This window comes from Pelecanus crispus, chromosome 1, assembly GCF_030463565.1.
Source record: "Pelecanus crispus isolate bPelCri1 chromosome 1, bPelCri1.pri, whole genome shotgun sequence".
Classification (NCBI taxonomy): Eukaryota; Metazoa; Chordata; class Aves; order Pelecaniformes; family Pelecanidae; genus Pelecanus; species Pelecanus crispus.
This window is the reverse complement of record NC_134643.1, coordinates 8,041,121-8,097,666: the sequence shown is the minus strand read 5'-3', so window position 1 is coordinate 8,097,666 and position 56,546 is coordinate 8,041,121. Positions and strand designations below refer to the sequence as shown.

At 43.0% G+C, this 56,546-nt stretch overlaps 1 protein-coding gene across 1 annotated transcript; it reads left to right on the top strand.

Moving 5' to 3' along the window:
- The first annotated feature begins 7,958 nt into the window (after positions 1–7,958).
- BEND7 (BEN domain containing 7) lies at positions 7,959–53,237 on the top strand. Its single transcript, XM_075726283.1, has 9 exons — positions 7,959–8,019; positions 11,861–11,944; positions 21,548–21,847; positions 27,731–27,853; positions 30,252–30,517; positions 34,711–34,936; positions 40,364–40,483; positions 48,364–48,414; positions 53,176–53,237. The coding sequence occupies exons 1-9, from the start codon at positions 7,959–7,961 to the stop codon at positions 53,235–53,237; spliced, it is 1,293 nt and encodes a 430-aa protein (XP_075582398.1).
- The last annotated feature ends 3,309 nt before the right edge of the window (positions 53,238–56,546 follow it).

Below are 56,546 nucleotides of genomic sequence, written 5' to 3'. Positions count from 1 at the left end.
ACATGCTTGAAGTAACTGTTTGAATAACAATTATTCTCTAGTTTTGATAAAGGAATATTTAGGTTAATTGTTTATGTTGTCTAAAGGATGCATAGGTCAATTCCTATCCCAGCAGCTTTATTATCTGTAAAATTGAGGTGGTATAAAACATCATTATTGCTTCTAAAAAGCTTTACATTTAAGAACAGCTAATCATTGCCAACCTGGCTGGTACGGGAGATACCTGAGGAAAATTTTGTTGTTTCAGGAAACAGTATTGGTAACTGTCGTGGTTTAGCCCCAGCCAGCAACTAAGCACCACGCAGCCGCTCGCTCACTCCCCCTACCCCGATGGTAATAATATACAAAGCAAGTGATGCACAGTGCAATTGCTCACCACCCGCCAACCGATACCCAGACAGTTCCCAAGCAGCAATCGCTGCTCCCCGGCCAACCCCCCCCAGTTTCTATACTGAGCATGACGCCATATGGTATGGAATAGCCCTTTGGTCAGTTTGGATCAACTATTCTGGCTGTGCCCACTCCCAGTTTCTTGTGTACCTGGCAGAGCATGGGAAGCTGAAAAGTCCTTGACTAGCATAAGCAGTACTCAGCAACAACTAAAAACATCAGCGTGTTATCAACATTCTTCTCCTACTAAATCCAAAACACAGCACTGTGCCTGCTACTAGGAAGAAAATTAACTCTATCCCAGCCGAAAGCAGGACAGTAACTCAGCCTATGGCACTATGTCATCAGAGCCCCTAATGAATCAGTCCCAAGATGTCACTAGGGAGACCGTGCTCTTTTGACAGCAGTGGCCATTTGTGACTGTTAAAGAATTCAAAACACCTTGCAGGAAAATGATCGTGCTTTTTGTTGTTGTTATTGTTGATATTTCTGTAGATGTTCTTTCTAGCACTTCAGCAGTATGGGGCAAAGCACATTAAGCAGGGAACATACTTACTCTCAGCGTCAGTCTGCACTACAGATATCCAAGCAGCAAAATCTTTCTGGGAAAGATGCAGTAACAGGACTAATCCCTGCAAATGCAGACTGGTTTGTCCAATTCCATGCACTGAGTTTTAGATCCATACAATTGTTTCTCTCCTCAGCCTTCTCCAAAGCAAGGTCTACACTTCACAACCCTCGTTTTTGAGACATTTTCGCTGTATTCAAATTCTAGGTGAATAAACATAACAGAGACACCACCCCCCCCCAATGCCAAACAGATCTCGCTGGATGGTAGAAAAGCTCATAAAAACATCTATTTTTCTTCTATTTTTATATGTACAGAAGATAAATGGTTGAGCATAAAGTATTGTACTTCTAAGTTTGAGTTCATTAGCTTCTATTCAACCCAGGCAAGAAATCTCTCGAAGTTGTTACTAAATGATCATACTTCTGTTGTCAGTTTGATCCCTGCAGGATGTGTCCATCTCAGAGAAAACGCCTGTTCAGGTGCGTTGGCTGCTTCAGCAGAGAAGCCAAGGATTGAACGGGTGATGGAGTCTTCAATATCTACACATCTGTGACGATAAATCCGGGGGGGGGCACATTAATGAAAATGCTGCTGCATGTTCTTACTGCTAAATAAAAGCATTATTTTCAGATATTGTCAGTCTCTGGCCTGACGCAGATATTAAATTCACATAATCTGTCTTTAAAAAGTGCATGTGTGAGTAGATTTTGAACCACATTGTACTTTGCAATGAAATTTCATTTTTCTAGAACTGAAAAGCAGGCAGGTGGTTATGAACGTGTCTTAAGCTATTTCTCCAGCCTGAAATATAAGTACTGTTTGAAAACATTTAGGGAAATAGAACATCTTAGTAGCAGCCGCAGCACCTTTTCATGAATTTATTTTAGCTTGCATCAGTATTCTGAGCTACAGGGACTGTAATTTAGGAGAGAGACTCTCATTGGGAGAGGGGATTGAAGGCGTCGAGGCAGCAGCCCTGTGAGCTGACAGGGATTCTAATACAGCCACAGCAGAAGTTTAGAGAGCAGATCAGAGCAGCTGGGTGGGCTGATAGAGAGGATCAGGGCAGCCCAGAGGAGCTGTAAGAGGATCCAAGTAAGTGGATTAGTAGCATACCAAAGCACACATTACTTTTAGTTTTCAAACTCCCATTGAGTTTAGTGCAAGCATATTTACTAATGTGTGGCAGGAGAAGTAGAAGACGATCAAGGCAGAATCAAGACACAGAGAGCAGCTCCCTGTGGAAAGCTGGAAATGGCAAGAAGGCTGGGCTGGGGAGGCACAGCATAATGTCCCCACATCAGTCTCAGTCAGGACTTAAAGGAGGATGGCTGTTCTCTGGGCTTCTTCACCCTGCAGCCTCAAGGAGCTGTCTAACGTTGCTAAATGCTATTGTTCCTGCAGCCGATTCTGCATTCATTTTCCGTCCATAGCTCCAGTGATTGACTCTTTCCATGGCTGCACTCTTACATCTGCCTTCAGCTGCTGTGACTGAAGCAAACTGACACAAAAATGTAGGTATGATTAGTAGCAAAACCCTCTTTGAACTCTTCCTAGCAGGGGACTCACTGGGCTGCTGGACCCTGAGCTGAGCTTGCCGCAGTTTGTGCCTGTAGTGTTCATCAGAAATGGGACCGCTTACCCTAACTGTGCTCGGGCTACCACGATTAACATCGACTCCTGAACTACCCAAACCTCAAATGTGCCCTTTCCTAGAATGCCTGCCTGGCTTTACACTTCACCTCTTTAGACAGAAGTGGTAGTGATGCAAAGACACACCCAGACTAAGATTTCTAAGCACTGTTACTCTTTATATAGCACAAAACCCAAAGTTCTAGGCAAAATAACAAGCCCTACTCACATTGCCCTCAGTTCCCTTGAAGCATCTTGGGTTCTCAGTGGGAGGCAGGGCAAAATTTGTGCAGCTCATGATTCCTCCATGTTGCTGAGAAGCACAGGACATGCATGTATGTGGGCAGACTTTTTTTACTCTTCCACATGAGCTTTCATAAAAGCATTGTTGAGACCTTTTCTTCTTTATCCTCCAGCCACATCTGTTGCTTAGACCCCTCAGTCTCCCCACCCACTCCTCCCAGAATTCAAATCTGAAAACTGGTTTGTCCTAGGGAAGAGCTAATACCTTAATATCCAATTATCCTACGAGTGTTTGATCAGTGGATGACCATGGAACTTTGACTCTTAGACTACACTGCCCTTCCTTGCAGTCTAGTGCAAGCTACACATAAAATGACAGAGGGGAGGAAAAGCCCAGCCTTACAGTCAAAATGGGGTTTGCGTTCTGATAGAGAAATATACAGAGGGCTTGTAACTGCACACACAAAGAACACTTTGTACATAGATTCAGTTATATTCTTTATTGTTGAAATAGTTCTGGAATGTTTTGGTCTCCCTGAGCTGGCAAACAGCTGAAAACATTGGTCCCTCCTGTAGTTCTTTCTTTTACATTTATATGAGGAAGATAAACAAGCAGCAGAACGGACAAGAAGCCATTTCAAAATAGTGCCCCAAAGTAAAAAAGAGAGTATGTCAAGTACCGTGAGTAAAATGATGCAGGAAGAACTTAAGGTGGAATCAGAAAACAAGTTAAACTGCACTCCTATGCTTTGGACTTCTTCAGGACATCCAGAAACCTACCTTTGTAATGACCCGGTACTCAGATAATGCCAACACAAAAGCCCCCCGAAAGGAAAGGTTTATAGTAAGCACGACATCAACATGACCTATTGTCAAGTTGCGAGCTGAGAAAAAGTACTGCCTACATATTTTATATGACCACAAAAACATCACTGGAAACCTGCAAGGGAAAAACGCTACCAGAGTTTATAAAATCCTCAACGACATTAATTACACATAACTAACCAAAATAGCTAACGTATTAACCTGTCACCTATGCGGCTCCTGATCTCCAGTTTACCTCTTTGCCCTTCTCCTGCTTCCAAATACTGCACTGAACTTCTTCAGGCTCCGAGTAGCAGTCATGGCGCTGTTAATATGACAGTCAACAGCCTCTCCCTACTTCACCCGGCCTCACGTGGATTCCTTGACATTAGACTTAAAGCCTCAGATCAAACCATCGACTTCGTTTTTTCCAGTATAATTTTTCCAACTGAAAAGCTGAAGGACCTCTTAGTACGCCCATACAATTCTCCTCAGCTCTAAGATTCTTCAGTCTTCTTTGTCCTACACCATCCTACTTTCTGAATAATAATAAAAATATTGTAATTAACGGGACACACCTGTGAGCCTGGAAGCAAAGAAAAAAGTCTGGGACATCCTGATCTGAAGAGCACTGCTGCTGCTAATACTTAAGTATTACTAGATTAATTATATTTAATTGGTTAGCTCATGATCCAGCATCTGAAATGAAAAAAAAAAAAAAAGCATTTTACACACCAGAAAATTGTTGGGAAAATTAGTATCAGTTAGAATGGGGAGGGGATAATTTGAAAGTAACTTGCAGCATAATAAAATGGTAACTAGGAAATAGTCAGGGACAATCATACTGACTTTGAGTATGTTGCAAGATAAAGCCCTTATTTAGTTGGCTAATTTCATGGCATTTTGAAAAACACATTACTCAATTAATGGTTTGACTGAGGAAATACTTTGTGACTATTCATGAATATATACAAAATGCTCTGAATTTTCCATGTTTTCACCAGAAAAAAGGAACTATGGGTTCTTAATGTGTAATAATAACAATCCCATACTGAGACATTAACTGAAATAAAAGATGAAATTAAAAGCTGCCTGCCCCTCGGAGCCAGCACACTTTACCCTAAGTGACTTGGCTGCCACAGCGATGCAGCCGGCGACTACCCAGGGTGACACAAGGCAGCCATTCTAATGGAATAAAGACAACTTTCATCTCCGGGTTTCTCCAGCTAGAATAATGCGATGGTGGCCCGTGACAAATGAGCAGACAGTCCGAGGCCAGTTGTAGGATACCCACCCCAATGCCCCACAACAGCCTCACAACTTACTGTACACGGGAGCCCCTGCCTTCTGGAAGTAGTTTTTTCTAAGTCACATCTGAGAAACATTAGCAGTACAGGACGGAAAGCTTGGTTTTCAGCTACGGGATCCTCCTATGTGTTGTGTGGATAACTAGAAGACTTTTACCTGAAGTCACCTTGTCCTAGTTTCTAATTCACTTTTATGCAGATGAGATGACAGGATATCCAAACTGGCTAATACTTTCATAAATGGAAATCGCAAGATTTACTCATCTAACCATAATTAGGTTTGCTTGCAGGATCAAGCTTATTCTGCGTGTAGAAAAGAGTGAATCTCTTTAATTCACAAGAAGGAAAATGAGAAATACTAATAAAAAGGGGATGTGCTAACTCTCATTAAACATTACTTGAAACTGCGGTGTGCAGCGTTCAGACTGAAATGTCATTTCGAATCATGAGTGTCCCTTTAGGCAAAAAAAAATCCAGCACAGAGAAGGAAGAACTAAAAGGAGAAAAAGAGCAGTTCATAAAATGCTGCCATCACTTTCTCATAGATTATACCCCAAAATGTTTCACAAAATTGAGTAACAGAAGAAAACAGAAAAGACCTTTTTATTTTTGTAGCACATTCCTTTGGCAAATGCAAGATAAAGCCTATCATGTGAGTCGAACAGTAAATGAAGGCCTTATGCTTTATAAAAATTCTCCTATTGTCCCAGGAAGGATGAGAGTCAAACACAACAGTTTCAGCAGTGCTCTAAGTCTTGTAAATAAAGTTAGCAGACAGGAATCAGCAGACTGCCTGGGGAGAGGGGGAGAAAAAAGAAACCAACCTCTTTTTGTACACAAAGTTTAGGCACACTGCTGCCGCATTTCAGACCTGACTTCACTGCGCTGTACCAGAGATTAATTGGACCCTCAGAATTTAGGAAACAGCATATGACATCCATCTACCTTTGCTGCTTCAGCATCCTCCCAAAAATATATAATGCAGGATTTTAAATAGTACGTTAGCCCAGTTTCCTTTCACAAAGTCTTACAGCGAAGTTTAGGAAAATTCCAAAAGTAGCATATTGATTGCCTCTGGGATTTTCCACTTAGCAATTTAATAGAAAATTACACCCTTACCCAATCTGTGAGGTTTCCATAACCTCCCTCATGAATTTAATTTTCCAGAGTCTAATAAATTTTACCATTAGGCATATTTTCTGATACCACTTCACCATTAAGCCCGTTTCCCGATTTTGTTTTTCAGAACCAGGGATACTCCCTGTGTGGCGTTTGGACAGCACCTTACACAAGAGAATTCAGGTCTGGCTGCATCTGTGCGCACAGTTAGGACACAGATCACTACTGTTAATACTCAATTTGCTTTCCTCTTACTAATTTTATGTCATTATTCCAAGTGATCGGGTCAGTCAGTATTAGTGGAGCCAACGGGATTCTCCTGGGTACTCTGACGAGACCAAGGGAAGATCGGCATTTGCATCTGTTCGAGTAGGCGTATGCAAGTATCACATACTCTTCTCCTTGTCATAACACAGCCTGACTACTCTTAAAACACAAGATGATGATCGGGAGCCGTGTTTTCAGTTATCGGTAGTCATAACTGCAAAAGCCTGGGTCCTTCCTCTACCGGCAACAGGCAAAGGCACTCCTGACTGTAGAAAAAGGTACACCGCAAACCGATTTAGGCAAAAGCATTCTTGACCGTAAGAAAAACGCTACAGCAGAAACGAATCGAGCGCAGTCAAGTGAACTGGAAGCACGGCTGAAGGCGTCAAGTGGTGAATAAATCACGGCGCTAACTTCAGCTGTGTTCGGGCCAGCCGGGCGGCCACGGTGACCTCCTGGGGACCACCGCAGGGTCGCCAGGTCGCGCTCCCCCGGGGACACAGGCTCCGCTCCCCTTGCTACGCGCCCCATCTTTAACTAGCGCGGGCGAAGCTTGGCCTCCTCCGGCCCGGCCGGCGGCTCGGCGCGCTGCTCCAGGCCTCGGTCCACGACGCAAGCGGGCACATCCTTGCGCTAATTACCGTACAACACGGTAATTAGCAGCTGTTGGCGTCCGCCAAGCCCCGTTCCCGGGGTTCGCCTTCTTCCCGCACGCTGCGGCCCCGCCAGCGCCAAGTCCAACCCCGGCCCCGCCGGACCTCGGCCCGGGCCCGTCTGCGGGGCCGCTGAACGCTCGCAGCTCCCCCCAGCCCCCCGGGGCGCCCACCGCCGCCGACGGCGGGGCCCGCGGGCAGCGGAGCGGCCCCGGGCGCCCGGCGGCAGCGCAAGGCCGCGCCGAGAGGCCGCCGCTCCCTCAGGGCCGGCCACCCCCTGCCCGCCGGGGAGCCGCGGGGCCGCAGCGCCGTCCCGGGGCGGGAAGGGGAGGCCGCGGCGGAGGCTGCGGCGGCGGCGGGGCACGGCAGGGGGAGCGCGGCAGTGCCGGGGGGGGGGGGGGGGGTGCGGGGAGGCGGCGGGAGGGGGCACACAAAATGGCGCTGCCCTCTCGGCCCCTCTCCCGCCAGCCCCCCTCTCCGCCGCCCCCGCGGCGGGGCCCGGCGGCGCCGGCCGCCTTGCCCGGCCTGCCGTGTGGCGACGGGCCGGCCTCGGGGTGGCGGCTCAGGGCCGGGGCCGGCGGAACCGCCGCGGGGCGCGCCGGGCTGCGCGCCGCCTTCCCCCAGCAGGTGGCACCGGGGTCCCGGAGCCGGCGGCGAGCCATTGCGGGCCGCCCTTCGCCGCCGGGCCGCGGCCGCGCAGCCGGCGGGGGGGAAGGCGGCGGCGGCGCTGCCCGGCATCGCCCCGCGGGCTCCCCCCGCCGCACCCCGCTTTCCCTCAAAGTTTGGGGCGGGAGGCACGGGGGAGGGGGGGGGGGGAGACCGGAGCCAACTTGTCCCGGATCCCTTTATTCGCCGCCGGAGCCGCCGTCTCCCAGCCCCCGCGTGTTTTGCTGATTAAAGAGACGGACCTTGGTCCTGCCACCGCCGCCGCCGGCTGGCCGCCCGGCCGCCCCGCTCCTTCCTGCCCGCAGCATGGAGTTCACCCAGAGGAAGAGAAGCAGGAAATCCCAAAGCTTTAAACTGATCAACGAAGGTAAGGGGCGGCGGCGGCGGCGGGGGCGGCCCGGGCTTTGTTCCCTCGCCGGGGGCAGCCCGGACTCCGGCGCCGGGGGGAGCGGGGGTTATGAAACGCCGGTGCCCCGCTCCCCGCAACGCCTCTCCCTGCCCGCGCCTCCTCTTTAACTCCGCAATCTGCCTCAACTCCCCGAAACCACTGCACGCCTTCTATTATTTGTTTTTTAAACCCCCCCACTCTTTTTTTAAATTATTTTTTTGCGAGTGTGTTACGTGTTGTTTCAAAAACACCCTCCCCCCCCCCCAGCCACCCCAGAAAGGTGGACGTGTTTGTTTTTTGTTTTTTTTTTTTTTCTCCAGGTAGATCTTGCACAAAATAAAGTTGGATCTTGTTTCGTGGTAAATCCTGCTTTGGGGGGTGGGGGGAGGTGGAGAAAAGGTAAAATCGGGAAGCGAGCAAAAAATAATGACACTTGAGCAGCAGCCGACCTTCTTAGTATTCAACTCCTGTGGATTTATTGTGTTTTGGGTGTTTTTTTCCTCCCCTTGACTGCGTACATCCGCGTATTTCAAAGGAAAGCCGAATAGAGGTTGCTTTATTAAAAATCCACGCAGCTAATTAATTGTACGTGGGCAGGGGAGAGCCGCTGGCGTGTAACTTGTTCACTCGGGGTGTGTTTGCTTTTGGAAAAGAGGATTTTTTTTAAAAGGGATTGCGAGGGGAAATATTTGGATTCATGTCAGGGAAGAAGCACAGCTCTGTGTTTGTCTTGTTGTTGGGGTTTTTTAAATAATAAATAATGAAAAGATAGAGGCGCTGGTAGGCATTTTAACAGGTGGACTTCCCAGCCGCAGGGATTTATTTTGGTTGGGGCTTTATGCCTTCTCCGGCCGATGAGATCTTTTTGCCCTAATGGATTTGGCTTGCGATCTTTTTTCCTTTTGTGTTTCCAAGTATTGGACGGGAATATCTCCATGAAACGCCGTGTGTGTCCTGCATGCCAAGTTCAAGGCAGGTGACTGCTTGGATGTAATGTCACACTTGGGAAAGGGGGGACACGCACGCAGGTGTCAAGACTTGCTGTCTGAAGAGCGATGTCTTTGCAGGTGCTCGGCAAAATCGTGTTTGGCGTGAAGAAATTTAAAGATGGAAATAAACTCACTTGGTAGGAATAGTAAATAATGACTGCTGTATCGTTGTAGGGGGGTCTGGAGTATCACACATACTCCCTTAGTTAAAAACTAGAGGGGCAGTGACCCAGCAGACCTGTCTGAAACGTATTGGAGGTCTGTATGCATTAGCAAACCTGCCGAGGGTTCAGTTTCTACGGAGAGCAGGTTTGGTTTGTGGGGTTTTGATATCGAACATGCTCCCAACTCAGAGGCAGAGTTAGTGCAGGACTGGGCTGGAGCCTGGGGGGGTGAAAGTGAAACGTGGAAAAGCAAAACTGAAATTGAAGACGTGGTTTTATTTCTGTCCTAAGGGAGCTGTAAAAAGAATATGTGTACTATCAGAAATAGATGACTATTTTGTCAGTTCTTAGTTGCCACTCGTCACAGGTTTAGATATGCCTCAGAGCATAAGACAATCTATTTAACCTTGTTTTAATAGGTAAATTCAGTTATGGTGGTACATTATTAGTAATTCTTATTTTATCTGGGCTCTCTTTGTGGATGGGGAAAGTCAAATAGAAGGCTACTCTAAAAACACATCCTAGAGAGAAAATTATGTCTTTGTACTTGGAGAATGGAGGAGATAAAAATCACGTTTTGCATGTGAGTCTGCACTTGCATACTCTTTTTCTATCACAGTTGATTAGAAAGATAATTATGTATAAATAGTTGTCTCTTGTAATTGGCCTTTGCCTCTTGCTGGAGTCATTCTGTAATGTCACAGTTTGGTGTTTGCTGTTGTGAAATTGATGCGGATTTCGCAGCGCCTGGACTGTGACATCTGAGGCAGAAGAAGGAAACCAAACAGAAAAGGGTATGCTGTGTCGATTCGTTGGTAACACACCATCTGTTAATGATGTGTGCCCGTACAGTGCTTATTCTGTCCCCCCAAAAAACTTCAGAGCCCCTTAACGAGATGATCAATAATGACCAGATCGAGAGGAAATCCATTCCTGCACTAAAACGCAGCTGCCTCTGGGGTGAAATGTGGTGACTTTAAGGCAACAGCTGTAGATCAGAAGGATATTGTGACCAGCTGGATGTACAGAGGGAAGTGCCAGCGAAGAAACCACGTGTAATCTATATATCTAAGGACCGTGAGTCTGTAAGTCATTTAATTCCTAGTTTCCACATACTCACTCCTAGCAGCTCTTGGACACCCTTGAGAGGATGAAAATGCAGAGTGAGGTGGGCTGACCTTGGCTGGCCACCGGCTGCCCACCCAGCCGCTCCATCACTCCCCCTCCTCAGCAGGACAGCTAATGACCGTGGAGGGCAGTCGGCATAAATCCCATAGTTTTAGCCTTGTGAAAGGAGCCTTTACTTCCTTGATGTCGTATCTCAAACTTCACCTTTACTCGTTTTACTCGCTGGGCGTGCTCGGTAGGCAGAGGAACCCTTTGCATGGCACCTCGTCGCTGACCTCTCCAACTCCCTGTTGTGTTTTTTTTCCCCTCATTTTCTTTCCAGGCTCTTTTCTTTCTTTTGCGTCGCTGTGTTAGGTTTGATTCTAGTTTACTTACTGGGTTGTTCCTCCTCTTGTGCCCTCGAGACAGTCGTGCTGTACAAATAAACAGCACATAACAAAAAGAAGTTTGGCTTCCAGGAGACCTTTCTGCTCCTGTTACTGTTTTGTCAGAGGTGCAGGTGTGCTGCTCCTGGCAGAAAGAGCTGCTTATGCCACCCTCCGCTTCTGTTGTGCCTTTTAAGTGAATCCCCCAAAGTGCTCTTCCATAAGTTAATCTCTACCTCGCTTTTTGTGAGGTGGGTAAACATAAAAACCAGTTTATGGAGGGAGTAGCTGAGAGCGTTGGGAACTGGGAGGGTGTTAAAGGAATTAGGTGGAGAGGTGGCTGTTTCAAGACACTGAATATATTGTTCAGTCTTGAGCGATTTGCCGAAGGACAAAGCGTGTGCCAGTAGCAGAGTCAGAAATAGCATCCAGGAGAGCTGCCTTTAGACTTCTCTTTTTTTCCTTGGACTTACTATTCCCTCTGTACACACATGTAAACAAAGCTCTGGTTTTACTGAACACCTGCCTGGGATTACAGCGGAGATCTTCACAGAAAAATATTCTTTTATTTGAAATAGAAATTCAGTGGTGATTTTTTTTTTAAATCCTGTAACATCTCTGAATACAAGATGCTAATGTTTATTCTTGGGGTTATCAGAGATGTTAGTTTCTATAGGTGAATATCCTAAGGTGTCCCTGATCCTCCTTTCTTCAGAATTCAGAGGCCAGTGACACCAAGATGAGTCAGTATAGCTGAATGATGCAGCCCTAATGTACAGTGCTGATTTTCTGATTGAGGTGAAGTTTGAAAGTTTCCCTTGGTCTCTGGTAAGGTAAAGTTTTCATTATAAATCTGCTTTCCATCTGTAGAGCAAGAAGCCAGATAATTGGCATCTGGTGGGATAATTTGCTGTGAAAATGAACACAGTAATTTAGGGCAGGCGTAGCTATTCCCTAAAATCTGTGAAATATTTGAGCTGAGTCTCTCCAGTGTGGGCAAAGTTTTTTTTAGGAGGTGCTGATACAGAGCACATTTTCTGTGGTTAGTTTGATGTACATGAAATAAACTGCAGATATATTGATAAATTATGTAGTAAAACTGTAGCAATGTGTTCAGTGTTCATTTTTTCCAGATCACTTGAGTTCTAATTTTTTTTATCGTTTTTCATTCCAGATTACCATCATGAGATATATAAGATCTCTGACTACAGCAATGATGTTAATGGGGAGACCAAAGAAACACAACCAGTTTTTTTAGGTATGTGCTTGTGTTGATTAATTTCCGAGCAACATAGCGTGGCCATTTGCAATTAGGGAGGAAAAAAATCTCTGTGCAAGCACAGGAAGCGCCTGCCATTGTTTAATATGACGTTCTTTTCAAGACCCTTTTATTCTACGAATTGCCAATATATCCTTTATTAACACTGCTAAAAGTTGTAATTTCAGACATAAATGTTTATTAGTGTCTACACACAGTGCTAATTATCACTCACTCAGAGAGCCAGATGCTGACTCTGCAGTTTTGCAGCTCTGTGCTCACCCCATTTACATTGCATATTCGCTGGCATGCTTCACTGGCAATAGTTTGTGTAATTGGGGTATTACATCTTTGACATCTGGATAACAGAAATTCAATTTCCAGGAAGCTGCTATTTGTTTGGTTTTGCTTCTGCCTTGGGTGGGATAGAGGATTAATGTGCTGTCTTAATGTAATGTCCTTTCACCTCTGTAGCCTGCCTGCTAATCCTGCCATGGCAAAATTAAATTAAATCAACAGTTAAAAATGTGTAAAGAAAATGGAGAAGTAATATAGAGTCTGCGGCATGATAGATACTATAGCATGAGAGGACTGGTTATCAATGAACCTTTATCTTTCCTGTCTGTGTGCTTTTTGTCCTGTCTAACTCCTCAGCTGTAGAGTGCTGCTTCCTTTCCTGCTTCCAGCCCCCTCCTGTCGTAGCTGGGACCTCACCTGGGTACTGCAGCTCTTGGCAAAAATTTGGCAGGCCAAATTCAGAGGAGTAAGGGCTGGATTTTTGAGCTACAGTAATGACTCTTGCTGTATAAAGCAAGCTCTTGGACACCTTGCTCAGGCTTTGGAGAAAGCAGGTGCCTTTGCAGCAAGAAATTTGGAAGCATCTGCCTCTTCTTAACTGCACCAGGAGCCTAAACATTTTTGTAGGGTGATTTAAGGTTTCTGTAGTCTGTGCGTGTTGCCCCCTGGAGCCAGCAAGAGGAATTGGTTCCAAGTGTGTGAATCAGCCCCTGAAGTCAGTCTGTGCGCAGAATCATGCCTTTGTCTCCGTAGTTCCTAGTGCCCCATCCTCTTCTAGAGGTCACCAGCAAATGGGAGAGAAAAGGAGGACGTCTTGGGCAGTGTGGAATCTTCTGGTGGTTGGGATATTTACACGGTGGTGAGAGCTGTGTTAAATTCCCTTCTCAGCTTCTCGCCATTAGGATTTTGAGCCAATATTTCCTCACCTCACCCATTTCCAGGGAGAAGCAAAGGTGGCTGCTGTGCTTTGTGTTTGGATTTTGTGTTCTGTAAGCACTTTTGGTGAAGTCTGGTAAACCTGATGGAGTGAGCTCCACGGAGGTTTACTTTGAACGCTGTCTCTTCCAACCCTAAATCATGATAAAGCTTTGGCAGGGGTTAGGCATCTAGTTGCTTAAGCCAGGATGCTTCTAAGAATGTGCAGGAGTCTGTTCTTTGACATCTGTGCCATGAGTCAGACCACTTGATTTTGATATGGCTGTGTGGGTGTGTTTTGGGGGTTTTTTTGAGTATGCCCAGCTTTTCATTGTGACTGAATGTGCTCTGGCATTTGAGTGCCTAAAGTTCACCTATTTCAAGAGCCGGTCAGAATTTAACCTTTAAGAATGTGAGTCTTGTTAAGGATCTTCTTTATCAGGTACTGAAGCACAGAGTTGCAGTCCTGGGAGCCCACCTTCAATTGCTATGAGAAGAAAAAGGTGCTATTTCCTGGTGATGTCTTGAGTGTCCCACTTTCAGATTTCCTCAAAGCATGTTGGTTTTGACAAGGCTGAATGACGTATGACCATGCAAGATTTGTAGACGAGGCTTTCCCCCTCCCCCCCCACCTTGGGGGTTGGGTTCAATTCTGTAAGTTACTCAGAGCTCACACAACCTTCTCCACTTTATTTTCAATAGCTTACTTTGGTGTCCACTTCTGTCCAGATTCCTAGTGCAAAGGCATTGATCTGAGATGTAGGGAAAGCAGTGTCAGGGACTGAACTCAACTGAAAGCACTCAAAATCTGAGCTCCCACCATCAGCAGGGATCTGGGATGAGTGGCATTTGGCATTCCAGCTTTCCTTTAAAAAAAAAAATCACATTGCATGGAGTAATTTTCCATTATGCTTCAGGGATGGTGGGATCACAACACTTTCCGCAGCTTGATGTCCTGTCCACTAATAAGGAGTCTCAGGGTATAATTGCTGCTTGACTTGATTTCACTGTTTTATGCCAAAACTCATCCCAGAAGGATGTTCACTCCAACTTGTTCGTTTAGAGTCAAGTTTGTTCTCCAATTTAGGTGTTTTAACTAATCCATGGGATCAGCTGTTGAAACCTCAATGTGAGGCAGCCTTTAGTATGTGAATGGATGCTAAGATACATCACTGAAACTATTACCTTTAGAAAAGGTGAAATGTTAATGCCATTTTATGAACGAGTAAAGCTTTATCTGGAATAGGATGTGCGTATGTTTTGGTTGCACAGTTGAGAACAATGAACTCAAACTGAAGAGATGCACTGTTGAGAAGAGGGGAGCTTCTAGGGTAAATGAGTAAATCAGAAGAATGCAATTTGTTTAATAGGCAAATGAATTAAGGATCAAATGTCCGGAAAGACCTGTTGAACCTAGATGGTCTTTTTTGCACCAGCACAGATGGGTGAAACGTGGCTTTGTGCAAATGTAGACTGCAAATTGGAGGAAGCTTTAGCGCAATTAGAGGAACATGGTACTGGACATGACCTCTGATGGTTGCGATGGTATAAAGCCCAACTGCTTTGTGAATGGATCTTGGTAAGCTTAGAAAGGTTGCTTATGTGATTCAGTGGAAGAGTTTGCAAAATTCGAGGGCAGATACCAGTACTGAATTTTGCAGGTGAGGACTGGCATCTCTTTTGTTTTGAAGGAAAGGGCTTTGTTAGCTGGTACCAGGAGAGACTGCTCAACCTGAAAAGGAGGAGGCAGCCTGAAGTGAAGTGCTTAAACCTTGAATATGGACAAGATTTAAGACAGACGTGACTTCAGCTTTTACCAGTTATCAGCATAAACCTTTCTGTCCCAGGGCTTCTAGCCCAGACTTGGACAAGCCCATGAGGGGACAGTACAACCGTATCTTGTGTACAACGCTGGTTAAACCTAGCTTGTCTATGAAAAAATATCATTTGCATGCACCACATTGGGGTTTTTTTTCCAGTCTTAATATTTTATTATGATCACAAAAAAAGCAGAAATACAATATACCTCCAGACTGAGTGTTTTTACAGTGCTTTCAACTTGAAATTCAGGCTCTATGTTTGAAAGGTTAATGTAGAAAACTAATTATATTATCCTGGTAACCAAATGTGTGATGAGACATTTGTCTGTGTAATTAACAGTGAAGAACTTTTATAGTTTCATAAAATCGAATGCTATGCACAGTGTGCTTGGAGCATTTGTTTTGAAGAGTTGTCCAAAACAGAGATGTTTATGACTGATATAAAGTGGAACTGAAATGTACTGTAATGCAGGTGTCTGTGCTTTTTACAGCATTTCGCATTGTTGAAATGGAAGGCAGCAGATTAATAACTTCGCTATGTCATGGCAAAAATAAATAATGTATTCTTGGAGCAGGGGAGCAATGCATAAGTTACTAATTTCAAGAATTTATTCTGTCCCAGAAATAATATGCTTTGCAATTTATTCACAGAGAAAAAGTTGACTTAACACAAGACTGTGAAGTTACTTGTTACTTTTAACAGAATTATATTGATTGTTGCAATAGTAGCTTCTGAAATTAAGACCGCATAAAAGTTTATTTTATATATCTATGTTCTCCAATGATCTAACTTCATAAAGCATTTCCCTTTGGGGCTGAAGCATGCTTCATATTTCCAGAAACTGGGGGAAGTTGTTGCATATCCATTACTATTTTTTTAATAATATGACCCTGTTAATATATACAGTTATTGATCAGTTGTTCACTTGTCCTTTCCTGAGTGATTTAACTGTTTCATTGTGCCATGAAAGTGTGTAACTTATGCTTCTGTATCTGCTCCTTGTTGGGTGTTTTGAAGCTGTTCCACCAAGCTCTTCAGAAGAGTTATTTGGTGGTGGTGGTGACTGGGCCACCTAGGCTGATCCAGCTTCCAGAGAAACAATCCTCCAAATCCTGAATGGTCCCAGGGTCTGATCCTGGTTTTGATTCTCCGAATTGCTTTGTTTACGTTAGTGTTTGTGATGCTTATTAACTTTCTGTGTCTCGTCGTAGGCAGGGGTGTCAATCAACCCGTGTACTTCCATGCTTGCTTTGGTAGTAGGGGGTCTAATTTGAGGGTGTTCCAGTTTTCCTGCAGGTATAATCTTAGTGCTTTGTGTGGTGACATGAAGATAGGTAAGTGCTTTTAAATGACATTTTAGAGCACTGCTAAGATGCCTCAACTAAGACAGTTTAAATGTCCCTATATGTTAGCTTAGGGTAGTCAAACTCCCCAGCTCATAACTCATGTTGCTTGCGTGACCCGCTGACATTGTTTGTGACCACTGCTCTCCCTGCTGACTTGGGGTTTAGGTTTTTAATTTGCAAAGCGTGTTGTTGCCTGTGTTACTTGTTCAGTATAGGTTCTTGTATGCCAGCAAAGACTGGGGAATCGCTTATGTGAGAAAAGCTTGCTTACCCCATCAATTTAGCTACACAGATACCTGATTCAGATTATCCACAGAGCAGTCACGACAGCTTTCCCTGTGATTCAGGAAACCTTTGATCCGATAAGGAATCATGCACGTTGCTCCTCTATTTTCCCCATGCTGACCTTCACAATTTTCTATTTCAGGACCACTTGTGGTACAAGGTGACAGTGGCAAAAAATATCTTGAGTTTTGAAAGTTAACGGTTTGATGTGGATATAGTTTTTGCTGAGAAGGGATGCTTAGCTCCCTTCCAGGATAAAGGAAATACTTGAATACCATGTAGCATTGAAAAAGGTGTTTTGGTGAGTTCAGCCTGGCTGTGCACCGGAGACGTGTGCTGTGCGTGCATGTGCCTCCCGGTTCCTTGAGCTGCTCTGAATTCACCCTTACAAAATCTTCAGACACGGCAGCCGAGTTTCGCTGGCCCTCTTCCAGGAAGGGCAGCATTCAAGTGGTGTCTAATAAACTGGCATTTAATATGTTTGATTATGTAACCCGTTGCAATTATTTATTATTTTTTATTGAGCTTGCAAGCCGTATGCATCAACTTCCACTTTTTCTCACCTCTGAAGACTTGTTTCCTTACAAACCAGGCTAATGTTGTCAGCTCACATGTGCTTGTCTAGCTTTCTGTCACTGCTGTTCCTATCCTCCCGATAGCTTCTGAACAAATCCACCAATTTCCACCTCATTTGACACAAAGGTGGAAATCTGTGAGATACAGAGTACCTTCAGTGGGCAGCCTGATGGAGGAAAAAGCCCTATTTGTGTAGCCAAGAAAGGAAAGGTTTCTGTAAGAGTTTCATCTGCCAAAACGCAACACAACATAAAATTAGATGCTAGTTCATAGAGAGTCAAACTGTATTAAAAAAAGTCACTACTCATGAATTTTTTCCAAAACACATGAGAAACATAAATTTTAAAAATAAAGAAATTAATTGCTAAGTATTGGGCCAAGAGAACATTATGGTTATTTGTTTATATAAGTCAACGCAAGAAAACAGTAAAAACAGATGATTGTCCAATGTTTATTCACTCATTTATACACTTTAAAGCACATCCATTAATTACAGTTTTGGTTGCCACTTCTTTAATACTAGAATAAAATTAATATCTTAACATATGGGTATGGTTGCATATAATTTTATCATTCTTTGTAGCAGTATGATAATATTTGACAAATTATTCAGAAAAGTGTAATAACTTGTTTGTAGGCAGTGTGCTGTATTTATACTAAGGTTAATAAGCATAATAGTGAAACGATGGTCGGGCATGTAAGGGCAGAGAATGGAATTAATGAATTATCGATAATTGTTAACTGCAGTTGTTTACAGGTCTGTTGCTTCAGATGGGTGCACACTTACAATGTGGATGCTACTTCATCCTAGGACAGTTCTAGTTTACATTTGTGCATTTGTAATTTGTAACATTTTTACAACTTTGAAAGCAGGAAGTTTTTATACTGTGTATACTTTCAGTAAGGAAAGAGATTGAAATGAATTTTGGGGAAATTACTTTTTATGAATATATGAGTATTTATGAAAGGGCTTTGTTTTGCCTTTTTTGTTTTATAAGATTACAGTCAGGCCATGTGGAAAAAATGGGTTGTATATAATGGGCCATCATAGAAACAGTAATTTTAAAAAATTGTTAATACATTTTTGTTACGACTATTATCATCTTTACATATAAGTTCCTAAGTAGGGCTGTAATTTGCCATGCTTATCTATTTTGAGTAGTGTTTTGTAAGTATTTTAGTGTTTCGCAAGTAAATTCATTGGTTTCAGGTAAAACCAAAGGGATTACATGGGGAATCCAAACAGCAAAACCTGTAGCCTGCCGGTCGGGGGCATCCCCACCTCCTCGGGAGAGGCAGGGACTCCTGGTACTTGTACAGGGATACAGGGAGAGGCTGAAATACGCACCACTCCTCTCAGGCCTCAACATCTATTTCAGGAGGCTTTTCACAGATGGGTAACGTAGATTTTTATGTAAAAAACTGGATTTTTTTGGTGCTGGATATCCCATTCAGCATTTAAAAAGGAAGTCTGGCTCTTCCGTAGGACATAGTAGCTTGAGCTGTTTGGTTTTCTCTCTGTGCCCCATCTTCCTTTTTTTTTTTTTTTTTTTTTTTTTTTTCATTTTTAAATTACATGGTTGTTATCTGTGAAAATCAGCAGCAGTGGAATAGCCAATAACAAAGCACTGTCGTTGGGCTCTAGAGCTAATAGCCAAATGAGATAACCAGGGAGCAAGAAGTTAAATCTGTTACTGCTCCCGCGCCTCCCTGCAGATTCGGTGAAACACCAGCCACGCTCCGCTCGTGTCAGGAAGGATGCTGCTGTCGCTGGCCACTTACAAATTCAAAGCTGTAAAAGGTCGTAATTGGGAGAGGGGGGATGTAAACTTGCACTGAAAACTAAGTCAAGCTTATAGCCTGTATCTTTTTAATGCCCTTCCTTACAAAACAGAAGACATATTTGGGGGGGGTGGGGGGGGGTGGGGAGGGAATCAACAAAAAAAAGGCAAACAAAAAACCACCACCACCAAAAACCCCAAATAAAACCCTAAAAACCAGAAAAACACCCAACAAACAAGTTCACAAAGGGGGAATCCCCCAGTTTTAACTAGGGAGCTACCTAAACACAGAGACATGCTTACGTAGGATGCAAGTTCAGGGTTTGCTGTAACATAAATATAGGGGTTATTTCTATTTGGAAGTAAGTATGCTCATGTCACTGTTTAGGAAGGCCTCCATATGAAGGAGCAAGGGACCAGAATCGAGGCTGAATAAGCTCAATTAACATTAATATTTTATGTAATTGGGTAAGGGAAATTTAATCTTTCCAACAGTGTGTCACCTGACAAGCATGCAGTCACTACACCCAACAGGAGGAGGTGGGTGGGAAGCTTGTTTTTGGATATTCAGATACATTTTGCTATTGAATACAAACCCAAACTGCCAACGTAAAACTCTGAGAGCCCAGTGTACTGCTAAATGGTACGATGGTAAGGGATTGTTTCACACTCGGGTGTCATGGGAGTGTTTGAAGCTTGGATATGGGCAGACACAGCCGCGTACGGGAGAAAGGCAGTCTTCAGTGTACGGGTCTGAGTATCCCGATAATTGGAGCCCGGTGGTATGCTGCGGCCTCTCGAGGTTGGGAACCGCAAACAGTCAACCGCGGGTTGGGTTGGGGCCAAAAAGAGTCATTTTAAAGGAATTGGTGCTGTGATTTCTTGATTAAACTGCACGCATAATTCTGCAGGCAAACCAACAAAATTGATACAAAGCAGAACTTCCTTGCAAAGGGTTTTTCTCACCGGTTTAGCTGGAGTGGAAATGGTGCTAGAGTATCGCTGTATGGGGTTGACAAATATTTTTCTAAGTTTGGACTAGGAGCTTTCTTGCAGACCGCCCGCTCTCCTCGCTGGGTCGGGCTGGGCTGAAGCCAGCTGGCCCTGCCCCAGGGCACCGGTGCGCCAGGTCGAGTGGGAGATGCTGTGCTTCAGCAGAGGCTGGAGCAGATCGTACAGCTCGTCTCCCCTTCTGCTTATTCACCTCCTGGACCAAAAAAAAAAATCCATCTTTTGGGTACCGCATGACCCTGGGTACGCCGGGCTTGCAACGTGTCCCAGCCGCATTGAGCCTGGCCTGCGTTGGGGAGGGGGTCGATGCTCCCGTAGCTGTCTGCTGTAGCCAGCTCTCTAAGCCTGCGCCTAAGTTTAGGCAACTGAGTAGTGCTGTTGAATTGATAAAATTGTTCACATGCCTGGTATCAGCACACTTTCAAATACCTGTTGAACCAGAGACGATGCAGGTTGCATCTTGGTTTTTGGAGGGCTGGGTTTTTTCTTCTGAGGTTTCCCTTGCACTATCGATTTGCCAAAAATAGGTTTACTTTGGGAAGCACGAATGTAAATTGAATAGAGGTTACCAAGTATTACTGTATTAAGTATGCTATAAAGGAAGGTTGATTCATCAATTTCTCGATCTTCGTTATTCCATTTGCTTAGGATGTTTGATTTTTCTATTACTAGTGGAAAAAAAAATAGAAGCTTCTTATTTCAGAAGGGGCTATGAACACTTCCTTATTGCTAGTGAAATGTAATGTATGCTTTAACGAGCAAAAATAGCTACTATCTGCCCAAAACACATACATTCATTGTGCAATCAGCAGTTTCATACATAAAATTAATACTTAAATGGTGCCAGGAGTATTAAAGCATGTAATTGTTATTATTTAAAGGCCTTTAATTCATTTGGAACAGTCACATTTTTGTTGTATATATTTTTGTTTCGCTTTCATAATCTACATTTTTAAGACATCCAGCAGTTAGGCTATATACAGTTATACGCGTGTTAGCTGCTTTTTAATTTATTCCTGTATAATCCAGTATTACTAAATTCTGTGGACTAAGGAACTGATCCTGTTCATTAAAATCAATAGATGGAGTGTTGCTCTGTGTGTGTGTGGTGTGGTGGTTTTTGTGGTTTATTTTTTCTTTGTGGGATCTATCCTTCAGCATATACCAAACTGATATATAAAGGGTCAGATCCTTTAGGCTTTACTTGGGGAAAATATCCACTGATGTCAATGCCTGAATAGGATCGGTCTCTTAAAAGGATAGTTTATTTGAAACTGCTGTAGCTATTATTATTTCCTTCTGGAGAAAAATAATCTTACTCATCAAAGCTGTAGAAATAGCATCAAGAAAGCCAAGTTCAGCAGGTCTTTCAGCCACGAGAGGTGTCAGCCATCGCTGTGTTAAAGCATAGCCTGGTACATACCAACGACCGTTCAACTATCTCTTTTCTTTCTTGTCTTTTATTTATTTATTTTTGTACTCCAACTCTTATTGGCATCTAAAATCACTAATCTCTATCCATTACTGTTTCTGCTAATTTACAGTGATAACTGTGGCTCTGTTTTCATTAGGAGATGAAAGCCGGGAAATTAAAAAACAAATTACAGGGATGAGAAGATTACTGAATGACAGCACTGGAAGAATCTATCAACGAGTTGGCAAAGAAGGAGAAAAACTGAAGGAGGAGCCCCAAGATTTAGACTTAGCCTGGGCCCAGCGCCTGAATGCCCCTGCAGAGTCCCAGGCGAGCCTTCATCCTTCACAGAGCGGTGCATGGAATGAATTAACACCCCAAGCTAGCCATTTTTCAGGGCAGTATGGAACTCGATCCAAAACGTTCCAAAATCAAACGCGAACCGTGGCATCCAATGGTATGATTTGCATTAGACACGGACAGTAGTACTTTTTTTTTTTCCTCTCCTTGTACTGTACTAAAATTCTGCCTTTGTTGTGATGATTTATTGTACCACTGCACTGAAATCAGTTATAGTTCAGAGTCTACAAAATGAGCACATAGTTATCACTTTGAAAAGGTGCGAAAGTGGGCACGGTGCATTCTGCTACCATCTGTCTTAGCTTTTAAAATGGATTCCTGGTGATAGGACAGAATTACTCAATGCTGTTACAGGCTTAATTTCTATACAGTACTTATTAAAACAGCTTTTGCCATTGTTATTAAATTCATAGCTAATTAAATGTCAACCTCTACCACTCCTCTTTGCAATGAGTAATGTAGCACTGTTGTGACACCAGTTGCGGAGCAGGATTCTACTGGCTTTCATAAGGGGATGGCATCAGCCTTATAACTGGCCACTGAACTTCAGGTACAAAATCCCATCACAGCCTTAGGCTTTTATTCCGATGGGGCCATTGGAGAAAAGAGATGATGGAGTTTATGAACAGCGTGTACTAGAGCGTGGTCCATCTTGTACTGGCAGAGAGTAGATTTCTGCCCTAAAATAGATGGCAGCGTGCCCTTAAAATGCTTTTCTCTTGTTGTTTTAAGTCCCAGAGAATGGAGGTTTTACTGCCAGATTCCTGAAGGTCTTCTTTAATGCTCTAAATTCAATTCAGAAAGTTTTTCTCCTGATAGTCAACCCTAAATTTACAGGGGTGGTTATATTAAAGGGGTACCCAGGTTCTAAGTTCTGGAAAATAAAAAATTGTGAGATTGCATCTGAAAACATTATCAATTTCCAGTTGATTCTGAAGGTATTATTACTTCCCAATAGGAGCATCTGCAGTGTATCCTTCTCTAAAGGCATACAAGTTCTCATAGCCTGTAACAATTAAAAAGAAAAATACTGTTGTTATTCTCAGTGCTGTCCTTTAGGAAGTACTGTCACTGCACTAAAAAACATACAGCCCTAGGTTTCACCAGATTGACTGTTTCTCTGTAGTGACAATGATTCACACAGAGGTACCGGTTGACCTGGAGAAAGATGTTGCAGTAGGTCATGCTAATTTTATTTATTTTATAATACAAAAAACCAGTTGTGTTATTTTAAAGGTGCAGATCCAGAGGAGAGGGGAAAACACTTGATGGGATTTAGCATCCAAGTCTAAAACTGTGCTGTCAAAATCCCACCGTAACAACCTTCTAAATGTGGAAGGACCCAAAATTCATCACACATCTCCCTCTGCCCTGAGAGTCCCTGGGCACCGGCAGGGACAGTTCTCTGCATGCACAGGAGTGCCCAGGCCTGCACAGCTCAGGTGCCTAGTTCCCGAATCCAGAAACTAGGTGGAGCAGCACCTCTATCCCCTCAGGGGCCTGATTCAGCGTGTGAGCTGAAACGTGTTGACAGGATTTGGCCCCGTATGCAAGAAAATGTCAGCTTTTTAATTTTTCATACAAGGAGGAAGGGTTCAGCTGATTTACGATCTCCTACAGGTTCGAATGGGGTGTGAGACAGCAGAAGGGGTGGGTTGAGCGACCTCTGGGCTGTCAGGAGGAACGTCCAAGCTCCCAGCTCTTGGGGGAGTCCACCCCTCCCTCTGCAGCTGTCCTGCTGCAGAAAGGAATGCGGTCTTTTAGGTTATTACATAAAGATGGGTGTGGGCCCTCTCCTCTGGCCACCTTTGAAAAGGCGACAACATCTCTTTGAGAGCAAGATTTCTCTTTGAGAGCAAGATTTTAGGTGTCTACCTCGAGTGGGGTGTTGTGATCCTGCTGGACAGTTTTGCTGCTTTGGCTCTGGAACCCAGTCTCTAGGAAAGAAAAACTTCTGATGCATTTCTGGGCTGTGAGCAACCTCTGAAACTGCTCCTCACCCAGCACACAGCTCTTCTGGGTGGCTGTTCTAACGTGCCCAGTTCCCTCCATCCCTTGCATTGGGAGCCTGAGTATCTAACTTGGTAATTTAGATGTTACTCAGAGGATGGACCAAGTCCTTAAAAGCTGGGTGTAGAAATGCAATCAAATCTCAAAGGAGATACTACTACTGGGTACTTACCATGGTGTTTAAACTCACCTGAGCAAACCTGTTCAGGTAGGACATAAGGTTATTGGGAAGATGTCCAGGCACCTATAGCAGGCGGTCCGAGTTCAGAAACTGTTTCTGTCCATTGGATAGATACCGTATAGGAAGCCAAAATATATGTTGTAGGCTGTGTGAATTACTCAAATTTGAATGTAATAGGGATCTAAGTCCATCTAACTAGCATAGTTATCTACTCGCATGGTAAAGGTGGTTCACGGAACAGCGGGAACGGATGTTTAATAGGTGCTGGTATAGAAAGCAGTCGTGAAAAAGATACTGGCAAAAATAGACGAAGAGAGAAAAGGAGGAATGGGGGGAGCCTAGGCACTGCTGCAGCAGAGGGAAGAGTAGGAAGATACTTGAAAAGCAAAGTGATTTATTCCAAACCACAAGTCAGGAAGTAAGGTAGATGTCTGTGACCCACTGCGCTTAGTGGAAGCATCTTGGGGTTATAAACAGCGATAGCATGTCTGCCCTATTAGAGACAGTAAACTCATAGAGTCTAAAACATTTTAGTTTCGTTTCTTGTGTTGTGTAGCAAATCCGGCAGCGATGCAGCAGCTGAATTGCTTTTTAGTTATGTCAAGATCGTTTTCAGTGGATTGCACTTGCATGCTTTTCAGATATAAACTTGTGATAGCAGTGTTACGCCAGGTGAATTCACGCCCAGCAGATCCAGCTGCAAGAACCACTGTCCTGGTCTACTTGCTACTCACACGGGGGAAGCAACTAATGTATTTGTGTCGTCTCCTTCTCTCAATCATACAAGCTGGTATCAAATTTGCCTGCTGGCTAGCTTCCAAAAGAGAGGGAGATGGCTCTTTAAAGACTCCTTCATAAAAATAAAAAGTCTGTTCTCCTTTTAAAATTAAAAATTGATTTATAACAAGTTGAAAAGGGTTGCTTTTGTCCTCTAAAAATGATAAAGATAGTGCTTGGAACAATGACTGAGAACACTCTACAAGATGTTTCTTACAATACAGTAACTGATCAGAGGAGGGAGGATAGAAAGAAAATAAAAAACCCTCATGAATATGTATGAATTCAGTAGAACCCTGCTTTGATTTGAAATATTGGTGGTCTCTTTTCCCATTTCCAGTACCTATGGTAGATTTACATGGGTAATTTCTATCAATGCTAATGGGGATTATAATGTAAATCCCCTATGCCTCAATGGGAAAATAGACCCTTTGGTTTTCCATCAGCAGCCTGCGTGCTTTCATTAGGAATGTGTTATATTGCAACAGGAAAGATGTACAGGTATTTACTGATACAGTTTGTCCAAGTTTTCACATGCAATTCACCACGCTGTAGAGTCTTTGTTGAAGGAAACGAAAGCCACCAGCCCTGTCTCCCACTGTAGTCCTTCAGATACTATTTCCAGAGGCCCACTAGAATATTGGATTCTGATCAAGAGAGAGGATGGGCCTTTTCCCGAGAAGCTTATTAGTCTAAAACAACTGAGAAAGCACTGGAGGAAGGATATTCTTACTATGTCTTTTGTTAATAAAACTCTCCTGATTTCCTGGGACTCCATTTCTGGGGTACCTGCTTGTCTTACTGAAAGGTATGGAGTTATGGTGATGCTATTAAATTATAAGTAGTCTTGAACCTCATCTACTTAAAAGTCTGCCTTTAACAAATAGTTAAAGGGTATTGGCGGAGCCAAGTTGAGGGATTCTGAGTAATCTGCTGCAAAGCTAAAGATAACATTATTTTTTTTCCCTCTGTACCTGTAACAATGGGCTAAACGCTTTATGGACCATTGAAAAGATAAAATCCCATCCATGCCCCAAGGAACTTTCAGTCCGAATAGCGTGCAAAGGAAGGGTGAGATCAAACTAGGCAGAGTCCTGCTGAGTCAGTAACCTGTGTTTTGTTTTAATTTGAGACTCAGCCTGTTTTTCAGATCGCTTTTTGCTTTTAAAAAGTTGTTGTAGTTACAGCTGAAGAAGCCAGTGGAACTATCACATTCATATTTGCTAGATCTGCAGAGATTCTTAAATTACTCCGTTTATCTTAGTGTGGTATTAACAGTTTCTGTCCATGGATGATATTTTAAAATACCAAAATTTGTAATTGCAGTAGTGTGGACAGTCTAAATATCTGAGGAAAGGAGGAGAGCAACACCCAGAAGATGTCAGCAATGTTTAAGTGACACATCAGTTTAGTTTCAGAAGTAACTCACTGTTGGGAGAACGACCACCAGTTTGCTCAAGTCTGATAGATGTTACATCAGAGCTGAAGGACTCAATGGAAGGAGGTAGAGAACAAGTACCTGGGAAGGGAGACTTGAGGATGGAGGGACACACTGGAAGAACTAGGAGAGGGTGGGAGTGATCCAGTGCTGGCCAGATTTTCAGCCATTGCAATTGAGGATTGAAGTCAGGGGATCTGTGTGGGCCTGGCATCAGGGGAGCTCTGATGAAAGAATACAAACCAAACCTAAAAAGTTATTAATAAACTGGTTTGGCTTCAGAGGAAAGCAAAAGTAATAATGAAAAATGGGAGGATTTATGAGTGAAGATTAAATGAGTTGCTTATGTTCACTTTAGCTCAGTAATGATTAAAGGGCACCTGATAACTGTCAGGCTATGGAAGAAAAAGGGAAATACACTCTCTGAAGCCCACCACATGTGACACCAAGTGAGATTATTTTTGTTAGATCTATTTGTGCCTATCTTCATAAAATTATCATCCCTCCTCTTGCATGCTTTGATGAGCAGTAAAATAGCCATCAATTTAAATGACTGTAAGCACATTTTGAAATGAAGGGAGGTATATCCCATCTGGCCTCAGTTTCAAGCAGATACTGCTAGGTGTTTTGTTGAATGTTGAAATTTTTATTTGTAGTGTTAAAGCATTTTAAACTAAAGCACAGGATACAACTATTCAGGTGAAGCTTGAAATCTCTGAACTGTTACAGCCTGTCCTAATTCCGGACCTATGATGCAAAACTTTTGGAAAGGAAGGCAGTAATAAAAGCACTGCTAAGGCCTAGAACTAGAAGTGTGTAAATTCAGTTAAACACTAGTAAGAATTACTAGAAAAGAAGAATTTGTTGAACTACTATATTAATTTTCAAGGGGAAACTATGGAAAGCCTATCTCATAGGTCACAGTGCTGGCAAACATGCCATAGAAAACAATCCCACCCTGGCAAGCAGAAGAGCAGATTTGAAAGCTTTCCTTGCCGGTGGTTCTTTTCCATCGTCAGGGTTTTTTTTTTTTTTGTCATCCGAATAGAGGATTTTATTTTCATTCTCAATTCTTCACATGGTAAAGAATCACATGTAACATCCAAGCAGTTTAAAAATTTTTAGGCCCTCATTTAATGTGCAGTATAAACCTTTATCACACAGACTGTCTTCATTCTTTGTAAGACTGTTCCGGGAGATGGGCTTTTTTTTGTGTGTGTGATAAAATGAGTATGTTTATAATGAGGTTTGGTGCTATTGTTATTCAAGATGAACTAGCCTGACAATAGAGAGCCCTGCTGTGAAGGGTGTTGTATTCACACTCTGAGCAGTCTTCTCCAGCCCATGTAACTGTTGCATCCCCCACTGTATATAATTGCACATACCAGTAATTGGATAAAACCTAGTGGCCCCTTCCTCTTAAAAGGGACCATGTTGAAAATTATTTGCTTTCTTGCTTTGGATCTAATTTCTTGATCAGGTATATAGTTTCAAACACCTGCTGGTAATTGTTGTTTGGGTGTTTTTGTGTGGGTTACATCGGCTCTCCCCTGTTTCATTCCTCTCTCTTTCAGGAGAAATCCCGATGGTGAATTCATCAGTTGGACCAAACTGCTGTACATGTAATTGCCAGTCAACCCTACAGGCTATTCTTCAAGAGCTCAAGACCATGCGAAAATTGATGCAGATTCAAGCAGGTACAGTGACCAGTCCCATACAAGCGTATCCATGACAAGCACCTTCTTGTTAGGAGGAATGGTCTAGTAAGACAGAAATCTATCTGGAGACTCAAGAAAACCTGGACTGTTTCCTGCTCACTTGACATGTTGTTCAAAGTCAAATTTTCACAGGCTTCTTGGAAATGTATTTTTTACTTCTCAGATCCTTACCTGTAACATGGGATATTATCTTGTAGGAATCTTTTAAGGCTAAATTGAAAAAAAAATCTAATACTCTAGTAATGGGAGCTGAGTGGGTAGGTTAGTATGCCATAACTACTCCCAGTTTGTTTTCACGGTGTATTCGTTCAGAGGTGCAAAATGCTACTTTTTCTGTTGCCGGTTTACCAGTTCGCTAATCTTAGGAGGGGAAAAAAAAAAAAGTGGAAGGCCACTTAAAGTTACTGTATAACATTTCATTCAAAGATCTTTCAAGTTACAGCTCCATGCTACCCTAAACTGAGCTAGCTAGCTGCTGCATGTTGTGGCCTCTGCCCTTCTTCAGGCTGGTTTACCAGTTCTTTCTGCTGGCTGAACCAGCAATAATCTGTTCATTGAGGAAACTGTTGAGTCTAGCTTTCTGCTAGGTTAGGAGTTGAAACACAACAGTGCAGAGCCAGAAGAGCAGTAGAGCCAGCAAGATAACGAGACCATGGCAGCTAGGAGTTAGGTAGGTCATGGTAGGCTGCTGTGAAGCTGCAGCCTCCGTCCTTCTTAAAAATTAGTGTTAATACTAATGAGGAGTTGGAGACATTGGAGATTTTGTGAGTTGAGTTGCCCATCCATCGTGAGTGATGGGGAGTGGAGCCGTGGAGGTTTTTCTCTTAGAGTAGCTGGATAAGACCTCTGTAAGAAAAAGGAGTGTTGAGTAATTAACTGAAAATATGGGTGGAGTGAAGGGCTGGCTAAACTCCTTGTCTCCACGGCGTATAATGCTTGAGTGAGCGACAGGAAAGATCAGACAGCTTTTGTAATATCAGTTGATATACATAAAAACGCTTTTCAAAAAGTCATTGATTTACAAAGAAGCACGTGAAGGTCCAGTTTTGCAGTCTTTGCTGGGGCAGGGAATTCTTTACGCAGTTGCACCGATTTCATTGAAATTACGTGCATGATTAAAAACAGCTTGTGGGTGAGAGGTACAGAACTGGGGTTTATGCCAGAAGAGCTGGATCCTCAAAAGCAGGAGTATTTCTTATTTATTATGTATCTACAGTATAAGTACCTTGTTAATTAGTGAATCTCTTGATGAAGAGGCCTGGGAATAGTTTATATTTTCTGGTAAGCATGAAATGATGGTTTTGCAGAGAAAAAAATAATTTGGCATTTTTGTTGCTAAAAGAAAAAGAAGTAAAATGCAAACATATAAATGAAAGTGTAGTAACTTATTTTAGTATTCAAACACCCTTCTGTCTAAATGATAAAATACAAATTACAGTCTTGTAAATCCTTGCCAGAAATGAAGTATCCCAGAAATCTTTTACTAAACAGTATTCCGAGCTTTGTTTTTTTCCTGAAGCTTTGTAGATGAGGACTATTTGTAGTTCACTCATAGCTCGAATGAATTTGATTTGCATGTGTAGCACCTTTGGCTTTTTTTGTTTTGACCTTGATCTTATTGATTCTTCCGGACATATAATTGTATCTGCATAGCATTCTGCTGGAGGACTTGCTCACGTTGATACAAGTTCAGGATTGGCACCTTAATTCACACAAATGATTGTGGATACTGGAAAACGCAAGATATTGATAAATATAAAATATGCTCTCTTAGTTTTCAGAGGTAACACATGAGCTGTCAGTATCTGTATATGAGCAAATCAAACTGATGCAACTTTGGGTTACTTTTTTCCTAGAAATTAAACTACTGAATAGTGTTTTCACTCATTCTTGACATAATGGTACTTGAAATGTTCTTGCTGAGCTAATTAACTTGGTGGCTACATTCATAAAGATAACTAATTGCATTAGCACTTGTATTATCTTACTTTATCAGGAAAAGGTGCTCAAAGACAATGAGATTCTCAGTCATTCAAGAGGGTATACAAATTAATCATTGCTTAAGTCCTTCGTGTCACCAACCATCCAGTGGTCACTAGGAGAAAGAACCGCATATTCCTAATTTTCCTAAAACACTATTCATGAGCATGTCTTGAAAATACTCATAGTAGAGCTCAGTGTGATTATTTGCGTTGTACAGACTGGAAAATAATGCAAAGGTGATAAAATGTAACTGTTTCACATACACAAACAGCCCTGAAAACCGTACCACTTATCCAGAAGATAAGTTTAGTGTGGCAGTAGTTTAATGGTGCATCTATGTGGTTATACATGTGCTTTTTTCTATAAATTTAATTCATTACTTTCTTTCATTCAGTTGGGACTCAAAACAGACAGCAGCCTCCTGTTCCTCTGATTTGCACGCAAAAGTCAACAATATCAAGAAAGAGAAATAAAAAGAAAAAACTGCCCCTCAAAACTGTTGAACCAATTACCATGAATAAGAAACCCAACACTGCAGAGAACGAAAAGAAGCTATCAGCAAACTCAGAACGATCAAGTCTGCAAGCAGTTGAACCCCCCCTAAAGCCAGAAACCCCTGTTTCAGGATTTGGAATTATCCTTGAATCGGCTTCATCAGATGTAAGTTAATGTTTTAATATGTGGGATCACAGGATGTTAAAGCACTAATCTGTGCAGGAGAATCAATACTCAAGTCAGCTTGAGTGTGTTCCCTCTTCTTGTTAGAATAAACAAGCAAATCTTGGATAGGGTTGAATGGAGACAGTAGGGTTAGATGTGGGGAGTGCTGATTACAAAGTTGTGGGGTTTTTTTTTTCAACTGAGTGCTGATTACAAAATTTGGGCAGGTTTTTTTTCAACTTTCATGAGCGTGTAGTTCTCCCTTGAGTTCAAGGCTGCCTGTTGTTTGAGCTTGCAGTGGAAACTTTTTCTTCATTTCTTTTGTTGCCAAGAGCCACGGTGAGATCAGGAGCCGTGAAAAGTGCTGTGTGTATAAACCGTTCACAACCCTGTCATTTGCTGATGAGCACATGGAGTCCACACATATGCCTTTACCGTGCCAAGATGTATTTATGTGCTGTGTTTCATGCCTGGCTGGTCCCACTGGCTTCAGGGGACTCCTCACCTCTATAAAGTTCATACCTCAGTCTTTGCTGAATCGGGTGGTTGCTGGATGAGGGTCTTGACGCTGTTGATGATGTCAGTGTGACTAAAGGGGCCAAAATTTGCCACTCTACGTAATTTTCGCATGTTAAATTGCAATAAGCATATTTTCTTGATCTGTGTAACATGTACGCATTGATAGAAATTTCATGTATCTGGTGGCTGATTGGCTTTTTTTAATGACCAGATAGATGTCATCTGAACCAGTTCACTGATGAGTAAACTGATCATTAATTTCTCTAATATATTTTTAATTTGAGCAGGCAGTTTCCAATTTCCTAAGTACTATGAGCTAGAAAAACATAATTAAATTCAGTATCAATAAGCGTAAATGAAAACAATGCAGCAGATAATATTCTACCTTTCTGGAAGTGGGAACTAATAATAAAAAAGAGCAGTCATGATAATTCAGTTATATAGATGCAAGCCACACCACTAATTAGATTGCAGTCTCATGCCATAGTGTTGGTGTAGTGATACAGAGTAACTAGTTTGATGCTTTTTCAGAGGTTTTTCTTTTGTAGAATTATGCTTAATAATGTTTGAGGGAATGGTTTGGGGAGGGACTGGTAATTTATCTCCAGTACGCAATTTGTGCTTATAATTTTTCTTCGCTTGTGGCACTCTTTTCAGCTTGAAACACGGTTTTGAAAACAGTTTTGTACTTGCAATGGAATTTAATTTGGCTTTATGAATGTGTTCCATCACTGGACACAATTCTTCGTAGGTGCCAATTTGACCTAAGAAAAAAAAGAGAAAATACATGGCTCATAAATCAGGTCCTCATCTGCCCTCCCATGCTTTGGCCCCTGCTTGCCACAGTAGTTGTTTGACTAAATTTGCAGAGCCAGAACCCTGAGACAAACAAATTGATTTTGTTTTGTCTTTGGAAAGAAGGCAGTTGAGTTCTGAAAATAGATATATGTAATAGCGAAAATAAAATGTGACCTTAAACATTTTGAGAAGGCTAAAGAAAGTCACTTCTTTCAGAATGAATGGCAGTATTATCTTTTTCTATTTATTCATAAGCATCTCTAGTGTGTTCATGACCAGCGTGTCCGAGTGCCTGAAAAAAACTAAAGATATTTTACACAGCACCATAAATAAATGTTCCCTTGAGAATATTGCACAGGTTGTCTTCGTGTGTGCTGTGTCATACACTAGGACTGCCGCCACTGTTATTTTGCCAACATTTATTGAACTGTAAGAAAAATCTCAGTTTAATGTGTATAAAATGGGGGCTACCAAAAGCAGTGCAATTAGTTCAGATTTGCTGAGATGAGATACTGCCACTTATGAGATGGAAAAAGTCTTTGTGAGACCAACTCTTTATCTGGCCCATGAATCAGAGCACCTGCTTTTTAGATGTAATGATCTGTTACTCTTAGTTAAAGTTTCTTGTGTTTGTTTTACTGTTACAATGTTTCATTTATAACCTCATCATTTCTAATCTACCTAGTACAACCTACTAAAACGTCTAGAATTAAATCTAATTCGCTGCCTGTTAATTTTAGCACAGCAAAAGCCTTTGGCATTCAGGTCTTATTTATTTTATTGTACACAAATAGTTTACCCACCAGTTCCTTATGCTGTGATCATTATCTACTAACAAATGCTTTTCCTTTTGAGAAATCGCATTCAAAGTGATCATAAAGCTCAATTAGGTACTGATTGTCTTTGATTGAAGAATAGTTTACTACTAAAAGAAAGCAAGAATAAATCAGCGTTTTGCCTTCAAATTATTTCACTGATACACAAATTTATTCCTGTATTAAGAATAAAATAGTCCAAACTAAAATAATATTGACTCCTTCACGCTGGTGCACTGGTAAGGGTTGAAATGTATTTTACAGCTGTATTAGTGAAGATGATTTGTCTGCCCTAGGCATCTTGTATCATCAAGGTCATCTTATATTGCTATCATAAGACCCAAGACCCAAGTAACAGAGTAGGACAGGGTACCTTCATCACCATGACAACTACATTCTAGTTTTTGATTAACATGAAGTAGAATTTTTCCCAAGTTGTAAACTTGGCCCACATTTATTTACTCTTGAAAATCTTTTCTGTCACCAGAAAGTTTAGAAGTAACATATTAAAAACCCACCTACATCAGAAGATTGTCAAATGTCAAATAGAGTAACTCTGACTGTTTTGCTGGATCCAGCATTTTGAAAGTTCTCAAGGTAAAAAACACCTTTTCATCCAGAACAAGCTGAGAAATTTATGTGCTTTTTCGATTTTTTTTTTTTTAATTACTATCTGCATATTTTAAGACTTCATCCTGGCTTCCCAAAGCATTGTAATCTGCAGTTTTATTGCACAATACACATGCATATCCAGTGATAGTATATGCTTTGAAAATACTCTGCTTGCTGTAACTCTCTTGATATTGATTTTAAAAAATCCATGGGAAAAGAGTTACACAGCCAAATCCTTCTGAGATTGGCAGCCCTTTCTTCTGTCTAGACTCAAGGCGTTTGCAGGTGATTTGATGGGAGATGGCATTTGCTCTTGCTCTGTAAATATCTTTGAAAATGCACCATCACTGGTGGATATATTTTCATATAGGGGAAAACCAGAGCAACTTATTAGGAGCAACGCTGTAATGTTAGGTTATTTTCTCACATCATGACAACTGTTTCCCCCCCGCCCCTTGCCAACTTCCAGATAATATCTTAAAAATTTTAGTTTATTCATGATGTATCTTCATTCTAGATACATAATTATTCCATACAGACATCTTGCATAAGCAGTGTGGTAGTCATATTAAAAAAATACTGTAAATATTGTTCGTGTAATTTCTGATATGTACAGACAGGGGCAGCAAAAAGACTCTTAGCAAGGGGACTTCCTTGAGGACCTCTGTCTGCTTTTGCCCACAATGTACTTGAGGCGAGACTCTTGTGAAATACAGGATAATTTTGTTCCCTCTTCTTCCCCTCCATCTTGCTTTCTGGCAATGGCATAAATCCCTGTGATTTACCACTGAGGTTTTTTGTGCTGAAATAAGCTGTCTATCTAACATCATCCTCTTCTAAGGGTGCATTTTGGGAATATGAAAAGGAGGGAGAGGTGGCTGATCAGCGAGCACTGGCTCCAAGGGCAACCTCAAACTCATCATCTACTCCTACTCATATGGGCTGTATCTGCGCTGGAAGCCCTCTTGGGAAACCACGTGGAATGGGCCGGTAGCCCTGCAGTTGTCCTTCTTGGAAATGCCTGGCTGCCCCACAGCACGCTTGTTCACATCATTTGGCAGTGAAACAAGTCCATAAAACAGTTAGATAAATGTCCAAAAAGCTTCTCATAGGAATATTGCTCTGGGATGATCCTCTGGTTTGTCATTATTATCCAATATTGAAAGGTACCTCTTTTCTTTTTGTTAGCTGTATGCCTAGAAATAATGTCAGTAATTGTTAAACTATTACAGTGGCTAGACATGAGTATGATTATTTGATTTGCCTTTTAAGCTGCTTATTCACTGATGGGGTTTGATTTCAATGAAGTAGGCTGCTGTGGTACTGAATAGCTGGGAAGAGATTCATGGTTTGATTAAGTGATTGTAAAGTCTACACCAGATGCACGATTGAAGTAAAATAATGTATTTGAATGCTCTTTTAATTAAAACATTTGTATTCTTTTGGTAGCCAGAAGTGCAACTTGCAGAAGGCTTTGATGTCTTCATGCCGAAATCTCAGCTGGACTCTATATTATCAAACTATACTCGCTCAGGAAGTCTGCTCTTTAGGAAGCTGGTCTGTGCATTTTTTGATGACAAGACTTTGGCTAACTCTTTACCAAATGGCAAAAGAAAAAGAGGGCTCAATGACAACCGGAAAGGACTAGACCAAAATATTGTGGGTGCAATAAAAGGTACGGTTTTTGCTTTCTTTCATATGTGTAATTAGAACATACTCTCAGCTAAGGAGAGTGTAAGGGGATTAGAATTTCTGACGTGTGTTAGGTCTATTAAAATATGCAGTCTTATTTTTACTCCTTTCATTCACTTGTTAAAAATAGCTTCTACAGGGACAGCTTGTGTTAATTTTAAGCCAATGATCCTGGTTTCTGAAGTCAAGCTCTAAGGTTAGAATCTTAATAAGATAATTTTTTTTTTTTCTGGATATCAGAGATGCAAAGAAATCTTGAAAACATAATGACCGCATAACTGATCCTCTTCGATCAAAATTCTGAGGCTTGCACTGCATCTGGCTGTGTTCTGCTCTGTAAATAGTTTAGTAGTTGGTGGCTGGATTGGGGAGAGATGGAGGAGGATTACACTGGGAGTGAGATGAGTTTGATGCTCATAGGAACTGTGGTGATCCTTCTTTTGTGGGAGCAAATTTCTTAGTCAGTGTGAGGATCCTGTGCTGGGTGGGTTTTTTTAGTGATCACTGCTTTCTCGCTTCCAGAAGAACACGTGTACCTTCAAGCTCTGTGATCACAACATACAGAGAGTTAGTATTAGGCCAGATATTCTGAACGGGATTCTATTATTTTGAAATTTGGTATCGTAGGGAAAACACCCAAGTTACCAAAAGACAGGCTGTGTTGCAGAGTAGAGCTTATTTTAGAGGCTGTGACTCGTCCTGAGGTACAGGTTGCTAACCTAGGAGACATAAGGTAATAAGAAGAGCTTCTATAAGTACATTGGCAGCAAAAGGTGGCAGGGGAACCTTTTGCAACCACCTCTGTGTCCACTTTTGCCCCCCCCCGCCAGGCAAGAAAGACATTGACATACTGGAGTGAGTCCAGTGTAGGGCCACCAAGACTTATGGTACTGAAGCAGGTAAGTGGTGAAATATGTATGTGAAGTGACATATGAGGAGAGGCCGAGAGAACTGGAGAGAAGAAGATTCAGGAGAAACCTTATTGCTGTCCACAACTACCTGACGGGATGGTGTAGAGAAGATGGAGTCAAGACTCTTCTCAGAGGCATAAGAGGCTTCGGACACATGCAAAATTTCAACATGATATAAGGAAAAGCTTTTTCAACATAAGGGTGGTTGAACAGTGGAATACGGGCTCAGAGGGGCTGCAGGATCTCCATCCCTGGAAATATTCAGAACTTGACTGGTCGCAGTCCTGAGCATCATGATCTAGTTGCCATGCTTTGAGCAGCAGGCTGGACATGGAGACCTCCAGAGGACCCTTTCAACCTATGCAATTCTGCGATAAAGTATGTGCTATGGCTATGTCATAGTCCTAATACATCTCACAGAGTTTCTGGCAGACTTTCTTACAGTTACGCTTATAATTAAGTTTCAATCACAAACACTTCTTTTGTACCTTCTTTTCTTGAGCTCAGTAATCTGCAAAAATCCAAAGGTGAATTTACTCCATCTGTATCTCATTCTTCCTTAAAAGCTTTAATAAATAAGTTAAATGGAAGAAAAAAGGAGTTCAAAATTACTTTAAAAAAAAAAAACCTCTAATTTGGGTAGCACTATGATAAAAGAAATGTTTTTCAGTAGATGCAGCAGCACTATTAAAATAGCAATTGTTACCCACTGCAGAGAGCAATGTTTCTCAGCAGCTAAGCTCATATTACTGGAGCAAATTCTGAAGCTTGGTTTAACCTCTTCCCTTGAGCCCCGGGGGGAAGAAAGGAGGGAATTTTAGTTCCAACAGATACGTTTCATCTGTGATGGTACTACTAGGTACCGATGTAATAACAGTGATCTGTATTGGCATTTACAGTGTTGCCCAAATGCTAGTGCCTGATCCCTGATAGGGGAGCCCATCCCTAAATGCTGTGATGGAATAAGGTGCCAAGGGCTGACATCCTGTGGATCTTTACTCAGCCTGGCTCCAATAGCACCCTTCTTCCCTCCAAAGAGCTGGGCTGTCGGACACTGTGGTTTCATTTATTCCAAGAATAACTGAGCCAGTATGAAATCTCCACAAGAACAACATCATGTTGTTTGCATTATTATCATTAGGACATTCCTCTACCACGTGCCCAGATATCCTTTAGTGGCACTTTTAGTCCTTTTCCATGAGAGAGATAGAAAAGTGGAGAAAAGGCTACATTCATGACAAGAACGAGCAGAGAACTTAAAGGAGGGACTGTTTGCTTGAAAATCACTCTTCCTGTCTGAAAACATTTTAACTGCCATCCTTACAAGTAATTTAATGCTTCTGCAACAGGATGATTAGCCAGGGAGAAATTGTCTCTTTTGACTTTGGGTATTCAGTGGCACTTGTTGAATCAGTTGCAGTGTTTCTCCCAGGCAATCAGTTTCCCTTGTGAGTTGCATCAATCTTTCACTCAGAACTGGGGGAAAAAAGGAAAAAAGAGACCAGAAGTGATTCTTTTTCCTTTCTGTTGTTGACTAGAAATCCAGCCAGTGAAGTCCTTCCCTGCAGAAGTCAATGAGCTGTGTTCGGATGTACGTGTGATGTGTCCCTCAGGGGTCTGTATTGAGACCAGTACTATTCCATATCTTCATCAGTGCTATAGACAGCAGGATTGAGTGCACCCTCAAAAAGGTTGTGGCTGACACCAAGCTGAGTGGTGCAGTTGATTCACTAGAGGGAAGGGATGCCACCCAGAGGGACCTTGACAGGCTTGAGGAGTGGCCCATGCTGTTCAACAAGGCCAAGTGCAGGGTCCTGCACCTGGGTCAGGACGATCCCCAGTATCAGTGCTGACTCGGGGCTGAAGGGAGTGAGAGCAGCCGTCCGTGCAGGGAAGGACTTGGGGGTACTGGTGGGTGAAAAGCTGGACATGAGCCAGCAATGTGCGCTTGCAGCCCAGAAAGCCAACCGAATCCTGGGCTGCATCACAAGAAGCATGGCCAGCAGGTCGAGGGAGGGGATTCTGCCCCTCTGCTCTGCTCTGGTGAGACCTCACCTGGAGCACTGCGTCCAGCTCTGGGGCCCTCAGCACAGGAAGGACATGGACCTGTTGGAGCGGGTCCAGAAGAGGGCCATGGAAATGATCAGAGGGGTGGAACACCTCTGCTCTGAGGAAAGGCTGAGGGAGTTGGGGTTGTTCAGCGTGGAGAAGAGAAGACTCCAGAGAGACCTTTCAGTACTTAAAGAGGGTAGGTTTAGATTGGACATAAGGAAGATTTTTTTTTTTTTTTTTTTACAGTGAGGGTGGTGAGACACTGGCACAGGTTGCCCAGAGGAGCTGTGGATGCCCCATCATTGGAAGTGTTCAAGGTCAGGTTGGACAGGGCTTTAAGCAACCCAATCTAGTGCAAGATGTCCCTGCCCATGGCAGGGGGCTTGGACTAGATGAACTTTAAAGGTCCCTTCCAACCCAAACCAGTCTGTGATTCTATGATGTAGGGAGTTGTTAGCACCACACAGCTCAGGTTGACTAGAAAGGGGAGGCCCCACTTCTCCTGCCTCCTTCCTAATGTATTCCCATTCCTTTTTGCCCACATTGGTGTTTCCCTAACCACACATTGAGCAATCAAAGCTATTTTGACTTTTCATTCAAGAGAAGAACAAGCAAGTTAGAGAAGCAAGTTAACTTACTGGCTCTCCAAGGCTGCCGGACTCTGGCTTCCTGTGCAGGCAACACCAGGCAGAAGTCGTAATCCCCACAGTAGGCACCTGCGGTGGGTGGCCTGGGTACAGCCTGGTGTCACAGATTGTTCCCAGGCCCTGGTCACAAGCAGGAACTGCAGTTGCGTGTTGGAAGTAAGCAGGAGTCTTAGGTCACTGATCAGGTTCCCATTGTGTCAGGTACTGTATAGATTCAGAAGGGAAAGATTATTTCTACCTTCAGAGAGACCGTGATAGTTGCAAATCGGACACTGGCAATGTGTGGGGCTGTGTTGACTTCTCTGGGAAGCCCTCAGAGTTGGTCTGACATCCTTGCTGATCGGAGTACAGAGAAAAGCATTGCTAATGCCTTTCATGCAGTGGTTTTGTGAAGTTGTTAACGTGGAAAGAGTTTGGAAGGTGTGATTACTTTCAGTCCCTTTATACTTACCAGCTAGTGCTGTTTCAAAAGCGTGTGAATAAAAATACTGAAATTGTCATTTTTTGTTGCATGCTTCCCCATCCCATTCATGTGACATTTATTCTCAAGGATTACAAATTCCTTGAGCTGGGACCAGTGTTCTTTCTTTGTTTGCCAGTCATAATTGGACACTGGGCTCTGAGACCTCTGACCAAGGCTACAATAGCAATACTAACAGTAATAATATTTTTTCTATTTTTGCTCTTGTTTATTTTTTGCACACCTCTCAGTTGTGTGATGAAAATCAATTGCATCAGTTTCGCTCCATTTATAATTCTGTATTTTTGGTATAACATTGCTAGGTTTGCTGTAAATACGGAATTAAAGATGATGTTACAACTACCTGAAAGGAGGTTGTAGTGAGGTGGGTGTTGGTCTCTTCTCCCAAGTAGCTAGCGATAGGACAAGAGGAAATGGGCTTAAGCTGCGCCAGGGGAGGTTTAGACTGGAAATTAGGAAAAATTTCTTTACGGAAAGGGTGGTCAGGCATTGGAACAGGCTGCCCAGAGAGGTGGTGGAGTCACCATCCCTGGAGGCGTTTAAAAAACGGGTAGATGTGGCACTTCGGGATATGGTTTAGTCTGGTCTACCCTTGATTAGTCTAGAGTGGACTTGGTAGTGTAGGTTAATGGTTGGACTGGATGATCTTAAAGGTCTTTTCCAACCTAGATGATTCTATGATTCTATGATTCTATGATTCTATGATGTTGACCCTCTATGTACCATTTTTACAAAATACAAAATTGGACCTGTAGGATACTGCTTTTTTCTCAATAATGACTTATTTTTTTCTTTAGTAGCTTTATAAAGATTCTGTTCCATATGGTTTGGCAGTATGAGAACTGTTTTCCACAGTGGTAGGACTTCTGTCTTTCATCAGTTTGCCTGCAGCTTTAGGAACCTGACCAAGAGGCCGCCAAATGACCAGATCTTCAGCCCTGTACTTGTACCATATGGAAGGCAGCATTTATAAGTGCCTGCCACATCTAGAGACTCAGTTCAAAGTACACTGTTACTCTCCTGTGATGTTTCTGTGTGAAATTCATGAATGCAAGACATAAGGTGTAGACCGTTGCTCTGGGATAGGCTTTTATAAGTAGTAACTATGGTATTACTGTGGTATTTGTACACACAAATGATTTCTGAATGATAAACTTGTGAAATGCTGAGTTGGACTCTGTTCTCGCAATCATAGATTTGGCCATTTAAATGCCCTTTGATAAGTGGATAATTTGATACATTTTGTTTATAATCCTCTCCAGTCTCCCTTTCTCCATTCTGGTGGTACATTTCAAAAAGATGGTATCTTTTTATTTCAGTCTTTACAGAAAAATACTGCACTGCTAACCATGTGGATAAACTTCCTGGTCCTAGGGACTGGGTCCAGATTCTTCAGGATCAAATTAAACTTGCAAGACGACGATTAAAAAGAGGGTCAGGTATGTATAAAAATATAAGGAACAACATGTGAGTGTAAGATTAAAAGCTTAGAGCCTTTGTGTCCACCAAAGTGTTTTTCGTGTTGACTGTAGAGTTGTACATGTTCACTCTATGAAAATCAGACGTCTAAGATTTTAGTAGGTTTCTGTGTAAAGTACAGTGTTTCCTTGTGTTTGGTACGGTAGCAAGTTTAGGAGCTGTCTTTGCAGCCAAGCTAACTTTGAGTCTTTCTCAAATGTTGTCTCTAACCCCTTTCCATTAGCACCGAAACTCTTCTTCCCAGTGTTTGATGAAATCTGAGTCCTAAACTAGCTGATCCATCCAGGGTTGCAGGTAGAAGTTTTTTAATTCTGTGTTATTTGGTCTGACAAGCCACTTACTGTACTGTTAAGACATAACCCAAATTACCTTTCCCTCTAAACTATATACGTCTGGAAGGATAGATGAGTTTTCTCACATTCCTTGTGAAAGAATCAGCATCACTGTAGCAAAAAAAAAAAACCAAACCACCCACCCTGGTTGTGCCAGCAAGGTTCTGCAATACATAGGAGGGAGCTTGCCAGCAGTGAATAACAGGTAACGTAGGTAGGGTTTTGCAGCAAAGCTGCTAACTTGGGCTGGGATAACCTGCATGCTTGGGGCTGGGACCAGCCAGCTTAGCTCAGCGCTAAGCTTTCACCCCGACAGCACGCAGCTGGTGAGGTCTCAGCTTCAGCGACGAACAGCAATGTGCAGTCTCAAAATACCCAGTAGAATTCATGGGAAAGCAATATCACTGATTAAGAGACGTGTAATTACTTTATAAACCTTAACTAGTCTCCTTCCCATCTTCATGCCTCCTATCCTAACAAGGGGTTTTCTTTATACAAAGCTTCACTTACTCTTCCTCATCCTAGTGTTTTCTTAAGGCTCTCTCGTGGTTGTATTTCTTGCCCATCTCTCCCTCGGAGCATCTGACACCGTTGTCTGAGGCATATCATTTGTGCCAATGTCCTTAAACACAGTCCTTCACTGTTACCGTATTTAGCGGCCTGCCTTTTCCCCTCTTCCCTTCTGCCCATCACCACAATTAAGTGCCTGTTAGCATCCAGGGATTGACGGGATGGGAAACCTGATGGCTCTGCAGCGGATGCTGGTGGTCCCCGTGGCTACGGGGGCGGTGAGCAAGACCGCAGGAAATGTCCTCTCCAGCTCCAAATGTTCTCTGTCCAAAGCTGTGCCTCTGAAACACATACTTAGACTGGCATCTGAAATCATTCTCCACAATGTTATTAATGCCAGGAGGGAAAAGCATAAGACTGAGGAAAATGAGAAACACCCAGAGACAGAAATAACACAGGGGGAGGAAAAAAGTGCAGATTATTCAGTAGCATAAGCTTCCCTGAGTAGAGAAGCAAACCAGCACTAGCCTTAAAAAGGGTTTCTTGTGCATGTTGGGGGAGGGAGGAGAGAGGGATACAAGATAATCTTGTTAAAGACAGTGTCAGATTACTGGTGTTGTACAACAGGGCTGCTTTCTGCCACTTCCAAGGCTGCCTGGCCCCCCCAGGACAGGAGGGTGGAAGTGGGATGCCAGGCTTTGATAAGGTGAAGAGTGCAGTGTGGGTTGCGGGGAGCAGAGGGTCCTTGGGCTGTCTGCAGAAGATCCCTTGAGAAAGAGGATTGACCTAATTTTGTTTTGATTTTTATTTTCTTTCATCCTTTCTTATTTGCTTTTCTTCATGTCTCTGCAGGGTATTAATTAAAATGACAATGACGTTCAGCTTTTGCCTTTCAAATGGGGCCACATCCATCTCTGGTCCTTTCTCAGGATGGGAGAATCTAAGCAGAGGATATTGTCTCTAAGCTAGCAGGACTATGAAGAAGAATAAGTGAAGCTGAGTATAGTGTAACTGAGTAAGATAGGCTCCAATATCTATCTTTAGCTGCAGAGGGAAGGTAACTCGTTAACCAGTATGTGGATGAGTAGTGAGCAGCAATGTACCTAGCAGCCCCTCAGGTTTATTTGCTGAAAAAAAGTACACAGTACCTAGACTGGTAGAAAAGCTCTTTTTTGTGTTGTTTAGTTTACCGGCCATTCCCTGAAGTGCACCAGTTTCTCTGTGATATGAGACCACAGGCAGACATGCTCTTTTCGATCTAGCAGGAGTGATTGAACACACCACCGTGGCCACCTGCACCTTACCGTCTGCTACCATCTTCACTGGTGGCTTAAGCTAACCCTACCTGACCTTGCACTGAAGCAAATTAGAAGTTTCCACAGCCTTTCTGACAGCAAAACAGTAGATAGCTGCAGAGAGTCGGGGGCAGACAGCTGGTTGCAGTAACATCTTCATCTTATTGAAACAAGATTTGTTAGTACTTGTGTATTACAACCATGAGCTTCTGATATGAGGAACATTGAGATGATCAGGCTACAGATCCACCTAGTCCCGTATTTTGTTTCCAGCAATGGCTATTAGCAGATGCCTGGGGAGGTCTATAGAACTGAGGGAAAGATACTGCGATGCTTGCTAGCATAGTCTCACAGCCCTCGGCAACTTTATCCTGATATAAAACTGGTTGTGTGGGAACTGTGGACATTTTAACTATTCATTGTGAAGTGATACCAAAATTGTTACAGCTGTGTGTATCTTAGATGAAAACAGGAGGGGAGGGCAGGCACGGAGGGAGGTTTTGATCTGCTATGGGGAGAAGGTGTCCCAGGACTTCATGTTGCAAAACTTAGCTTTTAAGAATGTGAAAATTGCGGGAATTGCAGCCACTGAGATGTGGGACTCCACTCTTCCAGCTGAGCTCTTGAGCTCTTCCAGTCCGCATGTGGCCAGTGGAGTAGAGGCTGAGCCCTTCCAAGCGAGTGTCCTCAATATTCGCAGATCATTTTCTTTTAGTTTTGTCTCCACTTGCTCACTGAAACATACTGGCTAAGTTTGTGGGTTTAGACTAAGGTGCCCAAAGAACAAAGCTGAGCCAGCATTAAGCTAAATTCACCTGAGACTTTCTGACCCAATGTGTCTCCCTGCTGCCTGATTGCACTGATTTATCTACATCGGTTCCTGGTTTGTCGTAATCCGCAGGCTTTATATGGAAAAAGCTTAAGATGATCCATTTATTTTACAGAAGCCACAAGACAACTTTTTAGTCACCACTGAGTTGGGCTAAATTTTAACAGCAGAAGTATTTAAGAGAGGAGGGGCAGGCTTTCCATCCTGCTTGCCTTCCCCTGAGCCATTTAGTACATCCTCTGATTAGTTTTTCATTCAAACGAGGCAGTAAGACACTGCATTCATGAGCAGTCCTCTCTGCTTTATCCTGTGAAACATTATTTCAGTCTGATAACATAAATCCTGCTCTAGCTTTCAGTGATACTAATAATTTCAGAGAATTCTAGCAAACGAGTGGGGTGGATCTGCTTTTCGTACCCCTTTCTATAGGGCATACTCTCCTGAGCATTTCCAAATTAAATGAAATCATGATCACTGGATCATAGATGCTGCCCAGCTTCAACCTTATTTATCATGTTCTGCTCATCTCCTAGGATTAGGGACAGAAAAGCTCCCTACTTGGAAAGCTAATCAAAAAAACACTTAAAAATTCTGCTTTCTAGAAAATAGTTCCCCTGTGTAGATTTTGAAAGGTTGTTATCCTAAGCCAAATAAAAATTCATTTAAGTTCTGAATCAGTGACAATATTTTTCATAGCTGGAAATATTCTTTTTTAAATTTATTTATTTTGCTTTGGCTTTCTTAGTTCTTTTAGATTATTGCCTGAGATCTGAGACTTGGGTAGGTTTTTTTTATTTGTTAGATCTGAGAATAAAGCTGTCACTGCCATTAAATTTTTATTGGCCTTGTTCAGTCTTTTCAAAATTTCACAAGTTGGCTGTCACAAAGGGGAGAAGAGACGGCAAGGTTAATGTTACAAACAGATGTTATAATTAAAATTAAAGAGTATGATAATATTCTTCAGCTTTGACTACTGGTCCCATTTCATGCCAGCAGCACAGCGTACTGGGGTACGGCTTCATAGTGCCAGATCTATCTTCTCTCAGCAGAGAAGCTGAACCTTCTTGGCTGCTGGGATGTGTTGCAAAGTGGCCCTGGAAGGGAAGAAGTCAAAGGAAAAGGCACGTGCATAGGTTTCCTCTCTTAAAGCAGCGTGAATTAGAATGCAAATCGCCTTGTCATTTATGGCGGCAGTTTCCCACGGCGTGGTCTTTTCACCCTGCAAAAGAGAATATGGGTAGGTGGCTGGTGGCCTTGCCAGTGGCAGCACAGAGGGAGACAGTCGACCATTAGCACAGAGATCTTAAAATGGGTAAAATCAGCAGGAACTGACTCGCTGTTCATGTCACCTCTGTGCCAGACATAGCATCCAAGCCTTTTGATTACTAAACTCTCCATCCATTAATAAGCAGTAGGTCAGGGGCCACACATCTCTCGCAGTAAGTTCTTCCTCCCTTTTTATGTTTTGAAGAGCCTGTAAGCCATTATTCTGTAGCAGCTGTCCATTGCATAGACAGGAAAGCTGATACTGTATGAGTAATACTCCCGAAGTACACAGGGTAAGAGCTGTTCATGCAAAATGATTACCTTGTGCGTATCCTGGAAGCTTTTGATTGCCCTACTCCATAAAGGAAAATATGGCAATGTTAGAAAGCATGCTGAAATTTTTCAGGCAGGATTAATTTAAATAAATTACATGCCGTGACGCTTCATCCTTGAATTGTTGTTTAAAATTAACATTACCTTGTTGCAATGTAAAATAGTGGGAATGACAGAAGAAGAAATGCTTACCTTTTTTCTGGAAATACACCCTTTCTCCCACGTCCTTGTTCAAACAGCTGCTTCCATTGTTTCATATGAGGGTTTTTTTGCTTTGTACTACTCTTCATCCTTCTGATTTCCCTGGTTTGTGTTTTTGATACAATATCTACATGTTGCAAGAGATCGGGCTGATTTTTTGCTTAGAAATACACACAGGGCCAGGAAGGATGTAGGATGCGAGTCCAACATGTGGTATGGTGCTTTTGTGGCCAGTATCTTAGATAAAGATGGCAATACTAAAGTGAGTAGCTGCTGCATTCATCTTCCCAGCCCTGAGCATGCATGTACTTCTGTCCAAAGAGCAAACCAGCAGGTGTACGCTTAACAGACAAACATGTACATCAGAAGCTAACATTTTTTTGGGGGGGGGGGGGGGGGGGGAGGATTCTAAGGAAACAACTACCAGGATTGTTTTGCAAGAGCTACCGAGCTCTATCTAAGCAAAGGACAGAAAAGAGGCTCCAAATTCCCACAGTAGGATCTAGTCCTGCTTGCCTTGTCTTGCAAGCTGGCTCAAGACAAGTAGAGTTTGGCTGGCAGTCTCTGGGTGCGGTTGTCAAAGGCAAACCTTCTTTCCTGCTTGGAATGACATGTGAGAAGCTGGTGGTTTACATCCATGTTAGGAGGTCAAGGTGTTTATGTCGTACTTCACCTGGAGCTGCTGTTATGCATCCAGTTCCATAAAACAAATTCGGGCAGCTACTGAGAAGAGCGAGTAGGCTCTCCGGGCATCTGCCGTGCTCCCACTCCCTTTCTGGCACTGGCACAAGCATTCATGTGGTGATGTTGTCAGTTTTTAACTAGATCTGATCTCGGTGACCGTATAGACATTTGTGCTGGCACGAGGAACGGAACTGGAACAATTGGTGGAGAGCTGGACCTCATCTATCCGTCTTGTGCCAGATTAAAATGGCCAGGTAACTTTGTTACCAGCAAAGCTGGTTCCGCAAAGTTGGAGACTCGAGTCCTTGTCTTCTGAAAGCAAGGTACTTCCTAGCTTCCATTTGTTTCTTTCTGTGTTACTGCCTTCCTCTGAGTTTCAGCCAGGTGTAAGAAGAGCAGTTAGGCAACCACATCTCTTGAGCAACTTCAGGAGTCGCTGCTGAGATTTCCAGAAAACCTATGACTTGAGTGGACAGCCTGGTTGGCACCAACCTTGGTACTGGTAGAGGGAAGACTTTCCAGCCTACTACCAGCATGCATGTCTGGCTTCCCCCATTTTCACAGCTTGGGTCCCTTCAACCCAAGGGGTCAGTGACAGCTTCATCTCTTGTATGCTGAATAGCTGTGCCGCAGAATCACTTGGCGCAGGTAGCTCATAACATGGCTAGGAGCTGGCCTCAGACTGTCACTCCAGATGTTTTAAGCTGTTATGTCCTGTTGGCTGTTTCCCAGCTGCTCATTTCACCACGCTGTCTCCTCCCTTGCACAGCCAGTCCTTCCATGGCTGTGAGTTTGGTCCAGATTCAAACCAGCCTGCATAACCTCTTCCCATTTACTGAGCCACCCGTTCCTTCCAAAATTCAAGATTTTCACAGTAAGCTGTACCCAAGCACTTAATTTGTTTCTGCTCAGTGTGCCACCTTCTCACAGAAAGCAGAAAAAGGTACCGGTTCAAGGCACAGAGTCACTTGCAGGTCTGTGCCGTGTACTTGTCAGGGCTCTCCATTTAAACCTTCCATGGGAGGAAAGCTGCTTGATACTAGGGTTTTTCGTTTGTTTCTGTTTTCTTTAGTTCAGTTAATTTTGCAGAACTGAGTAGAGACCATGTAGCTAAAAACTAATCTGACATCCGTGCACGTGGGGGAGAGAGAGAGCAACCTCTTGGTCCAGGGATGGATAGCCAGGTGTTGCTGGAGGAAGGAAGGAAACTGATGTGTATCAGCAGCTGGGTTAGTTCTTCCTGGGATATCCTCATAAAGGCAGCAACTCAACATCCTCACATACATTGCTATGATAAAGACGAGCAGGACAGTTAGTTTAGTTTCAAGTGGGAGCTGAACTGAGCTGCTCAGTGCACCTGTAGCCTTGGTCAGATTTGATCCCTGTGGATATCGTGCAATGAATGGAGGTGTGTAGATGTATATCCACCACACTGACCGTGTACATTGTAACAGCTGGTCCTTCAGGAGCACACCTAGATTGCTTAAGTACTCTGAAAGATCTCATTATGTTTTAAAGGCCTGAAATATCATGCTGAAATGCCACAAGACAAAGGCAATAGGATTTTGAATAGGGCTTATGTAGGTCAGGCACCCATTTCCTGTTACATGCCTATAACTTACCCAGGGTTCACATGCACACTCCAGGGTACTACAGTCTAGCAAGTCACTGCACATCTGCTGAGCCAAATTAACTATCTTTATGCATACCCTTGGCCTGTGGCAAATACGAGATGAACAAATGGGGCTTTTAGACTTCCTTCACCATGGGCTAGGTTAAGTCAAATGATCTTGCATAAGCTGTGGGTTGAAGGCACGTGTGTATCATACACTGTAATTGCCTGTGTGCCTGCGTGGTTACATGCTTTTTTAATTATGCCAAGTGCCTGCCTGCATCTTTGAAGACATTTTGCCCTAGTCAGTCTGTCCCCTGCAAAATGAACTTGCCTGTGGTCACAGGCAGTTTGGATGCAGAAATGGGGGTGTTCACCTTTTCCCCATAGGCATCGGATGATGGCAGCTGTCGGAGGGTGGAGTACCAGCCTGAGAGGCTCATCCTCCAAGGACCACTGAGGACTTTTCTGATGTGCTTTTATCAAGCGATTGCAACTCCTTTTATCATCTGGATATCCTGAAACCTTAGAAAGAGCAAGTGTCACTCCATCCCATTCCTGGCACAACTGCTTCTTCATACCCAACTCCCTCTTCTAAGTTTGCATTTTTATTATATGACCTTTTCCTCCAAGCAGTGAGTTTTTAGCTGAGCAATAGCAAATTGCAGCTGAGGAAAGTAGATAGAAAATGCAAAATCACTCTACAGCATGTAGCTTTTTAATCGCATTCCTGTATTCAGTAAAAGTAATGAGATTTCTTGTTTATATTTGTAATCAGCAGAGGCAACTGACTGTGATGAGAAGCCGGACATTTCTCTACTACAAACAGGTAAAATGCATTAAAATTTTTATCAGCTTCTAATGTGTGTGTGTGTGTTTGTTTATGGCACAGAAGCAGTTTTCAGTAATCCTGGCGTGCCATATACAGTCAGATAATTGCACACAGGGCCCAGCTATCTTAAGTTTTGAATGGCCTGTATTAAAAACCAAATGCATCAGAATCTTACAATTTCCCCTTCTATTTCATATTCAAAAAACCTCAAGGTTCATGGTAGCAGCTAAGCTAATAAGGCCACTAAGTTACCCTTCTTATGCTAGATAGGGACTTGCACTCATCCCTGCTATTTCTAGGAGTTTTTTTGAATTCTTAACAGAGTTATTGGTAGGGACAAACACAATAATTTGTATTGTAGCATCTGTTCGGTTGTCCAACATATTAGCAGTAATATCTTAGGTTCACAGAAGGATTGCAAAGATATTTATATGCTAGTTAAGTGCTGGTTTACTTTTTCTTGAAGTGCAGCCACCCTGCCTTAAAAGCCCAACAGCTGCTAAACAGCAACTTAGCTATGCAGCTGTGTGGACTAGGAAGTAAGATTTTTGCACGCTGTTGCACATGGTGTTGAAATCAAGACAGGCTGGGACTGAAATTTGAAGTACCCTCTCGTTAAGAGTCAGTCCATCGATAGATGCCCTGATGGTAGGAGCTGAGCTGCCATCCTCTGAAAATCCAGTGGGGACGGAGACTGAGGAGATAGTCATTCCCTGCATTAGAGTCATTTCCCTGTAATTTCACCAAGATGCTGCCTGTTATCCCCAAAGCCAAATTAAAAGGAGGGAAGGCCTTGAGCAGACAAATAGGGTCATGGATTATGGTGCGTTTTTATTTATGCCTAAGGTGTAACAACAAAGGGTGACTGGAGATCAGCAATGCTACTGCTGTGAAGAACAGGACAGGGCTGCTCCTGGGTTGCTGAGCGCATGGCGTGGTACCTCGAGGCTATGGGGTGGACAGGAGAGTACTAATACCATCGCAGCATCTGTCTCTTGGGCAAGGGCTTCCTTATCTGTCTTGCGTAAGGGCTGGAGAAGGAGCTTTCACACACACGCTGCTGTGTGCCGGAGCAGCAGCTGCCAGCCGTGGAGCGCTGTCGGTTGAAATCCCGCTGTCGGAGCACGTGCAGTTACTAAGGAATAGGACCAGCGAAGCAGTTGGGAGGACAAGCAGCTATAGTCTTGTTCTGGCAGGGACCCAGTGGGGGCTGGGAGCACACGCTGACTGTGAGCTGCCGCGCTGCTTTCTTGGCCAGCCGCTGAGTATTTCAGGGTACGGTTGTGATAATAGATGCAGGAAGCTCTGGTTTGAAAGGTCTCTTCCAAGTGACATCCTGTTCATTTCTTTTATCAGGGAGGGAAGCAATTCCGTTGCAAGAGGACCCTCATAAAGGTTGCTAATGCAACGTAGTGTTATCTTTTCATTGCTCCGGTAATCATATTAAGGAGCAGAATTACCGGATTGCTGTGCTTTTCTTTGAGCGCAGTTTCTGTAGTTACTACTTGTGTCGTACGTCATTGATGGAAGTGAGTGTGCTGAGATGGTTGTGGTAGAGAATAAGACTCCCTTTCCACTCCACAGCAGATCACCATTGCAGTCTGCTTGCTCCTACACCTTCAAGCATCCATGCATGCAGTTTTTGAGCTGAAATGTTTCCTTTGTGATGTATACCTCTCCGTACTATCTGTGGAAGGACGCCTAAATAAACCATGCTGCAGTTTGCATCGGTGGGGGAGGTGATGCTCACAGGCTGTAAGCCAAGTGTTTGACTCACACCCATTATTATATGTGTGTGAGTGCCTCTTTATAGTACGTATCCATGTAATATCATACTGTTCTTGGAAGCAAATGATTTAAAGTGATATGCAGACAGTATAATGACAGTAATTATGATAGAGAGCCAAAATACAGATGCTTTCTATCAAGGAGTGTAGCAAAAGAGGTGGAATATAACTTTTACAGAGGTCTTTACCTGTCTTCGTACAGCTGGTTTTATAAAGGGGTGTTACTGACAGGTTCTTTAAAGAGAGCCTTCGTGCGATTTATTCAACTGTCTTCCCTGTTTAGCTTGAAAAATCTTTGGGGAATTGTCTCTCTGACTGTGTGTTTGTACAGTGCCTGGCACAATGGGCCTTGGTTGCAGATGATGGCTAATATCAGATAAATCACAGCCTCAGGTTGTACCAGGGGAGGTTTAGATTGGATATTAGGAAAAATTTCTTCGTGGAAAGGGTTGTCAAGCTTTGGAACAGGCTGCCCAGGGAAGAGGTTGAGTCACTGGCCCTGGAGGTATTTAAAAGACGTGTAGCTGTGGTGCTTAGGGACATGGTTTAGTGGTGGACTTGGCAGCGTTAGGTTTACGGTTGGAGTTGATGATCTTAAAGGTCTTTTCTGACCTAAAGGTTTCTGTGATTCTGTGATGAGAGGTTAACCTGGTAGAATAAAATGAGACCACATTAGATTGCTTGAGGCGGGTCTTGCAGGAGACTGGATGGGGAGAAAAGCTGGGGTACAGAAGCCATTTATGAAAGATGGTTGATTCAAGAATTGAACTAACTTGTGAATCAAAAGCACCCAGAGTGAATGATTTGAGTCAACAGTAAGCGTTGGTGCAAAAAAAAGGGAAAACTCAGATGCCTTTAATCTGCCTTTTCTGCTCAGTCCTGCCTGTGATGCCAGCAATGTTATGAACAAGATCTGGGTATGTATCGATGCTGAAATGCCTCAACCTACACGTTGTTGGATCGCAGGCTATGGCTGACACTTCATTTGAGACACCTCAGTCAGAAGTGTGGATGCTCTCAGGTCTCTTCATTGATGGTGGGAAGAGGGCTGCTTCCAGAGAGGTCGGATCAGCTAAGGTCGTGTTTGGAGATGTCTCTCCTTCGGTGCCAGCAGGACTGGGCCCTGTGCAGTTAATTGGTATAGGTGCCTACAGCCGGGTTTGAACCTGCTCCCTCTGTGTCCACAATTAGCAAAGTCATGGACTTTGAGGAGAGCAGGGGGTGTTTTGTTTTGAAAACCCTCCTTTGAAGCTCAAAAGCCTTGTAAAAAAATGGAACTGGTACATCCTCATAAAACTAAGGAAGACATTTTTGCTCAATTACATTTTAGCACTTCTGAGCAGAAATTGTGCTCCCGTTTTAAAATCACCCTCAATGCTAAGAGGGCCTTTGCTTTAAAAACTGTTGATTGAAGGGTGTTTAAAGTAAATTGGAAGAACTGTGGCAGTTAAACTTGCTGGGAACTTTGGTGCATTGACAGATACATCTCAAGAAAACACTAGAAGAATTGTCTCTAACAAATGTTATCAAAGCTCAGGTCTTCCACAGTTCCAGCGTTTGCACCTACCAAAAGCTGAAGGCTGTGTTCAGACCTGAGCTGAGACAGATCAGACAGCTCCATGGGTAATTACCATGGACTAAGTGGAAAAACTGATTAGTTTCTCCATGATAAAGGAACCCAGAAGGTGTGAGATAGATCTGTATCAGGATGAAGGTGTGGCAGCTTTTAGTCTTTCTATATAAGTTGGTATTGTGAAAAGGCTCATCTTATTTTGGTCTAAAATTTACACAAAGCATCTGGATTCTCTGTTTTAAAAAAAAAAATAAAAGGAAGGCATACCCCTTAAGTTCTGTATGTGGAAACAAATGTAAGCCAGCTGCAACACCCTTTTCTTGAATCCTCATCTTGAAAATTGCATTTGAAAGATATATGCAGCCCAGGACCATGAGAGAGCCCTCCTTATACCTGCGCTTTGGGCCACAGCTGTGCTGAGAGTTTGTATAGTTTCTCCACACTGGGGTTAATTTCAAGATGAGAAAGAATTTTGATATCCCTAAAAGAAGCCGAAACACTAACATCCCGGTCCTCAGGTCCAGGGGTGATACAGCTTTGTGAAAAGATGAGAGCAATCTCTTGGTAAAGAAACCGATGATAAGAAAACAGCAACGATCCAATTCTATATAGGCTGTCTCCTTTTCTCTTGAAATACAATATCAAGAAAACGAAACTTAAAAAAAAAAAACCTTTTCGAAACCTTAAATATAAATCCTTTATTGTAATATAAATCTTTATCCTTTCAGTGCATGATTGTATGAGTCTTCCCTTTTCATTGGGTTATATTTGCCTCTCAGGCTGATTGATGTCTGTCTCCTATTTGCCCTGTGTTCTTAGCGCTCTCGTCGTAATTCTTCTGTCCATCTTTCATTGTTCTGTTTAGAAAAAGCACATTCTTAAAGTGCTTTAAAAAAGATGGAATATAATCATACCGGGCACCTTTTTTTATACATATATATATTCTCCTACATGCATTTAGACTGCTGTGGAGTTGTGGGGTTTTTTTTCCCCAAAGAAGATCCCAAAGTACATACTCTAGGTTTAAAATTCATGCGGTGCTTTTTTATTTCTTCAGAACTGTAACTTCAAAGGGGTGAGTATCGCAGTGCAGTTTGTGCCGAAGTCTAATGCAGTGCTTTACATCTGAAGCGGGGTGCACTATATGTTGTGTGAAAAACTTTGCTGACAAATTCTGCATTCAGAAGAATTTATTTAATTTGCTTTTCTTTAGCCAGTTGAGCTTTAGTCTAAATGGAATTCAGCAGCCACTGTCTGCATATATACCAGCAGTTCAGCCCCATCCTAAATTAAAGTCAGAACTCAAATATGTAATTTCCATCATTTTAATTTTATTTTTTCTTAATTTCTTAAATTTTATATTTTTAACTGATTTCGTCAAACTCTTTCTTCCTTCAGGTAACCTTTTCGACACCACAACAGATCATCTGATAGACGCAAACCCAGATTTTTCAGCTTGAATTTCACATCCTGCATCAGTCGTCTTAGCGGATAGAAACATCCTCTTCTTTGAATAATGTTCCCGCAAGATCGGCGCAAGAACTTCAGCATACTGGCAAGACGTGGACATCCGTACCATTTTCCCTTCAAGTTTGTGTTGTTTCATGCATTTCCCATGTAACCTCAAATAACGAAACCGCCAGATTGCTTCATGATGATTTCTCTCCATATCCAATGCATTATTTAATTAGCGGGGTACCCACTCTGAAGACATTCTCTTGCCTTTGTTTGTCCTCCACGATTGTATTTTTCCACGATCGTATGCTTGCCAGCAGTGTTTCATCTTAAGCCACGCAGAGGTGAATACACACAGTCGGGTGACTCTTCCCGTCCTCGGGGACCAGGCTGGCATCTCTCTCCATCACGAACCCCAGGGGCTCGATGAGCATTTGACTCGGCAAAGCTCTTTGCTTCTGCAGACCCACTTTTCCATTCCTGGCTGCTGTGGTACCAATGACCAGTCGTACGCAGCTGTGATTAAAAAGTCCTCGCTGGCTTTAGCAGGAAATAAAGCAGGATTCTTCCCAGCAGGGCCCTGTTTCCTAATTATAGCAAGGAGAAGCTATTCCTCAAACAGTTTCCCCTGCGTGGTCCTAGTGGGATGGCTCTCGAGCATCTTTGTAGTGCACATCACTGGAGATGGTCATTCTCCCCTCACTTTCCCCCCCAGCTTGCCCTACCACCTCCATCTCAAAATGTGTTAGTTTGCCGATTTCCAGGAAGAGGGTCTGCACACTGTGATTTTTCCACCACTGCCCTTGGCGACAATATTCACCTATTTTTTTAAAAAAAAAAGGTCACCTTTTGACTGGCACTCTATTGATATCTCAGCAGTTAATCTGAGTGAATCGATCAAGAAATTGCACTACCCTCTTAGACACTGAAAGGGACGGTCCTTTCAGGTCAGGGCTAAGGTAGAATCGTACGCGGCCCTCCATGCAAACCTTCACTTCTGCACCTTTCATCAGCACTAAATTCACTTTAAAAATGTCAGGAAAAAGTCTAGAAGGTCTTACCTGCAACATCTATCGATCACCAAGCAGCTTGAGCGTGTTTCCTGCAATTGGAGGGAGAGCTTGCTAGAGCCTTTACCATTGTGTTTCCTTTCCCTGTGTATATGTTAGGTGCATCTTTTTTTCTTTAGAAACTATTTGGCCTTTGAGTGTCTCAACAGAAGTGCTATTACAGAGTGGGATGGTTTTCAAAATACTTAATCTTTTTTTTTTAACAATCCTAAAGCCTGTTTTCTCAGATGTTGCCGAATGCCCACAAATAAGGCCAAAGCCAACGGGGAGCAGTTTGTTCTCTCAGCACCTGAGAAGCGAGGCTCCCAGCCCTTCCCCACCCACCTACCGTGGACTTTTAGGAATGACCGTGTTCTCTCTGAAACTGTGGAATAGATTGAATGTGCACTGCAAACCTTAAAATTTGAGTCTTTCCTTCCTTCATGGCTTGGAGTTGCCTGCACTGGGCAGGGGGCACCGGTCCGTCATGTCCGTGTCGTAAACCTTCAGCAACGGAATCAGCGTTTTGTAAATTTGGAAGATTGCATTTGTGTTTACTTACTGTGACTACTGTTCAGACTTTCTTCAGAAATCTTTTTATAGGGTTTATTAGAGAGAAGAAAAAAAAAAATCATTCCATATTTAGGTAAAAATGTCTCAATCTTCTGTATATATGTTTTATTAATATGTAAATATTTAGATATTTTTAAATTACTATGTTCTTAATAAAGCAACAAGGGACTAGTTGTGAAATGGTGTATAACATTGTGTTGTGTTCTCGATCTCTGGGAAACCCTCTTTGTCAGTCCAGAAAAGAAAACCTACAATAAATAACTTTAATTGCATGTGCGTTCCTGTGTTCTGTGCTGGATTCCCATATTTCAGAGGAATTACCTAGAAAACAGTGGGCTACATAGGGAAATGTATAGGAAAACCCTAAGAGTTACCACAACAATACTATTTTTTCAGCCGGCTCAGATGGAAACTGTGCTGCCTGCCAATCACAACAACGTCTATATCCAGTCGCATAACAACTCTTGAGTATTAAGTACTGATATGCTTGAAGTCTAATTTTAATTGAATTAGGTGCCTTTATAATCTGCACTTAAAAGGTTAAGCTCTGCTTCTATGGAAACAACACATAGGAAGGACAAACCAATACTCATAATTTGGAGTAGCTGCAAAGATATATGCTTGGCAATTTATTATCACACCCTCATCAAATGTTGTTTAGCCTTAGAAAATATTTCCTGTGCAAACATGTTCCTGGTAATCTTCCATCAATTACAAGGAGCCAGTGAAGTGAAAGAGCAGCTCGCCACACCTTTTCTGCTTTATATAAGGAGTGCTAGGGATAAATTGCCGGTAAACAGTCTAGCGAGAGTTTCCTTTACACTTCGGTGGCTGCATGGATTGGCTGAAGCCTGGTGCATGACTTGCATCCGTGTGACAAGGTGTGAGCCAGCGCGCTCCCTCTCCATTGGGGAGTGTTGCAAGAGCAACTAAATCCTAGATCACAGAAGGGTTTGGGTTGGAAGGGACCTGAACGCTCATCCGGCCCAACCCCCTGCCATGGGCAGGGACACCTTCCACCAGACCAGGCTGCTCAGGGCCCCGTCCAACCTGGCCTTGAACACTGCCAGGGATGGGGCATCCACAGCTCCTCTGGGCAGCCTGTGCCAGTGCCTCGCCACCCTCACCGGAAAGAATTTCTTCCCTATGTCCAGTCTAAACTACTACCCTCTTTCAGTTTAAAGCCCTTGCCCCTTGTCCTGTCACTGCAGGCCCTACTAAAAAGCTTGTCCCCATCTTTCTTACAAACCCCCTTTAAGTACTGGAAGGCCGCAATAAGGTCTCCTCGCAGCCTTCTCTTCTCCAGGCTGAACAACCCCAACTCTCTCAGCCTGGCCTCATAGGAGAGGTGCTCCAGCCCTCGGATCATTTTTGTGGCCTCCTCTGGACCCGCTCCAGCAGGTCCATGTCCTTCCTGTGCTGAGGGCCCCAGAGCTGGACGCAGTGCTGCAGGTGAGGTCTCACCAGAGCAGAGCAGAGGGGCAGAATCCCCTCCCTCGACCTGCTGGCCATGCTTCTTTTGATGCAGCCCAGCATACGTTGGCTTTCTGGGCTGCAAGCGCACATTGCTGGCTCATGTCCAGCTTTTCATCCACCAGTATCCCCAAGTCCTTCTCTGCAGGGCTGCTCTCAATCCCTTCATCCCCCAGCCTGTACTGATATCGGGGGTTGCCCCGTCCCAGGTGCAGGACC

Excerpts from the sequence above, each read along its gene's own strand:
- BEND7 (XM_075726283.1), top strand. The coding sequence starts at position 7,959 with ATGGAGTTCACCCAGAGGAAGAGAAGCAGGAAATCCCAAAGCTTTAAA. Across the intron at positions 30,518-34,710 it reads TTGAATCGGCTTCATCAGAT|CCAGAAGTGCAACTTGCAGA; the intron begins GTAAGTTAATGT and ends TTCTTTTGGTAG. Across the intron at positions 34,937-40,363 it reads TATTGTGGGTGCAATAAAAG|TCTTTACAGAAAAATACTGC; the intron begins GTACGGTTTTTG and ends TTTTTATTTCAG.